We start from the raw sequence: 72,089 nt of genomic DNA on the forward strand, positions 1-72,089 counted from the left end.
CCCGCACCACCACTCCCTCCTCACCCCAACATGGTTCTAGATTCTGTTGATTACCACAGCTACTGGTCTTAATAACAGCACCTCCTCCTTTGTCCCTCCAGCCTTAGTGTCCTGACATTGCTAATCTATGAGTTGCTTCACCTGACCCTATATGGGCTTCTCGGCTTTTCTGTTTCCAATGTCACCAATTCCTGCATTAAAGTTCCTTGTATTTTGAGAGTTTCATTTCTGCCTAGGATGTAGACGAAAAGGTCATCATTCATAACGTGGTTGTTGACAAGAATATTTGTATGTCAAGATTGTTTGTATGTCGAGAATGTTTATATGTTTGTTCATTGTTTATAATAAAAATATTTTTTTAAAGATTGAAAAAAGGATGTGGTTGAACTATAAAATCATAACTTTTCTTTAACCCAACAGACAGTTCTGGTCACAGGCCAACCAAGTAGGCCAAAAGCCAAGGAAAACCTCTCCAAGCAGATGGGGTGTGAGCACTGGCATACTTGTGGCAGAGCTTGAGAGGAAAAGACATTGGGCATTGTACAAGTAGGTAAGAAGAATTCAGCTAAAATTTTCAACAAGTTGCTAAAGGCCTTGTTTTACTTTTCTGGTTGATAAACCAAATACTATGCAATGGACTTGGCTTAAACAAAGGGAATTTATTGGCTCATGGTTTTGAAGCTTATAGTTGTCCAAAATCAAAGCATCCTCAAGGCTTTCTCTCAGCAAACTGTGGCGCTCTGGGCCTCGCTGCCAGTGAAGCTTTGCCCTTGGCTTTTCTGCCACCTGGAAATGCCCATGGCAGCTTCTCCTGGCTTCTCTTCTGGGTTTCACTGACTTCCAGTTTCTTTTTGTCTGCTTCCTGTGGCTTTTTTCCTATCTATAGCCCTCCCTATAAGGCTTCAGAAATAGGATTAAGACCCTCCCTGATTAAGCTGGGCTGCAACTCAACTGAGGTAATCTCATCAAAAGGTCTTATTTGCTAGGGTTCACCCACAGGAATGGATTAAGTTTAAGAACATGTTTTTCTGGGGTACTGAGCTCACCACAAGCCCAGTGTAAACTAGTAAGAACATCACAGAACCCCTGAAACTTCAACCCAAGGGACGTCTGTGCCTATTTGCAGCTCTTCTCCACGGACCTCATAGGGTTGCTAACAAGAAATAGTGGGGGCATAGTGGAAAGCAGGAGTAGGCTTCCTTCAGTGGAGCAGACCTTGAGGAGAATGTCAGTCATTATGGAAAAGGTAGAGAGCTGACCAAAACAACCTGGGCCCCCACTTTCTCCGGAACAGAAGCCTTAAGCCACTGGACAAGGGTCAGCAAATCTTGTCATCCCAGCAAAAGACAAACAAATTCTAAACTCAAAAGACATCTCTAAAAACATAGAAATAAGTATAGCTAGTAAGTCAATATGAAGATAAATTACAACTTTTAAAAATACTCAATTTACTGGAAAGAAGACATTAAAAGGGGGAAAATGAAGAAAGAACAGATGGGACAAATACAAAGCAGGTGACAAGGTGGTAATTTTAAACCAACCATATCTAAATAATCACAGTAAAGGTAAATGATCTGAACAAACTCATTTAAAAGACAGAAATTATCTGAGTGGTTGAAAAGGAAGCTAAATTGGCTAAAAGTAAAAGGATGAAATAAGATATAATATGCAAAGAGTAACTGTAAGAAAACTGGAATAGTTACATTAGCATCAGACAAAATAGAGTACAGAACAAGGAATATTACCAGAGATAAGAAGGTAAATTTCATGATGATAAAGGATTCAAATCACCAAGAAGACATCATTCTGAACACATATTCCACAATAACAGAGGTTCAAAATATCTGAAGCAAAACTGACAAAATTTAAAGGAGAAATAAACAAATCCACAAACACGATTTGAGAGTTCAACAACCTTTCAGTAATTGATAAAGCAAGGACACAAACAGTCATTACAGATATAAAAGACTTGAAATACATAACCAATCAACTTGACCTAACTAGCGTTTATAGAATACACCACCCAACAAAAGAATAAATATTCTTTTCAAGTGCATTCAGAACATTTACCAAAATAGAACATTCGCTGGGTGGTGTGTCTCAATAAATTCAAAAGGGTCAAAATCATATGGAGGGCGGGCCACGGTGGCTCAGCAGGTAAGAGTGCTTGCCTGCCATGCCCAAGGACCCGGGTTCAATTCCCGGTTCCTGCCTATGTAAAAAAAAAAATCATATGGAGTATGTTCTCTGATCACAAGATAATTAAATTGGAAATCAATAATAAAGATATAAGTGAAATTCTCAAAGATTTGTACATTAAACAATAAACTTCTAAATAACACATGGGTCAAAGAAGAAATCACAAAGAAAATTATATAATATTTTTAACTAAATGGGAACTATAACACAACATATCAAAACTTGCGGGATAAGGCTCACAGTGCTTAGACAGAAATCAATAGCTTTAAATTTTATATTAGAGAAGAAGAAAGATCTAAACAGACTAACAAAAATTATAAAACATCTAGAAGAAAGCAAAGAACTTTGCACTCTTGGTATAAGTAGAAATTCTTGGGTAAGACAGGCAAAGCATGAACCATAAAAGAAAAAAATAGTAAAATAGACTCCACCAAAATGTAAAACTTCTGCTTTTCCAAAGACACTATTAAGAACACAAAATCATAAACCACAGACTGGGAGAAAATATTTACGAAGCTTATATCTGAAAAAGTATTTGCATTTAGAACATAAAAAGTACTCAAACTCAATTATAAGAAAAGCAACCAATTTTTTTTAAATGGGCAAAAGATGCCTCACAATAGAAGATTACAAATGGCCAATAAGTATATGAAAATATGCTCAGCATTGAGTCATCAGGGAAAGGCAAAATGAAACTGCAGGGAGATTCATTATACTCCCACTAGAAAGGCTAAAGTTAAAAATACTGACAATATCAAATATTGCAGAGAATGTAGAGCTACCGAGATTTCGTACATTGCTGGTAGAAAGGCAAAATCACACAGTCATTTTGGAAAACAGTGTAACAATCTCTTATGAAGTTAAACTACTAGTATCATCAGACCCAGCAGTTACCCTCCTAGATATTTACCAAGTTCCTTGTCCTACAGAAATTGTACAAGAATATTCATAAAAGCTTCATTCATAATAGCCAAAAATTGAAGACAAACCAATTTCTATTAATAGGTGAATGCATAAACAAGTTGATTTGTCTATTTCCATACCAGATTCACAATGTGTTAATAACTATACACTTTGTATTTTTTTATGTTTTAATACCTTCTTGGGCAAATCTCTGCATCTTACCATTTTTTCAGAATGTTTTTTATGGATCCCTACAGGTTTTACTTCCAAATTAATTTTACAATGATTTTTTGCAAATGCTCCCTTGAAAATCCTATCTGTCTTTTTACTAGAATTGCATTAAATTTAAAGATTAATTTGCAGAGAATGATATTTTTATAATATTGACTCTACCTGTCAAAGGATAAGGCATCATTTCCCCCTAGGTAAAGCTCAGGAAATGGAATTGTTTTGATTGGTTATCTGCTAATCTGTATCACAACCTCACTTCCAATATCCTACCTAGGACACTTGGTTTTTCTATTAACAGAGCTTTAATCCCGAGTTTGGGGCTTCAGAGATAAAGGGATACGCCATAATCCTAACAGATCCTCACGTGCTCAGTCCCAGGCCTTCACCGCTGAGGTCAGAATTAGAAATCAGGAATTTTATTACCTTAATTGAATTCAGTTCAACTCACTCTAACAGTCATACAGTGTACATCTACCACTTGCCTGACAAGGTGCTAATTTCCACGTAGAGTTAAAAACAAAAAAGCACGGGCCCCACGGTTAAGGACCTTTTGCTGTATGAAGATGGTAAACATAAACAAAAATCCCTCCTTCAAAACAGAATGTCCTAAGGACACAGAGAGACTGTGCAGGCACAGAGGAGGGGTTTCCTACTTACATAGGAAAAAAACAACATAATAAAGACAAAGCTTTAACATTCTGTATAAAAATGTTGATTCAACTTTTTGTGTCTTCTTTCTAACAACCTCTGAGGTCTATTGCTGAGCTTGGTGCTTTGGTGACTGAGTCTAATTTGCTTCACTGCTTTTCCAACTATTGGGTTTAAGATGACCTAAGCTTGTGATTTTGTTTTGCAATCACATTTTTCACATTACCTGCTTAGGTGGAAATTCTTTTTCAGCTAAAAAAATGGAACGTGCCAGAAAAATTTAACAGAGAAATTAATTCAGGAGTGAATAGTGGGGACAACTCTCCATTCAATTCTCCATTTTAAATTTGCTACATAATTTCAGTTCTTAAGTAGGCTTAAATTTTATTCTAATTATGGAGAGACAAGTGGTGTGTATCAAAACCAGCTGCTCTAGAGAGAACATTTGCTAACAGTCATTTTCAAATTACAAACACACACATATGGATTACCTTTGCTTCTTTCCATTTCAACCTTGAGATGGATAAGTTCGTAATTCCTTCACATAGAATGTAAAGGGAAATCATCAAATATCTCAAGATTTTATTGTGCCTGTTCACTATTTTCTTAGTTCTATGAATAGCTGTTCAAGATAACCTGTCTAAAATCCGTTTTGAAATGTAGGGATAAAAGGAAGGAAGGAAGGAAAGAGGTAGGAAAGGAGGGAAGGAGGGAGGAAAAAGAGAGATGGGAGAAAGAAAACAAGTAAAGGATTGAAAAGATGAACAAAAAGGTCAGACAAAACTTACAGAGGGTACACTGAAGGAATATAGAATGAAGAGTAAAGTACAGCTCACTGCTCTGTTTCTGCATACAATGATACACGCTAGCCTAATGGTGAAGTGAGGGCTAAAATGTTAGAGTATGATAATTAAGGGTACTGGCTTTGGAGTTATATTGCTCCAGCCTTTCCTATTTCCATCCCTTACTAACTCCTGACCTTGAACAAATTATATTCTAAGACTTGGATTTCTCATCTATAAAATGGGTAAATCTTATGTGACACCTAAGGCTCAGAACTTGAGTCCTACAGCTCTGAAAGTCACCATTGCTTACATGTAGCACCTGTTAAAGAGGCTGAAAAGGAGATCAGCCTTCAATTGGAGATAAGAATGAAGCCAATCTGTTTAGGACTAAGGGGGGTCAGAATACAGGGTAAAGGGTGATACCGTCTGTGTTTTAGAACTTCACCTACTGAATGAGACCAAAGGAAGATAGGTTTATTTTGTCTGAAACCTAAATTTTCTAAACCACACAATCTAACTTAACCAAACTGTCCAGTTCAGTTAAACAGCCTAAACACATGGAGCTTAGAATTGGGAACAGGTCTTGCAATTCTGTATAGCTTAATATAATACCCAGAAACATTCCAGAGTATGTTGGATGGATAATTAAAAAGTATTAGAAGGAAGAATGTAATTCCTGGTCTTGGCCAAGATAGTGGATTAGCGAGTTGTGAGATTTAGTTTGTCCTCCAGAGCAGCTAATAAATAGCCAGGAACAGTACAGAACAACAGCTGTGGCCATGTCAGTGACTGGACACACAGTGTACCCCAGTCTGAGCCAGCTGGACTGGCTGCGAGCCCCCCCAGAACCGAAAGTTCCCCAAGCCACAGCGGCCGGCGCCCCTCTGCACAGGCTGGTTCCCAGAGGAGAAAGGAAAGGGACTTTACCAGCAGCAGGGGCTGAGTGCAACCAAGCTCCAATTATGGAATTAATTCACAAATTCTGACTACTGAAGATAGGCCCCCAGCTCAACTGAACCTAGAGTAAAAGCAGAGGTTGCTGGGTTTTGCCCGGGTGCAGAGGGGGCAGGGCTGATGGAAAAAGGAAAAAAAACAAAAACAGTATTTTTGGATTTGAAAAGGTCTGTGCCCTGAAGGAGAGGAGGGGGCACATAGATACATAGAGCAATGTAACAACTTAAGCTCTTGATTGGCATACCTAAGGAATAGGGGTCCAGTTCTGAAAAGGATTTTTCTCTTTTGTTTTGGCGGCTGTGTTTCTATGGCTTGACTGCTGTTTGGATACAGCTGCAAGGCTTCTCGGGCTCCACTGCCCCAGGCATAGGCAGAATTGAGCTTGTTTGAGTGTTTGTCTGGAGCCTGTGCCTTCCCCAGCTCAGGTGGAATCACTCCCTCAAGGAGTTCAGACCTCAGGGTCTGAAAAAGTGAAGCGATTAAACCAGACTACAACCTCTCCTCTGTCTCCACCTCACCCCAGCAGGGAGAGTCTGCTGAAGTTAAAGGTACCACATCACCTTATGCTGGTGGGACCTGCAGGCAGCAAGTACCACATGCTGGGCAGGATAGGAAAAACAGAGGCCAGAGGCGTCATAGGAAAGTCTTTCAATCTGCTGGGTCTCACCTGCAGGGAAAACTGATGCAGGTGACACTTTCCTTCTGACAGGAGGCCAATTTGGTCTGGAAAATCTGACTGGGGTCTATAATATCTAAGTAGACCCTCCTAAGGGGGGAAAAAGGCACCATATAGCCAGGGCAAGAAACAAGAAAACAAGAACTGAAAAATTCTAATCGGTTAAACAAAACCTGAGCTAGAGGTCCAGAATAAGCTGAACTGAATGTCAGAGAACAGATAGACAACAAAGTCATCCAGCAAAAAAAAATACTAGGTAATAAATGTGAAAACGATCTCCAGAATAAACTAATTAAAGTAATTAAATGCCTAGACACCAGCAAAAAAATAATGAATCATGCTAGGAAAATTGAAGATATGGCCCAGTCAAAGGAACAAACCAACAACTCAAATGAGATACAGGAGTAGAAACAAGTAATTCAGAATGTTTGAACAGAAATGGAAAATCTCATCAAAAATCAAATCGATGAATTGAGGGAGGATATAAAGAAGGCAAGGAATGAACAAAAAGAAGAAATCAAAAGTCTGAAAAAACAAATCACAGAACTTATGTGAATGAAAGGTATAGTAGAACAGATGAAAAAAACAATGGAAACCTATAATGTCAGATTTCAAGGGGCAGAAGATAGGATTAGTGAACTGGAGGACGGGACATCTGAAATCCAACAAGCAAAAGAAAATATAGGGAAAAGAATGGAAAAATATGAGCAGGTACTCAGGGAATTGAACGACAACATGAATACATGTTGTGGGTGTCCCAGAAGGAGAAGAGAAGGGAAAAGGAGGAGAAAAACTAATGGAGGAAATTATCACTGAAAATTTTCCAATGCTTATGAAAGACTTAAAATTATAGATCCAAGAAGTGCAGTGTACCCCAAACAGAATTTATCCAAATTGATGTACTCCAAGACACTTACTAATCAGAATGTCAGATGTCAAAGAAAAAGAGAGGATCTTGAAAGCAGCAAGAGAAAAGCAATCCATCACATACAAGGGAAGCCCAATAAGACTATGCGCAGATCTCTCAGCAGAAACCATGGAGGCGAGAAGGCAGTGGGATGATATATTTAATTACTAAAAGAGAAAAGCTGCCAACCAAGAATTCTATATCCAGCAAAATTGTCCTTCAAAAATGAGGGAGAAATTGAAACATTTTCAGACAAAAAATCACTGAGAGAATTTGTGACCAAGAGACCAGCTCTGCAAGAAATACTAAAGGGAGCACTAGAGACAGATATGAAGAGACAGGAGAGAGAGATGTGGAGAAGAGTGTAGAAATGAAGACTATCAACAAAGGTAAAAAGAAGGAAAATTAGATATGACAAAAATATCCAAAAGACAAAATGGTAGAAGAAAGTACTGCCCATACAGTAATAACACCAAATGTTAATAGATTAAACTCCCCAATCAAAAGACATAGACTGGCAGAATGGATAAAAAAAAAAAAAAGGACCCATCTATATACTGTCTACAGGAAATGCATCTTAGACCCAAGGATAAACATAGGTTGAAAGTGAAAGGTTGGGAAAAGATATTTCATGCAAATAACAATCAGAAAAGAGCAGGAGTAGCTATACTAATATCCAACAAATTAGACTTCAAATGTAAAACAGTTAAAAGAGACAAATAAGGACTGTACATATTTATAAAAGGAACAATTCAACAAGAAGACATAACAATCATAAATATTTATGCACCGAGCCAGAATGCTCCAAAATGCATGAAGCAAACACTGAAAAGAGAAGTAGACGCATCTACCAGAATAGTTGGAGACTTCAATTCCCCACTCTCATGAATGGACAGAACATTTAGACAGAGTATCAACAAAGAAACAGAAAATTCGAATAATATAATATATGAGCTATACTTAACAGACATTTATAGAACATTACACCCCACAACAGCAAGATATACCTTCTTCTAAAGTGCTCATGGATCATTCTCAAGGATAGACCATATGCTGGGTCACAAAGCAAGTCTCAACAAATTTAAAAAGATTGAAATCATATAAAACACTTTCTCAGATCATAAAGGAATGAAATTGGAAATCAACTATAGGCAGAGTCCAAGAAAATTCACAAATACATGGAGGCCCAACATCACACTCTTAAACAACCAGTGGGTCAAGGAAGAAATTACAAGAGAAATCAGTAAATATCTCAAGGCAAAAGAAACTGAAAACATGACATATCAAAATTTATGGGATTCAGCAAAGGCAGTGCTAAGAGGGAAATTTATTGCCCTAAATGCTTATATCAAAAAAGAAGAAAGAGTAAAAGTCGAGGAATTAACTGTCCACTTGGAAGAACTAGAGAAAGAACAGCAAACTAACCCCAAAGCAAGCAAAAGGAAAGAAATAATGAAGATTAAAGCAGAAATAAATGAAATTGAGAACAGGAAAACAATTGAGAAAATCAACAAAGCCAGAAGTTGGTTCCATGAGAAAATCAATAAGATTGATGGACCCTTAGCAAGGTTGACAAAAAGAAGAAGAGAGAGGATGCAAATAAATAAGATCAGAAATGGAAGAGGAGACAGAACCGCTGACCCCACAGAAATAAAGGAAGCAATGACAGGGTACTATGAACACCTTTATACTAATAAAACTTGACAATGTAGATGAAATGAACAGCTTCCTAGAAAGGCATGAACAGCCAACATTGACTTGAGAAGAAATAGACGACCTCAACAAACCAATCACAAGTAAAGAAATTCAATCAGTCATTAAGAAGCTCCCAAAAAAGAAAAATCCAGTACCAGGTGGCCTCACGTGAATTTTACCAAACATTCAAGAAAGAATTAGTACCAATCCTGCTCAAACTCTTCAAAAAAATTGAAGAGGATGGAAAGCTACCTAACTTATTCTATGAAGCCAACATCACCCTCATACCAAAGCCAGACAAAGATATTACAAAAAAAGAAAACTAAAGACCGATCTCTCTTAGGAATATAGAAGTAAAAATCCCCAACAAAATTCTGGCAAATTGAATCCAGCAGCATATTAAAAGAATTATACACCATGACCAAGTAGGATTCATCCCAAGTATGCAAGGATGGTTCAACATAAGAAAATCAATTAATGTAATACACCATATCAACAAATCAAAGCAGAAAAACCACATGATCATCTTGATTGATGCAGAAAAAGCACTTGATAAAATTCAACATCCTTTCCCGTTGAAAACACTTCAAAGGATAGAAATAGAAGGGAACTTCCTCAACATGCTAAAGGGAATAGATGAAAAATCCACAACTAACTTCATCCTCACTGGGGAAAAACTGAAAACTTTCCTCCTAAGATCAGGAATAAGGCAAGGATGTCTACTATCACCATTGTTATTCAACATTGTGTTGGAAGTTCTAGCCAGAGCAATTAGAGAAGAAAAAGAAATACAAGGCATCAAAGTTGGAAAGGAAGAAGTAAAACTCTCACTGTTTGCAGATGATTATGATACTATATGTCAAAAACCCCAAAAAATCCACAGCAAAACTACTAGAGCTAATAAATGAGTACAGCAAAGAGGAAGGTTACAAGATCAACACTCAAAAATCTGTAGTGTATCTATATACTAGTAATGAACAATCTGAGGGAGAAATCATGAAAAAAATCCATTTACAATTGCAACCAAAAGAATAAAATATTTAGGAATAAATTTAACTAAAGAGACAAAAAACCTACACAGAGAAAACTATAAGAAATTGTTAAAAGAATTCACAGAAGACCTAAACAAATAGAAGGGCATAACATGTTCATGAACTGGAAGACTAAAGATAGTTAAGATGTCAATTCTACCTAAATTGATTTATAGATTCAGTGCAATACCAATTAAAATCCCAAAAACTTACTTTTCAGAAATAGAAAAAACAATAACCAAATTTATCTGGAAGGACAGGGTGCCCTGAATAGCTAAAAGTATCCTGAGAAAGAAAAATGAAGTTGGAGGTCTCATGCTAACTGACTTTAAAGTGTATTACGAAGCTACAGTGGTCAAAACGGTATGATACTGGCATAAAGATAGATATACTGACCAATGGAATAGAATAGAGTGTTCAGATATAAATCCTCTCATCTATGGACAATTGATCTTTGGTAAAGCAGTCAAGCCAACTCACCGGGGACAGAACAGTCTCTTTAATAAATGGGGCCTAGAGAACTGGATATCCACATGCAAAAGAATAAAAGATGATCCATATCTCACACCCTCTGCAAAAATTAACTCAAAATGGATGAAAGACCTAAACATTAGATCTAAGAATATAAAACTGTTAGAAGAAAATGTAGGGAAATATCTTACAAATCTTTAATAGGAGGCAATTTCCTAGACCTTACACCCAAAGCATGGGCATTGAAGAAAGAAAGAAAGAAACAGAAACTCCTCAAAATTAAACACTTTTGTCCATCAAAGAACTTCATCAAAAAAGTAAAAAGACGGCCTACACAATGGGAAACAATATTTGGAAATGATATAGCTAATAAAGGTATAGTATCCAGAATATATAAAGAGATTGTTTAACTTAACAACAAAAAGACAGACAACCCAATTACAAAATGGGCAGAAGACTTGAACAGACGCTTCTCAGAAGAGGAAATGCAAATGACCAAAAGGCACACGAAAAGATGCTCAACTTCCCTGGCTATTAGGGAAATGCAAATCAAAACCACAATGAGATATCATCTCACACCCATCAGAATGGCCATTATCAATAAAACAGAAAACAACAAGTCTTGGAGAGGATGTGGAGAAAGAGGCACACTTAATCCACTGTTGGTGGGAATGTCAAATGGTACAACCACTGTGAAAGGCAGTTTGGCGGTTCCTCAGGAAGCTAAGTATAGAATTGCCATATGACCTGGCAATACCATTGCTAGGTATCCTCAGAGGACATGAGGGCAAAGACACAAACAGACATTTGCATACCAGTGTTTATAGCAGCATTATTTACAATTGCCAAGAGATGGAAACAGCCCAAATGTCCATCAACAGATGAGTGGCTAAACAAGCTGTGGTATATACATACAATGGAATATTATGCAGCTATAAGACAGAATAAAGTTATGAAGTATGTAACAACATGGATAGACCTTAAGGACATTATGCTGAGTGAGATTAGCCAGAAACAAAAGGAAAAATACTGTATGGTCTCATAGATATGAATTAACATTAATGAATGAACTTGGATAATTTCAGTTAAGAACAGAGGTCCTCAGGAGATAGAAATAGGGTAGATATTGGGTAATTGGAACTGAAGGGATACAGGTTGTGCAACAGGACTGACTGTAAAAATTCAGGTATGGATAACACAATACTACCTAACTGTAATACGATTATGTTAGAACACTGAATGAAGCTGAATGTAGGAATGATGGAGGGAGGAGGCCTGGGGGCACAAATGAAATAGGAAGGAAAGATATACAATAAAGACTGAGATGGTATAATCTAGGAATGCCTAGAGTTTATAATGATAGTGACTAAATGTGCAAATTTTAAGATGTTTTGCATGAGGAAGAACAAAGAAATGTCAATAATGCAGAGTGCTGATAATAGATGGTAATTAAGATTTTTAAACTTTAACTTTTTTATGTGTGAAACTAAAGCAAAAAAATATTTGGTACAAAATTTGTATTTTGACTAGTGCATTTCCTAATATAACTTATGTGGACAGCTTAATTGAACACCATAAGTACATGGAACCTTGAGTAGGGTATGAGATTTTGTAGGTTTGTCCAGAGTGATGCCTCAATAAATCCCAGATGTATTTGAACAGTGAATAAAAAAGTATATTCAAAGTCGCCTTGAAGGAGTGGTGTGAAAGGGGGAAAATTCAGCTTCCCCAAGTGGAGAATTCTTGATATTCTCACAAGCAGTGGGGACAACCAAAGCAATAGGCTGAGCCCCCAATCTTGGGGTTTGTTCATATGAAACTTAACTCCACAAAGGATAGGCTAAGTCTACTTAAAATTAGACCTAAGAGTCACCCCCGAGAAAACCTCTTTTGTTGCTCAGATGTGGCCTCTTTCTCAGCCAACAGGACAAGCAAACTCACTGCCCTCCCCCTCTCTATGTGGGACATGACTCCCGGGGGTGTGGACCTTCCTGGCCACGTGGGACAGAGATCCTAGAATGAGCTGGGACTCAGCATCAAGGGATTGAGAAAACCTTCTCAACTGAAAGGGGGAAGAGAGAAATGAGGCAAATTAAAGTGTCAATGACTGAGGGATTCAAAACAGAGTTGAGAGGTTATCATGGAGGTTATTCTTACACATTAAATAGCTATCACCTTTTTAGTTAAGGCATAACAGAGAGGCTGGAGGGAACTGCCTGAAAATGTACGGTTGTGTTCCAGTAGCCATGTTTCTTGAAGATGATTGTATAATGATATAGCTTTCACAATGTGACTGTGTGATTGTGAAAACCTTGCGTCTAATGCTTCTTTTTTTAAACAAAATTTATGATATCAATCAGCTCTGTCACGCTATATTTCCAGGTGTAATATGTTAGATTCACTGACAGAGGGGGTCCTTAGCTCTCATTGATCTAGTCTATTTTGTCTTTTTGCATAAGGGAACAAGCACACAGACACTTCTTTTATCTATGTTATGGACAGATGAGTAAAATGTATGGATTAAAAATAAATAAATAATAGGGGAATAAATGTTAAAATAAATTTAGTAGATTGAAATGCTAGTGATCAATGAAAAGGAGGGGTAAGGGGTATAGTATGTATGAATTTTTTTTCTGTTTTCTTTTTATTTCTTTTTCTGAATTGATGCAAATGTTTAAGAAATGATCATTATGATGAATATACAACTATGTGATAAAAAAAGAATGTTCATATTGTATGTTGGTTGGTTTTATTAATAAAAATTTTTTAAAATTAAAAAAAAGAGAGAGAAAAATATTAGTAGAGTCCTTTAAGGAACTGGTGAAAAAATATAGAACTATTAAACTTTCCCACCTGGGAAATCTCTGATACTCTCTTGAACATTAGGGACTCCCAAGTGTTCTAATTTGCAAGCTGCTAGAATGCAACACACCAGAGATGACTGGCTTTCAATAAAAGGGGATTTATTTAGTTAATGTACAGTTCTTCAGAGGAAAGGCGGCTAACTTTCAACTAAGGTTCTTTCCTACATGGAAAGGCACAGGGCAATCTCTACTGGCCTTCTCTCCAAGATTCTGGGTTTCAACATCTTTCCCTGAGGGGATTTCTTTCTGCATCTCCAAAGGCCTGGGCTGAGCTGCAAGTGCTGAGATGAGGTATGTTGAGCTGCTTGGCTGTGCAAGCAGCTTAAAAGCTCTCTCATTTAAGTTTCCAGTCAATTAAATCAAATATCATTCATTGCAGCAGGCACACCTCCTAGCCAACTGCAGATGTAATCAGCAACAGAAGAGGTTCACATGCCATTGGCTCATGTCCACAGCAACAGAACTAGGTACCTTCATCTGGCCAAGTTGACATTTGAACCTAACTACCACACCAAGTTATTAGGCCAAATCCTCGACCTTGAGCCTTGCTCTTATGAAACTTATATCTATCACAGAGAAGTTAAGCCTACCTATATTTATATCTAAGAGTTACTTCCAGAGAACCTCTTTTGTTGCTCAGACGTGGTCTGTCTCTCTCTCTAAGCCCAACTCTGCAAATAAAATTATTACCCTCCCCACTACGTGGTACATGACCTCTAGGGGTGAAAGTCTCCCTGGAATGTGGGACATGACTCCCAAGGATGAGCCTGGCATTGTGGGATCAACAATGCCTACCTGACCAAAAGGGGGAAAAGAAATGTAACCAACTAAGGTATCAGTGGCTAAGAGAGTTCAAATTGAGTCAAGAGGCTATTCTGGAGGTTACTCTTATGTAAGCTTCAGCTAGATATTGCTGATTGCCATGGCATGCCAAGTCCCAACCAACAGTATTCCTATAAACCCTAAAGAATAACCAGGGCTCTATCTGAGACTCTATAAAAGTTTCACCCACTAAGTTTATTTTTCGGAAACTTAAAACCTCCAGATGGTTCCTAGTCAGATAAGCCCTGAAACCCAAAGGTACCAGTCTCTCCAAGAGCATCAACCACTTACATTCTCTACCCCATAATGTTGACACCCTTTTCAACATAAAGAAGTTAGAATGGTCATTGCCTAAATATCCCTGAAAAGTAGGAGAAGGGTCAAAAGAGAAGGAGGAGTTGTAACAGAGAAGATAGGATTTAACAAATGAGTATGGTTGCTGAATCATTATATTATTTCTTTTTAGTCTCCAGTGTCTTAGAGCAGCTAAAAGAAAATACCTGAAATAGTGGAATTGTAACTCATACCATACTTTGAAACTTATTCTAAAACTACTTGTTAAAATGTATTTTGAAATCTATCACTTTTTGCATGTATGTTATATTTCACAATACAAAATGTTAAAAGGGGGGTAAATAATAATACCTGCCACATAAATTTAGCATCAGAGAAAAGAAAATAATAATGACAATGTGATGCCATATCACTTCTATCAGATAAATGAAAGTATTAATGTTTGATAATAACAAGTGTTGTTAAGGAGGTCAGGAAATAGAAATAAAGTGAAAATAAAGCAGGAAGCAACCTAACTATAGAAAGGTTGGAAACGCATATACTCTGACTTAGCTATTCCTCTGTCTAGGTACATCCCTAGAAAAGTTCTTGCCCATGTGAACACAGAAACACAAAAAAGAACATTTGCAGCTCTATTACTTGTAAGTGCCAAATATGGAAAAATCCAAATGATCTTCAACAGAAAAATAGGTAAATAAATCATGGAATATCCATATAGTAATGAAAAGGAATGATTTAGAGTCACATGGATCTATATAAATGATTCTCCTACACACAGTATTAAACTTAAAAAATCAATTTTCAGGTTTCAAAATATCGAGGCAGAATCACAATGGGTGAATGTCTCACAAAGTTCCCAAATGTGTAGCCGGATACAATAAGTAAAGGTGGCTTTGAGTTCCCTTTTGTGAAGAGACTAAATGTGTTCTCAGCTATACATGAGATTGAGTGTCTTATATTAAGATGAGGCATTTAAAATCTGAATGCATAGAAATCAGTGTGTTGGGGAATAAGGAGAAGTTAATATGAAAGCAGTAGAATGTGGGGAGCACCTGTTCTTTTTTGTCTGCCCAGCATCCCTATTCCTTTCGCTTGTTAACCATACTTTGTATTCCTGTCACACATAACCCTCCTTTACGGGAGTAGAGTCTCTATTTGAGGTTAATGACAAAGTTGGAGTAATGGTTGTTGGCGATGGGAGCTCAATAGTGTGAAAAGGTAATACACTTCAAAGTGGTTAAAATGGGAAATTTTTGGTTATATATCACTACAACAAGTTTTTTAAAAACTTTTTTTTAAATATAATCCCCCTTAAACATTCACCTCTGATCAGTGGTTATGAGCATAATCTAATCAAGTTAAATCAGATTGCCTGTCTCTCCTGGGGTTTTAAATCCTGAGTGAATTACAAAAAGATGGAAGGTGCCCGGTAACTCCTAAGAACCCAAGACCGCTCTGGGGGCAGATTGCTTACCTTGGCTCTCCTTCTCTATGAAACAGGTAGCAATATAAAACCATGGGGATTGATACTTATTCCGGACCTGGATTTGCTGTTCCTGTAAGAAAAGATATAAAACAAATTGGAGTTACTATGGCTATGAAATTTTAAATGGAGTCGGGAGGCCAATTAGGAAGTTACTTAACGCATGCATGTCTCAGCCAGATATCATAAACTGCCAACATATGCGAAACCAAAAGTATGTTTCTGAGGACATCTGGATGCGACCAGCCAACCGCAAGAAAAAGAATCAGTAAACTGTCAAGCCTGTGGAATATTTGAAAAGCCCCAAATATCTACCAATCATAATTCTTAATAAACAACTTATGTAACCTCTTCTTTTTCTTTAAAAACCTTTGTTTGGAAGCTCCAAGACAGGATACAGGCAGTCAATACCTGAATCTGGGCCCCCCAAATTGTAATTCTAAAACTCCAAATAAATGTTTTTGTTGTCTTGCAGTTCAGTCTGTAATTTGTTGGTTGACACCTGCCTGTTACATTCTGCCAGCAAAACCACCCGTGGTCTTTTTGAATCACTTAGTCACCAAATGGTGTCCCATGAAATATTGCTTCTGGTCAAGGAGCTCCATTTTTGGGTGTGCGGGGCTGGGGGAGGCAATGAGCTCCACGCTTTTAGATACCATATAGATTCTAGTTAATTTTACTTTATAGAATATAAATTGCAGAACGTGATGTGCAGCCTTGCAGAGCTAGAGATTCTGGATTTGGATACGCAGACGCAACTGAAGAGACTTGGCTGCCTCCCTTTGGGAAAGTTGCATTGTGTAAAGAGGGAGAGACCTTTCCTTACTTTGCTTTTCTCTTCCCCAGAAGTAAATGTGAGAAGGTGTGCTTTGATGTTGAGTAGCCAAAAGGGTGAACTATAGTGGGAGTGTGTCGGTGATTTTGGCTGCCTAACATTTCATATTGTCTTCCTGATGAGTCTTAGTGGGGAGGGGAGCCCATGACCTAGAGGCATTTACCTAGGGGAAAGAAATCACATACAGAAACTAAAAGTTTGTTTAAGGAGTTAGAAATGGAAACAGATGTCTCAGTAGTAACAACATCCTCCAATGTCCAGGCCAGCAAAAGTTGGAAAGAGACACTAAGTGTATTAATGGCTTCTGCTGTGGATTGTGAGGTCTTCAAATAATCTCACCTAAGATTGATGTATGTTACTCTCTGAAACTAGCCAGTATCGAGGGTAGGCTTAGAAACTTAGCTGAGCTCGTTGTACCTCTCCGTTTGTTTATTACTCACTGCTCTGACAACCTGAAATAATTTTTATGTCCTTCTCACTCAGTGGGGAAAAAATTGTTTGATTTTTGTTTGATTTTTGTTTTCTTTTGTCAAGGGATATCCAAGAAAAAATATTTGCATAAACACTATTGAGTTTTATGTTCTTCCCCAGAGAAACCATTGAATTTCTGACTGATTGAAAAATCTGGTTTTTAAATCTGATTTAAAAAAAATTTTTTTTTCATAGAATAAAAAAGTATTTGATTGATTGAAAAATAGTAATTGAGCAACATGGGATCCATTTTCCCTGTAGGTTAAATCAAGTCAAGCTTATTATACTGCACTTGACTAATCCGGAAGCCTTAGGAATAATAATACACACTAAGTCCAGAGTTTATGTTCTAGGGGAATCTCACGGGCTTGGCACGACTGCTGGGTAGAACCTAAGCCCTCCGAACCCAGCTCCTTCAGCTCTGCCTGTACGTGACCAGTTATGCAGTCTTACCACAGCTCTCAGTTTGTAAAGCACGTGATCTGCTGCACAGAGCATCCTTAAGGGACATGGTCTAAGTGGTGTTCTAAAGTCCAGCACCACAGCTGCTGTGGAGCCACCGAGAAGAGAGGAACAGCACAAAGTTGACCATTTATCTCAGGAGAAAATACTCTTTCCCTACCCTAAGCCAAGTTCCCTTCAAATTTGGCTGTAGCCATGAGGTGTCTGCTGCAGACATTACGAAGTAATAAAAGGCAAATATTTTACATTTTGTCTCAGCCATTTTGCCTCTGTGCTTCCAAACAGCTGCATCACAATGTCTTCATCAAACTATCTCTTGTGTCAAAATGCATTAACCAAAACTATAGGTCAACATAGCTTCACTTCTCTGTCTTTATGGCTGCAGTGACTGCTTGAACATGTGGGCAGCATTGATACTAGAAGGAGGTTCTTCAATCTGCTTTCCCCACCCAGGAGGGTCCTTTCCTAAGAATGCCTCAAAGTATCCTCTGGGGAGGGCAGTGGCAGGGGCACTGGTCTTTCTTTTTCCCTAGGAGACCCGCTGAGGGGAGAAATGTGGTCTCTGTCCCTCATGGGAGTCCTGCTGCCATGTGGGACAACCAGGGCTGGGCCAGCCGATTGGAGCCTTATGCCCTCCTCGTAACTCCTCACTTCCACACAGGGAAGGGCAGAGTCCTTGCTGATGGGCCTGGGGGGAAGGACTGTTGCAGAAGTGTCGGAGTGAACACTTCTTTCCTAATGGTCCCCACTTCCTTCTCCTCCCACCGCCTTTTTCCTTTAACCCTTTCCTCTTCTGATAACCCTGTTTCACGGCTCCTCCCACCATCTCCCCTGGGTTCGACCATAACTCCACAGAGAAATAGTCAAGTCTCAACCACCATAATGTGTGCAAATTGCACAACTTCAGTTGTTCCACACCAGAGAGTTTCCAGTGTATCCATTTCCACCACCTCTGCAGAAGCAAAAGGTGTGTTCTGTTGGCTCTGGGCTGAGAGAGGGTGTACTGAGACAAAGAAGGAATATTCTGTGCTCTAGCTCATTCCACTTTATGGGATCTAAGGTACCAAACACATTTGATCATTATAAGGATTAATTTTCACCTTCAAATCCACATGATAAATTCAGAGCCTAACTTTGATCTTATGTCACATTAACACATCCCATGGCCTTATTGTGATGAGAATATTTGATCCTTCTGGTCCTGCCTCTCGTGACAAAGCATCCAATGTTAATTGATGATGAATTTTTCCAGGCCCAAATTCTATTTAACCTGCCCCACCACACTCCTTCTGGTAGTCTGACTGGCCATGACTGTTGTTGAGGGACTATTAATGCTAAACGTGGTAAAGTAGTAAAAGATGCTACTGAAGCTTCCAGGGAAGCTCTGCGTTCAACATTTTATCATGGGTACCACTTAAGAAATCCCTTGAATGGGTTGCTCCCTCACCTCTAGTATTTTCACATTTTCCAGGGAGGAGTAGGTGTTCTCTGCCACTTCATCTGACATTCTAAGTGTCTTATTTTTCTAACCTCAAACAGATCTATATATCCTGAGTTTAATAATTCCAGAGTTACAATCTTTCTGCCTATCGCATGCTTGACAGCCTAAAATTCCAAATCAAGGAACTACGGCTGGCAGCTGTTGGTAAAACTGTCTTATTTTTCCCAAAGGATCAACTTACGAACAATAGAGCTATCCTGGTCAAGAGATCTTGTAGTCAAGACATACAGAAAGAATAAGAAGGCTACAATTTTAGAGGGAGTTAAGATACCATTTTGGTGATACAGGCTCTTAGTGTAAGTGTCTCTCATGTTGCTTGCAAAGCTTCCTCATAGCCTGGCTACCTTATGAATACATAATGCTTCCAATATTTTTTTTTAAAAAGCCAGTTTAATGGTCTTCGTGAGTTTAAAATGGAAAAAGTAGAAACATTTCCAAAATGAGAGAGTTGAGAGGTAAATATAAGCAGTTATACCCTTACCATCCTTGATTCTGATTGTGAAATATAAATCTTAGTCCCAAACAAAGGAGGTTCAAATTAGAATTTTTGTGTTGCTTTTGTTTGGGTCTCACAGATTAGCAGAAGAACAAGAATCTCTTCAGGGTAGTATAATAATTGATTGCTTCAAAATAGACTAAATTTATAAATCACAAAAGAATGGGCTAACTGATGCAAAATATTTTACACAGCCCAAAGATGCGATTTTAAATGCATTCACTTACTCAGTTTCTAGGGTGGAGGCTTTACTAAATTATTTATTAATCATTCATGAATATGGCTAGATTCTGAGAGCTGTTTTTCGACTTACTAACACTAATTTAAACAACAATATGTGTTGTTAAACAGATTTTTGTGAATAGACTTTATATCTGGAACAGTTTTAAATTTAAGAAAAATTGAGAGGATAGTACAGAAAGCTACATACATCCATGCACCAAATTTCCTGTTATTGATACCTTATATTAGTATGCTACATTTGTTATAACTAATGAACTTATATTGTACATTATCATTAACTAAAGCCTGTAGTTTATTCAGATTTCCTTCATTTTTTATCTAATATCTTTGTTTCTGTTCCAGATTCCCACCTAGAATGCCACATCGCATCTAGTCATTGCATTTCCTTAGGCTCCTTTTGGCTGTGACAGCCTCTCAGACTTTGCTTCGTTTGGACAATCTTGAGAGTTTTGAGGAAGGCTGGTCAACAAAGGGGTATATTGTAGGATGCCCCTTTACTGGAACCTGTCTGATTTTTTTCCCAGAATGGGGTTATGAATTTTGAGGAGAAGATCACAGAGGTAAAGTGCCATTTTCATCACATCATGTAAAGGATGCTCTACCCACAGGATTCATGGCAGTTGCATCAGCCTTGGTCCCTGGGAGAGTAGGTGCTTGTCAGGTTTCTCCTTGGTAAGTTACTCTCCCCAACACCTTCCCGCTCACACACTGAACACTCTGTGAAGACCACACCTGCCTATCCTTCCTTTAGGGCAAACAATCTGCGTAAATTGTTTGGAATTCTTCTGCATGGCATATGCGTAATGTTTCAGTTCCAGGATATGTGGATAGTAGTATCAGAATCCTTAACCTGTAGCCCCATGGGCCACAACTTTATCAACTAAGGTACTGTGCTTATGTGTGGTTTCTTTTGCCTTTAGACACCACTTGTTTTCAAAATTATTGAGATCAGTACCATTTCCTCCCACTCCCTCGAATGACAGTTTCCTGTGCAGTTGTAATCCATTAAACTCTTTTATTATAGTCTATATTCCTTCCTGGGATCCCCTGACCTCTTTTTTTTTCCTTTGTTAGAGAAGTTATGGGTTTACAGAACAATCATGCATAAAATACAGGAGTCCCATATATCACCATATTATTAACACCTCGCATTGGTGTGGAACATATGTTACAATCGATGAAAACAAATTTCTATAATTGTACTATTAACTCTAGTTCATGTTTTAACTTGGGTTCATTGTATACGTCTATGGGGTTTAAAAAAATTCTTATTCTGTTACCATACACACAATCTAACATTTCTCCTTTTAATCATATTTAGATATATATTTCAGTGCCGTTAATTGTGTTCACAATGTTATGCTACCCTCGCCACCACCCATTACCAAAACCTTTCCGTCGTTCCAGTTAGGAACTCTGTACATTTTAAGATTTAACTTTCCATTTCCTATCCCCACTCTGTCCCCTGGTAACCTGTATTCTAGATTCTGACTCTATTATGAGTTTGCTTATTCTGATTATTTCAAGTCAGTGAGATCATACAATATTTGTCCTTTTGTGTCTGGCTTATTTCACGCAATGTGGTATCTTCAAGGTCCGTCCACGTTGTCACAGGTATCAGGACTTCATTCCTATTTTCTTTTTTTGATGGTTTCATTTTTATTGTTTAAATGGCTGCAATATAAATCCAGCTAGCATTGTAGCAATTTCATAATTGGTAATATGCATATCTACAATAATACTGTGACAGTTCCATACTGTGGATTGTCACACAAAGTATTGTGTGAACATCTTTATCAGATACAGTCTTTAGGTAAATAATAAATGTTTTCAAATTCCCTAAATATACCATTTTGAGCCATTTCATTCCACCAGGAAAATACAGGTTCTTTCCTCTCTTTTAATAAAATTGAAATAGCAAAATAATTACATTTAAATAAATAACGTTATGATGATGATATTTTAAAAGTCACCATAAAGCGAAAGCCCTCCTTCTGGGTTCAGGCTGCCCAGCCCGAAACACCCGCCCTCCCCATGCTCAGGACAGGCCAGTGGTTTTCTGCCTAAGGGTCAGGGCTGAAGCCACGCCAGCCTTCCACTTCTCCCTCCCTTTTTCCTTTCTTCTTGCTTTTATTTTTCAGAAGTCAGTAGTTAGAAATTCAGTTCAGAGAGGTTGACAGGGATTTCCTACTGAAAATCAGAAAACAACCCAGAGGTTTCAAACACTCAACTGCAGGGCACTGGGCTCCAAGGACCCTTCCCTGAAAGGCAGCTTCTGCCCCACCCTGAAGGGGCAGTGAGTGTGACCCTCACCCCCACCCCCACGCCCAGACGTGAGGGCAAGCTGCCCCCCATCCCCAAGATGGGGGGTGGGATGGGCAGGAGTTTGCAGCACTGATGGTTTCCATGGGGGGTGGCAGGGGGCTGATCAGGTGGGCCATGGTGTCGGGAATGTGGATTTTCAGGGGCAAGATCTGGGGCTGCAGGGCTACACCAGGGCCTCCCATCTCTCACTGGGCAGCGCGGTGACTGTGGTCTTGATGTTTGTGCTGGGAAACCTGGATGCACACAAGCGTGGCAGCTGCGACGACCTCTGGAACGTGTGGTCCATGAACACACGGTTCTTACTCAGGTAACAGAGGGAGAAGCTGCTGCAACTGGCACCAACATCAGGCCTGGGCTGCAGGAGCTGCCAACTCAGGCCTCCACTTCATTTCTTTTCATTGCTACATTTTGTTTTCCATTGTAAGTGTATTTCACACTGTTTATCCATTTGTTGGTTGATGGACACTTGAGTTGCTTCCGTATTTTGGCAATTGTTGATAATACCACTGTGAACATCCATGTGCAAATATCTATCTAAGTCTCTGCTTTCATTCTTTTGATATATACCTAGTAGGGAGATTGCTGGGTCATATCTATACTTAGCTTTCTGAGAAATGCCAAACTGTCTTGCACAGCAACTGCACCATTTTGCATTGACAGCAGCAATGAATGAGTGTTCCTATTTCTCCACATCCTCTCCAACACTCGTTATTTTCTACTTTTTAAATAGCATTCATTCTAATGGATATCTCTCATGGGTGTCTCTAATGGTATCTCATGGTGGTTTTGATTTGTATTTGCCTGATGGCCATCTTTTCATGGGCTCTATGGCCATTTGTATATCTTCTTTGGAGAGATGTCTCTGCAAGTTTTTGCCCTTTTAAAATTGGGCTATTTGTCTTTTTGTTGCCAAGTTGAAGGATTTCTTTATATATTCTGGATATTGAGCCTTTATTGGATATGTGGTCTCCAAATATTTTCTCCCATTGTGTAGGTTGTCGTTTTGCTTTCATGATAAAGTCTTTTGTAGCACAAAAGTTTTTCTCTTTTGATGAGGTCCCATTTTATCTATTTTTTCTTTGTATCTTTCGGTTTTGGTATAAAGTTAAGAAACCATCCTCTAACACAAGTTCCTAAAGATACTTCACCATGTTTTCTTCTAGGAGTTTTATAGTTCTGGCTCTTATATTTAGGCCTTTGACACATTTTTAATTTATTTTTGTACATGGTGTGAGATAAGGGTCCTCCTTTATTTTTGCAAATAGAGATCCAGTTTTCCCAGCATCATTTGTTGAAGAGACTATTCTTTCCCAATTGACTGGTCTTTGCCCCCTTGTCAAAAATTAGTTGGCCATAAAAGTGAGGGTTGATTTCTGAGCTCTCAGTTTGAATCCTGTTGTCTGTATGTCTGTCCTTGTGCCAGTACCACATTATTTTGATTGCTGCGGCTTTGTAATATGTTTTAAGATCAGGAAGTATGAGTCCTCCAACTTCATTCTTCTTTTTCAATACAACTTTAGCTATTTGGGGCCCCTTACCCTCTAATACAAATTTTATGATTGCCTTTTCCATTTCTACAAAGAATGTTGTTGTAACTTTGACTTGGATTGCATTCAATCTATAAATTTTTTGGGAAGGATTAACATCTTAATAATATTTAGTCCTTGAATCCATGAACATGGTATGTCCTTTCACTTTTAGCAATGTTTTGTAGTTTTCTGTGTGCAAGTCCTTTACATCCTAAGCAAGATTTATTCCTACATATTTGATTCTTTTAGTTGCTATTATGAATAAAAAACATTTTCTTAATTTCTTCTTCCAATTATTCATTGCTTATATTTATAGATAATCCTGATATTTGGGTATTGATCTTGTTTATTAACTCTAGGAGCTCCAGATTTGTTTTGGTCCCCTAACCTCTTCAATGATTATTTTTAAGTTTCTATAATTTTGAGATTTACTCTTTGTGCTGTAAAATTCTATGAGTTTTGACAAACACATAATTTTATGTATCTACCAGTATAGTATCATATGGAATAGTTTCACCACCCTAAATATTACCCTGTGTTTCACCTATTCATCCCTTTACCCCACCCCTCAAATCTCTGGCAACCACTGATCTTTTTAGTGTCTTTATAGTTTGCCTTTTCCAGAATTTAGTATAGATGGAGTCATAGCATATGTAATGTTTTCAGACTGGCTTCTTTCACTTAACAATATGCATTCATTGTTCCTCCATCTTTTTTGTGGTTTGATCATTCATTTCTTTTTATCACAGAATAATATTCCATTGTGTGAAGATATCACAACTTATCCATTCTCCTATTGAAGGACATTTCTGTTGCTTCCAAGTTTTGGAAATTATGAATAAAGCTGCTACAAACACTCAAGCGCAGGCTTTTGTCTGAACATAGGTTTTTGAATCAATTGGATAAATTCCTAGGAGTACAATTACTGGATGATACGATGAGACCATGTTTAGCTTTGTAAGAAATTGCCAAGAGTCTTCTAAAGTAGCAGTACCATTTTGCATTCCCACAAACAATACATCAGAATTCTTAAACTGTAAGAAAAGCAGGACTTCAATTTACAGAATGTCATTGCTACAGAATATCTCTTCATGGAGACTAGGAAGACATTCCGTTTCCATGGCTCATGCCTTCTTGGAGTTTAATTATGAACTTCTGCAGTTTTGGGGAAGCAGCATTTATGTCTGAGGGGAGAGAGAAGTATAACTCTTTTCCTCATGCACTCAGCTAACACATTCTTGCCATAGCAGTATTCACTGGCCAGCGTACACCTGTAGAAGGCTACTGGAGCAATGGAGCAAATAACTCTGTACTTAATCCCACAAAGACTAATATCTTATCAAGGAAAGAGAGAATATTATATTCTCTTTATATATTTATATATATTCTTTCTTTATATTATTAATATCACCACTTTAAATATAAGAGATTTCAGGAATAAAAGACCAAGTGATTGCCTCTAGGAGATTAAAACCAAGACAAGTAGAGCAGGTTTAACTATAAGCCCTTTACTAGAGCCCTGGGATCAAAATCTGAGTTTGTGATGTACTAGTTATGTGCTACTAGGCAAGTTTCTTAATATCACTGGGTCTTGATTTCCCATCTGTAAAATGGGAATAATATTTTTCTCACAGGGCAGCTGGAGGATTAAATAACATATATAAAGCACTTACTGCAATATCAAGAACATGGTAAAGACTCAATAAAATATTAACTCTATGACAGATGTTGTGGTGCTCCACAAAGACCCCTTTTTCAGGATTCAGGTGCTTTTCCCCCCAGGAATGTGAGCTGCAGATGGTTCAGAGCTCAGTCACCTTCCCTTACCCTTGTCCCTCCAAGTGCTCTCAATAAAAAGAAATAGGGTCAGTCGAGGTTACTCACTCCTAGCCTTAGAGTCAATCAGTATACAATGACTATCGATGCAGGAGTAGAAAACCCAGCTCTGTTTCTTAGTCCAGGTCAACTCTGAGGGGTGAGCCTCGAGCTCCTGAGCTCCCACTGGGACTGGCAGACTCCTCTGTTGAAATTACAGAGCTCGACTTCACCCTCACAGTTCAGCTTCACCCTCTGCCCAATCATGCGTCTCTCGACACTCCCCTACAAGTGTTATTCCTAAGAGCTCGTCCCAACAAACTCCCTGCATGCAAATCTCCACCTCAGGAAAGCTGACCTAAGACAGCTAGCGTCACCCTTATCATCACTAGCATCATGGTTGTTTATTCCAAGCCCTCTCCATCCTTGCACACAGCCCTGTGCACTGCAGCAGTACATTCCTCAGTCATTTATTTGACAAACCACTTCTTCTTGCAAACAGACTGGTTCTCACCCCTCCAAAGTGATGACCACCTGAACTGTTCAACCCAGACTAACATATTGGTTATCTCCTTAGTATGGCTAGTGATGGTGGAAGATGGCAGGTGAGGACGAGCAAAGACAGCAGGAAAGAGATTTTTTAGCTGGTAAAAGTTCTCCAGTGCAGCCAAGGCAAAAATCAATAGAATAGAATAAAAAGTGAGATTTGAAGGAACTTTAGGGCCAGCACCAGAATGCTACAGATTCTACGAAAAAGCATAGGCTTTGAAACCTTGATGTTCGACTTCTAGCTTACAACACCATGAGATAATAAGTTCCTATTATTTAAGAAAAAAATTATTCCACAGAGAAACTAACATTGAAGAACTTGCTTGGAGCTTATGAAAAAAATAAAGTCTTTTTATTTCTAGAACTCTTCTTTCTCTGATGAGTTCAAAACAATTAATAGTCACATCTAATTAGTCCTCACAGTTTGAGGTTTCTCATAATTGAGAAGATTTTCCAGGGGTGCTATTCAGGATTCATTTAAGAGATTCTGAAGAGGTATTTTTGACACACAAAAAATATTTATAAATCTAATCAGTTCATTCGGTCCATTATCTGATGGGAGAAATATGGTCTGCCTAGAGTTGGCATGAGTGTTCCCCAGAAGCAGCAGACCCTTAGAATGGGGATGGAAAACCTCCTGAGCCATTTGGCAGCAGCCTTTGGAAGCTTGGTATTGAGAGGCATTCAGAAATCAAGTCCAGGCTTAGTAGGAAAGGAAGTCGTGGTCAATTTATAAATCTTACGTGAACATGCAAGCGTGACAAATCCTTGACAACAACCTTACCCTAAGAGGTTCTTGCTAGAAAACGTGGTCCCAGAACTGACAATGTCTTCATGTTGCCAACCTGGCAATTAAACCAGGTTAGACAACTGCACATTCCCTTTACCTGGCTCCCAGAAACTGAGTCAGGGCCCATAGAAACATATAGACGAGAGGCTTAGGAAGACAGTGTCCACCCTATAATTGTGGCTAGATAGAGTTTCCAGTCCCCTCCTTTTGTCTCATTCCTTCCCTGGTGGTTAGAAGGCTTTTAACAATATTGTTAATCCATAAAGTTTAATCCTTATTAGCAAGAGAAAGCTTTGCTTGTGTTATGGATTCTCCTGTTCCAACGGAGGGCTGTAGGATACAGACCCACGACTGACCTTCCAGGATATGACCAGTGTATTTACCTCCTTTATTTACCCCAAAGGTGATGCCTTAAAAGAACACACATATCTTATAGTTCTAGAGGCCAGAAGTCCAAAATCAGTTTTACTGGGCCAAAGTCAAGGTGTTGACAGAGCCATCCTTCCTTTGGAGGTTCTAGGGGAGAATGGATTTCCTTGCCTTTTCAAGCTTTCAGAACGGCATTCCTTGAATTCCTTAGCTTTGGGCTCCTTCCTACATCCTCAAAGCAGCAGCATGGCATGCTGCTTCAGTTGTCACATTGCCTTCTTCTATAGTCAAATGTCCCTCCACCTCCCTCAAATAAGGAGACTTGTGATTACATTAATCCAGGATAACTCCCATCTCAAGATTCTTAATTTAATCACATGAGGTTCCAGGGATGAGGCCCTAGACATCTTCGGTAGCTATTACTCAGCCTACCTGGGTATCTTTGGGGGCTGCTTCTCAGACAGGAGTTCACCACACCCTCAAATTAAGGATGGGCATACGTGGGAAGGGAGTGCATTGGAAAGGAAAGAAGGAAGGGCATCAGGCCAGGGAGAGGGGTTGAGGGAGTGGGGTGTGGGACAAGGGGTGAGATGTAATCAGGTAGAGGCTGAGTCTTTAAGAGCTGGAAAAAGCAAAGAATGTTTACACCTTCCTCTGGACTCCAGATTATTCTCTTTCTGCAATGTACTCTACCCATATGCCCCTCCAGACATAACACTCACTGATCAGGTCAGAATCCATTCATGTTGTCTCAATTATATTTGTTACTTTTTCCTAAATGTAAAATCAATACACATTCATAGAAGAAACTTGGGGAGGTAGATAAAGTAAAACACACCTACAATGCCTCCACTGTTAAAAATCTGGTTTATTACAACCCATCTGAGTTCATCTTTGTTGAATTGGGTCATCGGAATATTTCAGCTTCAATCCTGCCAAGAATCCTTATTCAGAACAGAGATAGCCTTTAAATTTGTGTTTTATAGATGAAAAGCTCAGATAGAAAAGATGTGAAGTGTTTCATCCAGAATCATTCATTAGAATCAATAAAAAAGAATGAAACTTCATCCTCTTCCTTCTCATTATTTCTTCTAGTTCTGATCAAAGACTTCTTGGTATTTCATGTCCAATTAAAAATTTCCAAATTCCTACTCAGGATCTTAATGCTTCATTTGTTATACATCTTGGTGGTACATCAACCTTTTGACACTTTTTCCCCCAAGTCATAAGTCATTATCTTCCTTTCCCTGATCAGAAGCTATATTGCTATTATAAATCACACTAGAATATAAAAATGATTAATTTTTTTAGCCTGTCAAATCCCTGGAGAAGAGTGGAGCAAGAATAAACCTAATGCAAGAATTTATTTGTTGAGCACACTTTTGATGATGAGAGAACTAACAGGTCTTTTCCTCACTAATGGTCAATTTGAATCTTAATCAGAAATAAATAAAATCAGCTCTAGTTATTTGACAATGAATCAATTATCATAACACTGTTACATTTTAGGGTATGTTTCTTTATTGAGCTAAAGAAGACTCAGAAAGAACTGAGAAGGTGCTTAAAGAGCTTGAAAATGAAGTCATTCATTTGAATTGTAGAGATCAACATATTCTCAAATTAATCCATTATCTAATCCACTGCCAGAATGCTATACACTGTAGATGGGGATTTATTCAGTTACACATCTACAGTTCCTTGGAGGAAAGGCAGCTGGCTTTCCTCTGGGTTTCTCTGTCACATGGGCAGGTGCACAGCTACGTCTGCTGGGCTTCCCTCCCAGCATCTGGGCTCAAACAGCTTTCCCCAGGGTGATGCTTCCCTGCAGCTCCAAACATCTGGGTCTGTGTTGGCTCTGAGCTCTGAGCTGAGTTGTACTGGGCTGTGCTGAGTGAGCTCCTTCTGTCTCTTCTGACTTCCTTTTAAACCTATAATTGATCAAACTAAGCATCACTTACTGTGGAAAGCACTCCCCTTAGCTGACCACAGATGTAATCAGCCATAGATGAATTTTACATGCTAATGATTTAAGCCTACAGCAACAGAACAACCAGGTACCATTGCCTGGCCAAGTTGACCCTGAACCAAACCACTACACTCATTATTCCTTGTGTGCGCCCCACCTGCTGATTGAGCCACCTGAGCTAATTGTGCTTCCTGTCCACCCCTCATGGCACCCCTCTCTCTCTGGGACCTGTAAATAACAAACTATCTTTTCTGGTGCATTATGGCCTCAGTTTCCGATTGTATTGCACCTGACCTCCACCTGGACCCTAATTAAAAATCCAACTTAATCAATTCAGGACACATGCTATTCAGTAGGATTAATAACTTTTATAATGTTTCAGGACCCACACCCACCTCCACTTACCTTCTTTTTACCCCAAATACAAATGCTACACTTATTTTGCATTAACTCCCCACTGCCCCGGTTCCCACCCCAAGTAGCCTGTACTGTACTTTCTGTCTTTATGAGTTTGCATATTCTCTGATATTTTCTTTATGGTTACCATGGGGCTTAAAGTTAGCATTCTAAATATGTAAAAATTTGGTTTGCTTTGACACCAACTTAACCTCTTCACCAGCATACTTCACTAGCTATACCTCTCTGCCCCCCAAGTTTACAGAGTTGTAAGAAGAATATGTACTTTAAGTGTAGAATCACTGATTTACCATTACATTTTATGTATTTGTCTTTTGGATCTAGTAGGAAGTAAAAAGTGGATTTCCAAACAAAAAAAGTAAAATATTACTGACATTTAATATATCCCTGTAATTATCTTTGCCAGGGAACTTTATTTCGTCCTGTGACTTCAGTGAATTGTGTAGTATCCTTTCCTTTCAACCTGCTGAACTCCCTTTAGCATTTCTTACAGGACCAATCTACTGGTGATGAAGTCCCTCAGCTTTTGTTTATCTGGGAGTATCTAATTTCTCCCTCATTTTTGAAAGGCAGTTTTGCCAGATACAGAATTATTGGTTGGCAGTTTTTTTTTCACTTTCATCACTTTAGATATGTCTTCCCACTGACTTGACTCCCTGATTTTGATGAGCAACTGAAACACTGTTATTGAGGGTCCCTTATATGTGACATGTTGCTTCTTTCTTTCTTACAACTTTCAAAATTCTCTATCATTACCATTCAATAGTTTGATTATAACATGGCATGGTGTGGGTCTGTTTGTATTTATCCTGTTTGGAATTCACTGAGCATTTTGGATGTATATATTCATATCTTTTGCCAAATTTGGGAAGTTTTCAGCCATTACTTCTTTAAATAATCTCTCTCCTTTCTCTCTTCTTCTTCAGGTACCCCGCAATGCATAGATTGGTATACTTGATGGTGTCCCACAGGTTCCTCAGGCTCTGCTCACTTTTTTTCATTCTTTCGTTTTTCTGCCCCAAATCTGGATGATTTCAGTTGCCTTATCTTCAGGTTCACTGATTCTTTCTTCTTCCAGCTCCGACTGCTCTTGAACCCTTCCAGAGAATTTACAATTTCTCTTACTGTGGTCTTCAGCTTTATTTGGTGCCTTTTCACAATTTCCATCTCTACGTACAGCTTCTTTGTGTTCCTCTATCATTTTCCTGACTTCTTTTCGTCTTTGTCCATGTTTTCCTTTAGCTCTTTGAGCATATTTAGGGCCATTTTTGTTTAAAGTCTTTGTCTGGAAAGTCGCAAGTCTGGTCCTCCTCACTGATGGTTTCTAACATTTTAATCTTCTCCTTTGCCTGGGCCATTGTTTCTTGTTTCTTTGTGTGTTTTATGACCATTTGTTGAAACCTGGACCATTTTATATTTTAATGTGTTATCATTGAAATTTAGACTCTGTGGCATCTATTCCTTAAGCTTGTATTCAGCCAGTGTTATGACTGAGCTTTCCTTATACGCCAGGAGATAATGAAAAAAAGAAGGAAATAAAGAAAACACCTTTCCCAGTCTTTGCAAATTGAACCCTGTGATTGCTGTCCTTCAGGCCTTATTCATACAGTGAGTTTGGAGACTAGCTCCAGGCCAAAGCATACGGCTTCCCATCCTCCGTTATGTGCATGAGTCCTGTCTCAAGCATGCTTATTATGACCCTAGGAATTTCCCCATCTATATGGACATGAATGTCCCCTCCTCCCTAGAAACAGTTTCTGCCCCTCTGGGCACTACACTATATGTCCTACAGCCAGTATCTCTTGTCCCAGGCAGCAGAACTTGACTTCTTTCTCACAACATTCTGTAGGTGAGCTCTGTAATCTACCTTCTGCATGAAATTCTGGAACAGTGTGTCCTGTTTAGGCCACCACCAAACAGATTGGGCCAGAGGTAATGCTCCAATGTGTGCATGAGGGTCATCTACTCCCTCGAGAACCAAGGGCCAGGACCAGGAACCATGCTGGGCGTGCAAGCTGGTGAGTTGGGGGGAGGGGCCAGCCAGGTCATCACAAGATCCCAGCAGTTTTAAGTCACCTTTTTCTTGATTCGGTGCCCACCTTGTTCCTGCAACCTTTTAGCTGTTTCCCAAAACTTATATGAAAATGTTTCTTTCAGTACTTGCTATTGCTCAAAGCTTCTGTGGGTTTGGGGAGAGGAACTCTGAAGCATGTCATTCTGCCATCTTGGTTGGGTCCATTGGTTTTTGAAAAAGGAACAAAAGCAACTCAACAGAGGAAGGATAATCTTTTCAGTTAATGCTGTCGGAACAACTAGATATTCACAGCTTAAAAATATAAACCTAAAACTAAACCTCATACCTTACATAAAAATTGACTCAATTGTATCATAGATAAAAATGCAAAGGGTAAAAGTATTAAACTTTTAGAAGAAATCATGGGAGTCGAGCTTTGTGCCCTATAGAATGGTAAAAATCTCTTAGATATGACACTAAAGGCACAATCCATAAAAGAAAAAAAAAATGACTTGCTCTTTGCCACAACTAAACCTTTTGTTCTGCAAAAACTGTGTTGAGGATGAAAAGACAAGCCAAAGATTAATATAAAATATTTGCAAAATCACGTATCTAACAAAGGACTCCTATTTAGAATATAAAAAGAACCCTCTAAACTCATCAGTAAGAAAGAAAACAACCCAATTAGGAAATGGACAAAAGACTTAGACACTTCATCAAAGAATATATGGATAGCAAATAAGAATATAAAAAGATTTTCAATATCATGGGCCATTAGGGAAATTCAAATTTAAACCTCAATGGGATATCATTATACCTCTACTAGAATGGCTCAAATTAAAAAATGCTGACAGTACCAAATACTGTGAGGATGCAGAGAAACTATGATACATTGCTGGTGCAAATGTAAAATGATACAGCCATCCTGGAAAACAGTTTGACAGTTTCTTAAAACATACGTTTACTATATGACCCAGCAATCACACTCCTGATGCTTTAGCTTAGAGAAATGAAAATGTACATTCACCCAAAAATCAGTACATAAATGTTCATAGCAGCTTTATTTGCAATAGTTAAACCTGAAAATAAGCCAGATGTCCTATTGGATAATCAACTGTGGTATATCCATCCATACAATGAAATATTACTCATCAAAGGAATCAATTATTACTATATCCAACAACTCGGGTGAAACTCGAGGACATGAGACTGAGTGAAAAAGAAAGTCAATCTCAAAGGGCTACATACTCTATTACTCCATTTATACAACATTCTCAAAGTGGAAAAACCGTAGGGCTGGAGAACAGATTGGTGGGTGCTAAGGGGTTGAGGATGGGTACAACCACTCAGGGGTAACAGGAGAAAGTTTCCCCATGGTGATGAAACAGTTCTGTATTCTGATTTGTTAAGGTTATTCAAGTCTACACTTACAATAAGATTTCATAGAAATATCAAAGAAAAAAGTGGTTGGTATTCAGATGAGGTCTGTCCCTGAGTTAATGGATTTGTATCAATACCACTTTCCTGGTTTTGACAATGTACTATGCTTCCATAAGATGGTATCATTGGAGAAGTTGGGTGAAGAGTGCACAGGAATTATCTGTTCTATTTTTGCAACTTCTTGAGTCTTAAACTATTTCAAAGTAAAAAGTTATTTTTAAAAATATTACAGCTACTCTCTATTGTACTATGATCAATTTAGAGAAAGGTCTGGCCAGCTTATGTAATAAAGCAGACAAGAAGTTTAGAATAGTTAATCCTACTGACATTTTATACAGGCCATTAAAAAAAAAAAAAAAAACAATTTCTCAGACTCTTTGGCAACCAGATGTGGCCATTTACGAGTTCCAGCCGGTAATATGTAAGTAGATATCTGCTGGTACCAGCTCTTCCCTTCTGCCTTTCTCTTGCCTTATCTGTGGACATGATCAAGCAGCCGTTTTGTAACCAAGAGGATAAAAACCAGAGGCTAAGAATGGTGGCACAGAAGGAGACTGGACAACATACCTCTGAACTGGTTTGGAGACAAAAATGTCTACCCATTTAAGCCACTGTGCCAAGGCAATCAGAACCTTTCAAACATATCTGGGCACACCCTCGGGAGAACAAATGAAGTCAGTGGGTCCTGGAGATCATAATTTGGGTTACTTTTGTGCTGCCTAATTTGCTGATTCCCAGGATCGCTATTACGGGAAGAGCAAGGAGAGAACGAGTAGAGACCACTCAGTATATAACAAATAAAGTTCACCTCAGTAGTTCTTCCCTCCTCTGAATGCCTAAGAAAATAAAATCCTTTCCCTGCCGTTTCTGGCATTCAGACCAGGCTGCATCCAAGCACTAGTAATCATTGCTAGTCCCTACTCAGCCTCTCACCCCTGAACTATTTTCCCTCTTGCCTTGAGGGAAGAACTGCTTTATTCTATTCTACCCAGTTTCTTCTGATCCCCAATTTCTAATCCCAAACCCCTTTCATACCACCTTTTAAAACTTGTATGACTTTATCTACCTATGTCTTTTTTTAACCATCTTTGTTGTATTTCTTCATCCTATCTTTTTTTTTTTTTTTTTTTTTTGCATGGGCAGGCATTAGGAATTGAACTCAGGTCCCCAGCATGGCAGGTGAGAACTCTGTCTGCTGAACCACTGTGGCCCACCCATTTCTTCATGCTTTTTTTTTTATTTTTTTAATATTTTTATTGACAAAACATAATAATGTACAGACACAAGCATCCTTAACATAGGAACATTCCATTCTGGGTATATAATCAATGACTCACAATATCATTACATAGTTGTATATTCATTACCATGATCATTTCTTAGAACATTTGCATCACTCCAGATAAAGACATAAAAAGAAAAAAGAAAAAAACTCATACATACCATACCTCTTACCCCTCCCTCTCATTGACCATTGGTATTTCCATCTACAACAATATATTTTAACCTTTGTTCCCCTATTTCTTTTTTCTATACCCATTGCCACTGCCTTTCACTGATCACTAGTATTTCAATCTACTCAATTCATTTTTTTTTATTAATGGAAAAAAAAAGAAATTAACACAACATTTAGAAATCATACCATTCTACATATGCACTCAGTAATTCTTAACATCATCACATAGATGCATGATCATCGTTTCTTAGTACATTTGCATTGGTTTAGAGGAACTAGCAACACAACAGAAAAAGATATAGAATGTTAATATAGAGAAAAGAAATAAAAGTAGTAATAATAGTAAAAAAAAAACCCTATAGCTCAGATGCAGCTTCATTCAGTGTTTTAACATGATTACTTTACAATTAGGTATTATCGTGCTGTCCATTTTTGAGTTTTTGTATCTAGTCCTGTTGCACAGTCTGTATCCCTTCAGCTCCAATTACCCATTATCTTACCCTGTTTCTAACTCCTGCTGGACTCTGTTACCAATGACATATTCCAAGTTTATTCTCTAATGTCGGTTCACATCAGTGGGACCATACAGTATTTGTCCTTTAGTTTTTGGCTGGACTCACTCAGCATCTTCATGCTTTTTATAACATGCTTTTTAAAATGTTCCTATGTTTCCTAACACTCATGCCTTGAATCCACAGTGCCCTCTGGAGCTCCGCTTCCTGTGTCTGTCACAGCTGTCAGATAGCTTTATGGTTCACAGCCACGCACAGTCACTCCCTCATTGTCGGGGACCACTCTGATGCTCCAATGGCAGGAGTTGTGGTTGTGACACCCCATGGGCCACAAAGTATAAAATATGCACTATTTAGTCCTTCACAGAAAGACTGCGTCACCCCCTACAGGTTATCAAGTATTCTGAGTTACTGTAAAACATCAGCATCTGCAAACCACAATGGCAGTGTTCATGTACCACCAGCTAGGGAAAACTTCAGCCACTTGTTTGGCTTTTGCCACTATTTGGTGATTGGTTTTTGCCACATTTTTGAAAAAGGACATTTACTCTCTTATTCAATGTCCTCAATTGCCATATAATATTCTGAATCAAGAACCTGATACTAAAATATAGTTATTAGAAAAATACAAAAAAAATAGAGTATGGCTTCCACAAATAAAACATAAGATACATGTGAAACATCATTCCCAGATTTGCTACTGTATTTTTTCTGAACTACTATTATTAATATTAGCTTATTTTTAAGGGGACATTTTGTTTGGACAGAAAAAATCCTGCTAAATTATTTATATGGAATGTAGTATCACTCTTTTGTTGGATCAGTGAACTAGATGACAGTTCAATTTGAGCTTCAATTTGAGGCATCGGAAAAAACCTTTAGGGGAATCGTTTGTGGTTTTGGCAAAAAATATATTGCCTTTCAGAATAGAGCTTATGTGGTATGGAATAAGAAGGCTGTAAGAGAAGAAATAATTATACCACAGTAACATGCCTGCTCACTGGAATAAGATTTATTTTTAATAAGTAGGAGAAAAAGGAAAATAAAAAGAGAATGAAAATATGTTTTCAATCAATTCAAACTAAAGTTTCAGAATTTAGGAAGCCTGAAAATGATTCCCAAAAAAATGTAATTGCCTTCTTGCTGGGATGCAGAAAGACTTTGCACTGATGGTATAAATGAAAAATGGAACAATTGCTGAAAAGCAATTTTGAAATATTTATCAAGGGCCTTGAAAATGTTCATAGCTTTTAATCCAGTTAGTCTATTTCTAGTTATGTATCCTCAGGAAATATCTAAAATGTGGATGGAGATATGTGCATGATGGTGTTAATTGCACTATTACTCATGAGTGAAAATAGGAATAAAATGACTAAATTAATTGTCTGTGAGATTCCAGGCACCATGCTAGGTGCTAATGGCTGAACGAAACAGGCTGCAACAATCGAGTAACATTTCTGCCGTGACAGGAAGGCGCTGTAGCAGTTCCCACTCCAGCTGTTACACAGAATCTATGTCCCTTTGTATTAGTGTGGGGGCGGGGGGGGGTGGCGAGGTCAGGGGAGGAGGGAGGCAAGTGTGGAAGTGTTGGTGGCGGGGGCAGTCCAAACCGTGAAAGGGAGGGAAGTGGTCTTGTGAGAGCTTTCCGGGCACAGGAACCAGGAACATGCTGAATTTAAATATGAAATTACAGAGTAAAATGCAGGCACCCAACGTTGTAGACACCTGTATATAGACGTAAACTTTCTTAAAAAAAAATACAAAAACAACTTGATTTTGGCCTCACTTACATCTGGTGGAAATGCAGTGTATATCTGTTACAGATATGTCCAGTCCTAGACATATCCCTGGAAAGAGGGAAGGGCTGTTGTATTTTCTAAAATTATTTATTCTGGAACTGCAAAATATTTTCTGAACTAAATCTACACTGAGTTTTTTATACAGCTAAAATCGAGAAGCAAGGTGTCTCTTATTTTTATTTCCTGAGAAGCATATCAAGAATCAGGAGAAGATATGCCTCATATTCAAATCTATAGTCACGCACATAAAAATTCACCTTCATCAGCAATGTTAATCCCATATGAATTTTTTTAATAGACTTGAGGGAATGGGTATGTCTGAGAATGTGAAATGGCTCTTTCTAGGTGCCTTACTTATTACATGTTCCTCTCCCTTCAAGCCCTGCCGCCTCTCCTCTATACTGACATCTGATTAGTGTATTTGGAAAATTAACAAGTTTCAGTAATTGTTGTGTTACATAAAAAGTTAAATAAGGGGAAGCTGGGTGAAGAGTATTTTTGCAGCTCTTCTTCAAGTACAAAATTAATACAAAATTAAAAGTTAAAAAAAAAAGTAACATTAGAGCCATGTGTATAGTATGCTGCTATTTGTGTTAAGAGGGGAAAAAAGAAATATAAATATGAATGTGATTTCAGATGGTTAGACTATCTCTGAAAGCACTCTTAGGAACAAGTAACTGGTTAACTCTGGAGAAAGGGAACTGGGGGAGGGTGGAGAGGCAGGGATAGGAGAACAAATTTTCCCTTGTTAGCTTTTTGTGCATTTTGAATTTTCTACCATGAGAATATTTTACTTATGCACAAAAAATTAAAATTGAAAACTGGCCAACTTGGAAGACCCATTCTATCTCCAGAGTTCTTCACGAAGTCAGCAGAAGCAGCTTAACTTTTTCTGCCCAATCCTGCTTCCTTCCGTTTTCTTCCTTAGGTGCTGATCCCAAAGGCACTTCTTAACAAACAGGGTGCATGCTCAACTCCTCCTCAGAGAATGCACCCTAGGAAAACCAACCTGGGATACCAGTCTCACACATATTCTTTTATCAGATTTGTAAAATTTGCAAAAGTAAGATATTTTAATTGTGATTGGTAAAGATGGCTGTCCCTTTCCATCTCAGCTTCTTCATGCTTCCCAGTATGTTGGAATGGCTATGGGCATTTGGGGATCTACTTAAGTATAAGTTGAGCTGGGGATACATTTCATCTGGGTTGATTGGATACATTTGAGTTTACAGTCACTTCCTATATAGATAAGTTATGGATAGCACTGAGGGAATGGATTCCAAGCTGTGCCAACTCAGAGTAATAACGCGGTGTGCAAAGGCAGACATCCTATCGAGATGTAAATATGTTCTATGGTGGTTGACACTGGAGTTTTGTAGGTAGTGGCTGGATATATAAGGAGCCAGAAGCTAGTCTGTGAAAACTCGTTTCAACATCAGACATAAAATAGAAGAAAATACATGACTCTCATCAATGCCTACTCAAAATGGAAGTTCTCTCCTGTCAGATAACATAAAACTCAGAATATGTCAGAACAATGAGGAGAATCGATGATAAACTGGTAAGTAAATATCATCAGTTCAAAAACTATCTAAGATTAGTGACTGCCCAAGAAAACTTGAAATGCCCTGAAATCTTACAGCTCTTATATAGAGAAATCTCACAGCAATTTCCCCAAATTTAACAACCATCCTAAAATTTATATAACATCATCAGTAATGAGTAGTGAACTGAAAGAAAGCTTTTCTAGACTACTGTAAAAAATAAATTTTCATCAACCGTAAATGAAGGATTGAATTGTGTCTTCTTTCTATAGAAAATGATATTACAAAATCATCGTCAAATGAAAAGTATGATCAAAGACTATGCAGCCAAAAAGTGTAGGGGAAAAAAGTACTATACAGATATGTCAAGCAATTAATTAAAATACTATGTTATTTTTCTGGATTTTTGTATGTTTGTATATTTGTCAGCTTCTGAAATTTATAATTTCTTTGGATATAGTTTCTCATTCTAAATAAAGTTTCACATTTGTACCAAATTTGATATTCTTTCCTTAGAGAAGATCTTAAAATTTGATCAAGTTTCAGGCCCTGGATTCCCCCATGAATACAATACATTGAAAATACCAAAAGAAAGTGTAAAATAGCATTATTTCTGCATAAAAAGTCTATAATGGCTCTTAGCTAAAACATCTATCAAGACAGAAACCATTGTACTGAGGAAATTATATGTGCCCAGGGGATGGCTGTTGATGAAAATAACAAAGCTTTTCTTCAAATATTAGTTCATGCTGATGCAGTCAGTACTGGCAACACAATGCTGGCTAGAGGAATTATTAGCATCTTTGTTTTAACATTATCATTCATATGTTAATTTAATTCTTTCAACCATATCTTATGGTTAAAGCATTGTGCAGTAAAATTCAAGCCACTTAAAAACTAAATGCTGATTTACATCCATGATAATCTACCCATATTGTTCCCATTTCTTTTGGCCCTTACCCATTTCTATTTAATTTACAAACTCCAGTTCATGTGCATTAAATAGAATAACATATATGCCACTGTCATCACTAGATAAAACATGAAGAAGGAAGAAAAGTTTATTGACCCCCAGTGATTGTTCCCATGAAAAGAAAATAGATACTATAATTTTTATTGAGAGGGGTAATATATTTCAGCTCACTCATTGCATATGAATTGATTCTTACTAAAATGGATGGCAGTCCATTCACATTGAAGAGTTAATGGACATCAATATAACTCTGAACTAGAAGAAAACAAGACTTTCTGATCCCATCACTGCAAACAGAAAATTTCCAAGAATGAGAATGTAACAGATGCAGCTGGATGTCTACCAATATCTTTTCTTTCTCTACCGACAGACTCCTGGTATTCAATGGGGTGCCAAAACACCCAACTAAAAATTATATTTCTCAGTCTTCCTTGAAGCGAGAAGCTCCGTGTAACAGAGGTCTGGCCAATGAGATGAATGCACATATCACAGGTAAGGCTCTCCAGAAAGCTTCTTAAAGGGGGCAGAGTGAGATAACTAGGTCTTTTACCTCTCCCCTTATTCCTAGCTGGTATTTAGAGGTGACGAAGTGCTAGAAGCCATCTTACAACAAAAATGAACATAAAAAGTTGAACATAAAAAGTTGCACAAGGGCGGGCAACATTGGCTCAGAGGCAGAGTTCTCACTTGCCATGCAGTAGACCCGGGTTCTATTCCCAGAGCCTGCCCATGCAGGAAAAACAAGCAAACAAACATTTGCACAAGCTTGTAGCTATAAAATTTGCACAAGCTTGTAGCTATAAAGGCATGGTGGAAGCCTTACCTACCTTCTCTGGACTGCATACCTTAGACTTTCCCACTAGGTAAGTTGTCATTTTATTTTCATGGTAAAGTCTTTTAATGCAGAAACATTTTTAATTTTGAGGAGGTCCCATTTATCTTTTTTTGTTGTTGTTATTGCTTGTGATTTTGGTGTAAAGTCTAAGAAACTATTGCCTAACACAAAGTCCTAAAGATGCTTCCCTACGTTTTCTCTAGGAGAAAACATTTGATAAAATGCTAGGAGTTTTATAGTTCTGGCTCTTATATTTAGGTCTTTGATCCAATTTGAGTTGATTTGTATATGTGGTGTGAGGTAAGGATCTGCATTCATTCTTTTGTATATGGACATCCAGTTTTCCCAGCACCATTTGTTAAAGAGACTCTTCTTTCCCAATTGAGTAGTCTTTGCCCCTTTGTCAAAAATCAGTTGGCCATAAATATGAGGTTTGACTTCTGAGCTCTCAATTCTATTCCATTGGTCTCTGTGTCTGTCCTTGTGCCAGTACAAGACTGTTTTGATTACTGTAGCTTTGTAATAAGTTTAAAGATTGGGAAGTGTGAGTCCTTCAATTTACTCTTCTTTTTCAAGATGATTTTAGCTATTTGGGTTCCCTTACCCTCCCATATAAATTTGATGATTGGCTTTTTCATTTCTGCAAAGAAGGCTGTTGGAATTTTGATTGGGATTGCATTGCATTTGTAAATTGCTTTAGCTAGAATTGACATTTTAACAATATTTAGACTCCCAATCTATGAACATGAATGTCTTTCCATTTATTTAGGTCCTCTTTAGTTCCTTTCAATAATATTTTGTAGCTTTGAGTATAGGTTTTACACTTTTTTGTTAAATTTATTCCTAAGTATTTTATTCTTTTGAAGCTATTCTAAATGAAACTGATTTTTTTAACTTTCATTTTGGATTGTTCATTGCAATTGCATATGAATACAATTGATTTTTTTAATTAAATCTTGTATCCTGCAGCTTTGCTAAACTCTTTTATTAGTAAAAATTATTTTAGTTTAAAATAAACTAAATTTAATTTAAAAATGAATGTTTTATTCCATTTTTCTCTATAATTCCCCTGACTAGAATTTCAAGTTCAATGTTAGATAGAAGTGGCAGGAGCAGACAAAAACATCTTGTTTCTGATGATGGTTGGAAAGCATCTATCCTTTCACCATTAAGTTTGGCATTTGCTATACATTTTTCATAGATGCCCTCTATCAGGTCAAGTAAGCCGCCTTCCTCGTTTGTTGAGTGTTTTTATCATGAACAGATATTAAATTTTGTCAAATGCTTTTCTGCATCTATTGAGAGGATAATGTGGATTTTGTCCTTAATTCTATTGATATGGTGTATTACATTTATTGGTTTTCAAATGTTAAATCAACCTTACATTCTCGGAATAAATTCCTGTATGTCATGGTGCATAATTCTTTTTATGTGTTGCTGGATTCTATTTGTTAGTGTTTTGTTGATATTTTTACATCCATATTTATAAGAAGTGTACAGTTTTCTTTTCATGATGTGTTTGTCTGGTTTTGGCTTCAGCGTAATGCTGGTTTCATAGAATGAGTTGGGAAGTGTTCATTCCTCTTCTATTATTTAGAAGTATGTCAAGAAAGAAGGATGGAAATATTCTAAAACTGAATTTTGGTGATGGTTGCACAACTCTGTAAATTCATTAAAATCATCAAATTATGTAATTAAAATGAGTGATTTTGATGGTATGAATATTATATTTCAATAAAGCTGTTATAATGTGCTGTAATGTACATTATATATTATATTATATATATTATAATATTATAATATAATATATAATTATATATATATATATTATATATATAATGTAATATAACAAGAAAAGATGGAACCAGAGAAGTACTGGATAAAATATATGGTTAAATGTTTTTATCATCACAGATTGGAAAATCCTTCCAGTTAGAAACAGAACTTAAAAAGAAATAAAAATTTTAAATGTATGCATGGATAACAATTTTACTGAAAAAGGAAAACCCTGAAGTATATTTGGAATTTGTTTAACATAAGGGCTAACTTCTTTTATAAAAATCAAAACCAATAAAACTAATAATAACACAATATAAATATAATAATAAATGTGTCCACTTTGTCTCCCTCGATACATGGTAACTTTTAACCAATGTTATCACCAATTTGTACCATGTACCATCTGTGTGTACAATTACCAACACAAATACAATTAACGGTATGAAGTGTGTACAATGACCAATTTGATAGCCAGATCATAAAATATGCCCCAATGAGGAAAATCCCAAAATACCTTAGAATCTTGCTACTCAATGTGATCCATGAACAGCACCATTGGCACCACCTGGGACCTTTCCAGAAATGCAGAATCTCTGGCTCCACTTCTGCCCTTCTCAATCAGAATCTGCATTTTTACAAGATCCTTGGTGTTCTGCATGTATATTAAAGTTTCAGAAGCACTGCTTTAAAGTTTCACTTTCTTTTTCTGCCTTATGATTTCTACTTCAGAGGCAAAATTCTCACCTAGCAGTGTTTGGGCTGTTCTGGCAGATCTGGGGTTTTTTGTCTTGCAATGAATTCTGAAACACAACAGGCCACAAGGAAAAATGTCTCATGTAACCTTACTCTGAATAGCCCTCACCAAAGGTACATTCTTCTCCTTTGAGCTAAACCTAGAAATCTTATGATAAGACAAGTTCATTTTGCAGAAACATTCTAGATTTTTTTTTAATTTAGTTGCACTTAAAGTCACAATTTTACCTACTCTATCATAACCATCACTGTTCTTTACCATTTCTGGCATCACACCAACTATTAAACGTTATTGTTTCTGACCATAAATCCATAACTCCTTGGCTGAGGTTAAGGAATCTGTGCACAATAGCCTCTTCACAACTGTCACCACACGTTTCACCATCGTCAAGAAAATGATCAAGTCACGTGCATTCGCTAGGGTTCTCTAGAGAAACAGAATCAACAAGGAACACTCGCAAATATAAAATTTATAAAAGTGTCTCACGTGACCGTGGGAACACAGATTTCAAAATCTATAGGACAGGCTGTGAAGCCGACGATTCTGATGGAGGGTCTGGACGAACTCCACAGGAGAGGCTCGCCAGCCAAAGCAGGAAGAGAGCCTGTCTCTTCTGAATCCTCCTTAAAAGGCTTCCAGTGATTAGACTGAGCATCACTCATTGCAGAAGACACTCCCCTTGGCTGATTACAAATGGAATCAGCTGTAGATGCAGCTGACGTGATCATGATCTAATTCTATGAAACGTCCTCATTGCAACAGACAGGTCAGCACTTGCCCAACCAGACAAACAGGTACCACCATTTGGTCAAGTTGACACAGGAAGCTCACCATGACAGCCCACCCCTTGTCAACTTGACCCCTTGTCAAGTTACTGTGGAAACACAGTAACTCTCTCCAGAATAGGGTACAAGTCCTTGGGTAATATTCATTCTTAAACTTGATATCTTACAACTTAAATAGTATAACATGAAAAAAACATCATCACAGTCCTCATTTCTATAACTGATCATGTGGTCATAGTTCGTATTTATCACTACCTTCTTCCACTCCCCATTCCATGTTCCTTTTACCCTCAGCAAGCACTTCAGCTGGCCATGGTTCTTTGCCTGGTGGGGTGAACCAAACCTTCATTCCTGAAGTTTCAGACCCACTGGTAGTCCTGTCGGGATTGGGTTGCTGCAGTTTTCCACTGATTTTAATCACAGGGCATGGTAGTACTAAAAGACGCCCTAGGGGATCGCCTACATTCCAAGAAAACTCTTCTTTACCTCCATTGTATAGTTGCAGTCCTATTTCTCCCTGATAGTCGGGGTCAATCACCCCAGACAATAATGCAGTCCCCTTCTTGGCTTGTTCATCCAGGTTCATGAGTAACCCAAAGTGACCAGGGGGCAGTCTTAGATTCCAGTTTAATGGAATCTTTGTTGTTTCTTCTGGTGGAATTACTCCCCGTTTTGGAACTAAAACTATTTCTTAGGTGGGAAGGCACAGGGTGATCTCTGCTGGCCTTTTCTCCAGGCCTCTGGGTTCCAACAACTTTCCCCAGGGTGATTTCTTTCTGCATCACCAAAGACCTGGGCTGAGCCGGGAGCACTGAGATGCTGAGCTGCTTGGGCTGTACTATGTTTTGCTCTCTCATTTAAGCACCCGCCAATTAAGTCAAATATCATTCATTGCAGCAGGCATGCCTCCTAGCCTACTGCAGATGTAATCAGCAACAGATGAGATTCACGTACCATTGGCTCATGTCCACAGTAATAGAACTAGGTGCCTTCACCTGGCCAAGTTGACAACTGAATCTAACTACCACATCATGCCATAACAATGGTGTAGACATCAAAGGGGGGTGTCCAGGAGCAGATAATGGGAGCAGATTTCCCTATAAGGTTTGCCAGATTTCTCTGCACTCAAATGTCACCCCATGTTCAGTCAAAGAAGTCAGTCCTACCCAAATACTAAAAGGGCAGCATGGACAAAACTTTCCTAGATGAAATCTCTCCATGTTTACTTGAGGAGTTATAAGATTATTCCAGATGCTACCCTGTCTTTATGTATACTCCATTCAATTTCTTCAAAAAATTTATTTTAGCAGGCTAAAAAAAAAAGTAAAATGTTAGTATTGTTACAGCAGAATTCTGAAGGATAAAAGTTACCTGGTTTTGCCTACTTTAGGTACCAGCATTTCTTCTTATCTACAGGAAGATTATAGCCAGGTCAGGCATATATGTATGGCAGCACCTTCATGGGTTCTTTAGTATGGGATGTTACAGAGCCAACAAAAACTTTATTAGGAACAATTGAGCCCAACCCTTATAATTTAATCAATGGTATCCAAACACCAGCCCACAAAACAGTGATGGGCTGGCTCATAAGAACTGCTTTGGAGACATTTTTAAGTACAGATTTAAATCTGTATTTAAATTTAAATACAGCCTTCCCCTCTGGAATTCAGATTTCTTTAACTAGGGCAAAGGACTGGAATGAGTTGTTGTTTTTTTAACAAACTCCACCAGATGATACTGAATGACAACTAGGTTGTGCATATATACACAAGAACTCTGAAGACTATTTGTCTCATTCTGATACCAAATCCCTATTCATCCACACTAATTAACTAACAACCTTTAACACACCATTTCCCTACTGTATTCAACAGAACATGCTCTCCTTGAGATGTTAATAATACATTTGAAATGAACAAATGAAAATAAGAATCTATATTCACAACGTTTTGAAAAACGCTGGGTTTAAATGACATTAAACCTCTTCATTTAATGAATGTGTATTGCACATATCCATCTAGGAGGATACAGTATGTAGCATTTCCCCAGTTTTTTAACGTGGAACCCTGTTTTGGTGTGTCATCTTGCAGACCTGGTATTTTGCAGAATGTGGTTCAGGAAACTGTCTCAACCAGAGGGATTAGGAAGTAATGTCTGGGATGCTGCTGTCTGGATCTGCTCCTCTGAGCCCCATGATCCCTCCCTTCTGCCTCCACTGTGCTGTGGTTTCTCATTTCATCTAAGCTTTCAGGTCGCAAATAGATCTCAGCCTTTGTTCATACACTTGCTCATCATCATCGTTGAAGGCCAAGTCAATAACTTGGATTAACGGAAGGTTTACGTCCCTCCCGTCTGCTCTGCAGAGTTCTTCTTGTGGCTGCGATGATTAGAGCTGCTCCACCCTCTCTCTCGCTCTCACTCCTGCTTTCTTTACAGAATTTGTGCACACATCCTTTCTGCAGGTATCAGCATCATTCCACATGCTGAAGACGCACGGATCCTCCATTCGAGTTCTCCTTTACACTTGCTGCCCCGCACCGCTGAATATCCTCCAGTAACATGTCACAGTTTTCATTCTTTATACTAAATATTCTATGGGTGCAACTAAACATGTTACAGCTACAAGAAGCTATTCCCTAGCAAGCACAAGCTCTAAAGACTTGGAGGGCCCTAACAGAATGCGGAGGGAGCAGAGCCCATTCATGTGGCCAAGAGGCCGTTGGGAGATTTTTAGACACATGGTGCCCTTCACACCCTAGGAGTCAAAGTCCAGGTCGGAAAGATGTGTTCACAAGGATTTTACACACTTGGAATATTACAGTAAGTTCCAGTCCTCTCCCAATTCTGTCTCCTTCCCATCACCATGGCAACCCACAAGACAAGGGGACATCAGAAGAGGTTTCTGACCCTGTATGACCCTCATCTGCCTTTGATAATGACAGTTGCTGATTACTTCATATGGAAAAACATACTTTTTTTTTTGCATTTCCCAATACACACTCACTTCAGAAAGACTTTCAAAAATTCTTATGCAATTCATTGGGAGAGAAGAAAGAAAAGAGGCATCCCCAGCAAAATCATGCAATTATATAGCCACTCCAAACCACACTGCCCTGAGGAGAGAACAAGGGAAGGAGCAAATTTGCAAGTTTTTTAACACCTCAATTCTATTTCAATATTAAACCACCATTATATTAGAATTAACTGCTCTCTCTGGTTGATTCATAATTACTTATCATCTGAAGAGACTACAGGCTTAGAGGTCTGGGTCATACAAGCGTGAAAGTGCAATTTAACCCACACAACATCACAATAGTGATTACACTTAAAACTGGATCCTCCCAGGCTGACTTGACAAGTAGCAGAGCCCTTAACAAAATCTCCTCTAGATGCCAATGGAGCTGACGGCTCAGTTATAACCACTGAGGACAGAGGGACCCCCAAGGAGAAGATAAGAGCTAGTCTTCTCTGGCCCTTACTACGGCTAAGATGTCATCCTCTAGGTCTCACTCCTCTCAGAGCATAACCACCTCCAAGGCATGGTCACGGGCTGATGGAATTGAAGGTGCTTTTACAGTTCAATGTGTGTGTTTCTGTTCCTTCTGATTCCTATTACTTGTTGCACTATTTTGAAAATGGTTGTCCCAGAGTGTTTTTGCAACAATGACAGGCCATTTGACAAAGGCCTGTTTTTATTCCTCATTTATTTTTTACTGTTTCCCCATGCAACCCTGAAATAATCAAGGACCCCAATGTTATGTCCATTGGCTGATGGTCACCAAAAAGTGAGAACCATGTTGTCAGGAGTCTGCAATTAGTTGATGGCTAACAATAGTATTCAATCATGCTGGGTGGCATTGATTAAATACACTCAGAGTTTGTTAAGGAAAAATGTACCCCATGGATTACAATCTAGAGATCAGAGAATGCAAACCTTGCCCCCATCCTCATGTATGGATTAGAATGTGGTCACATAGATGACATGCCTCTCAATTTCTGGGTGTGGTGACCGTGAGAATGCACCACTTGGAATCACCTCTTGTAAGGAGCGGAATGGACTGGCTGCTCCAGCTGCATCCTCTGGCTCCATCACCATGTCTGTGCCAGGGTCAGGCTTCCCGCAGACCACCCAGCTTTCACTACACAAGCCGGGGAACTAGTGCAGGTCCCATTCCTGCAGGACAGAAATCCTCTTACACGTGACTTGTCCATTGATCTGCTGAAACACATTAGAACTGTAGCTCAGTGCAAAAGTCTTCCAGCCAAATCTTCCTTCTTCCCTCCTGTCTTTCTCAGGTGTCAGACCTGCACTGCAGTCTGAAGGAACTCCCCATCTACTCCTGCTCTCCCCTTATCTTTCACAGGCATTTTCCTCAATAAATTTCTTACACATCTAATCCCATCTTGGCAACTGTTTTGCAGAGAACCCAAAATGACACAGGGAGTTTACAAGTCATAGTCAACATTTGAATATTGATATTTAACCCTTAAAAAGTCCTTTGTATATAATCTTATTTGACCCATCGACACTTTGTAAGGTTTTTCTTAAGACTTTTCACCAATATAGGTCTTCTTCCTGCTTAGATGAATAATTTTATTCTATAAGTATCTGTGATGACATACTACTGCATAAGAAGGAGGTGTTAGCATTCATCCAATCAACACACATGTAGTCCCTTCCCTTCTGGAGATACAGTAGTGAACAAGACTTTATAAGATTCACATTTAATAGAATCATTTTTTAAATTACAACTGTGATAAGAGATACACAGGAAAAGATCAAGTTGGGAGAGAGAGGGGAAAATGGAGAGTCTAAGGGACCTACTTTGGGTAAATGGCTTTGAGAAATCTTCGCTAAGACCTCTCCATCAAACTGGATTCAGAGGACGCGTGGACATTATCTGGTTAAGGGTGGTGGGGTTAGCACTGGGGGCAGAGTACACAGGGAAGGGAAAAAAGCCTTGGTTAAGAAGCAACTAAGAACATTCAGAGAACAGGGGAGAAAAAAGGCAGTGTATCTGGGAAATAGAAAGCAAATGAGAGGGAATTGTTTCAGAGATTATGTCACTCAGGACTTCCGGACCAGAGGAGTTCCCTGGTCTAGAAATAGTTTTGAAAAACTATGCACCCACTCACACACTGTTCATTAACATGTATATTATTTTATTTTAAATGTAAATAGTTGCAAAAGATTTTATTTCTGGTACACTGTAAATATTAACATTTTTAAATAACGGAATAATATACCCAAAAGACAGCTAAATGCCAGAATTATGGATTCCCAATACCAGCCAGTAAAAGAATATCTGAACAAGCTGGTCTTCAGCACTTACAGATTTTACATCATTCTTTTTACTCCTTGAAGTTGTGTTTCCATTCCACAGAATATTTTCATGTAAAATATTTTTATAATTGTTTATTGATCACCCTTCATTCTTGTCTGCAACAAAAAATAAGTGTTCAAATCAATTAGACTCATAAGCTTCTCTCGGTTAAAGTGTTTCCTTCTGGACTGATTTACTTTCTTACAATTATTATTGTAATATATAGTTTGTAAAAAAAAAATAACAAATATAAATTTTAAACACAAGGGGAAAAAATGGAAATCCTTTCCTTATTGGAATGGAGAAGGATTTTTGTTGGTTTTAGTATCTATTCTAACATTGTTTTGTAAGCTCTAAGAAACTTTGTTCATTAAGTAGGTGAAATTGGATAAAAATGTGCTATAGAAATGTCATTCAACTCTTTGAATTTCTTCCATTTTACATGCCCAAATCACGAAGTAACACATCTTCAAATATCGTTTTTGTGCTCCATCAGCTAACAATTCAATTAGGTATTCCTCAATTTTGTTGAAAGTAAAGAAATGGAAATCATCCTGAATTGTGAAGAAATTTGGTACTCATCATTAGATACATCAATTTTCCAATTCTGGGAAATATGTAAAGAAAATTTTCTAAGATTTATCAAATGATTATTAATTATACCTCTTACTCATTCACTTATATGCATATTTTAACTCAATATACTCAGAACAAATTGAGAAATAGTGAATTATATTAAATATTGTTAACATGTGTTCTAGTTTGCTAGCTGCCAGAATGCAATACACCAGAAACAGAATGGCTTTTAAAAAGGGGAATTTAATAAGTTGCTAGTTCACAGTTCTAAGGCTGAGAAAATGTCCCAATTAAAGCAAGTCTATAGAAATGTCCAATCTAAGGCATCCAGGGAAAAATATCTTGTTTCAAGATGGCCAATGAAGTTCAGGGTTTCTCTCTCAAGTGGAATGGCACACAGCAAACATAATCAGGGCTTCTCTCTCCACTGGAAGGGCACATGGCAAATATGGTGTCATCTGCTAGCTTCCTCTCCATTCCCGGGTCAGCATTTTCCTTCTTCAGCTCCAAAAGTCACTGGCTGGTGGACTCTCTGCCTCACGGTTCTGCGGCATTCTGCTCTCTCAGAATCTAATGGCTTTCTCTCTGGTCATTCTCTAGCTTTTTTTAAAGTGCTTCTTTTAAAGGATTCCAGTAAAATCAATCAAGACCCACCTGGACTCACACTGATTGAGTCATATTTCCATGGAGATAAACTAATTAAAGTTTCCAACATACAGTACTGAATAAGGATTAGAAAAAAACAGCTGCCTTTATAAAATGGATTAGGATTAAAACATGGCTTTTCCAGGGTACATAAATCATTTCAAACCAGCACAGCATGTTTTTAGTAAATTAAGTTAAATCTGCAACTTGGAGGTTTTTTAAAAATTGTATTAATAAGGTATATAGAAAATAGCCATTATATAACCTAATGAACAAAGCTATTTCCTATTGTCAGACCAAATAAGCAATCAGATTTCTGACTTCATTTTCATATGAAATAACCCTGTGACAGCCATCACACTTCTGAATTCAAACTGTAGATAGAAAAGGTATGGGGTCTCACCTGAATTTGTCATCTGTATATGAAAGAGGCATACAGCCCCCACTTCAGAAGCAAATATGATTTTCAGTGTGAATCTTCGTATTAATTTATGTAAGGGAATTACATTTACTGTACTATGCAAGTTTAAAGACATTTATTGAGAATTCACAGAAGGAGGTAATGGCAAGAAAGCATTTATAATAATATTATTGAGATCTGTTTATATGGTATTAGAATAAGACAGTGATTAGGCTGGTGGCAATGTTACAGAGTAAGCTTAAATAGAAAATCCGCTTAGATCCAATTTTTTACGGTGAAAAAGGAAAATGAACAGAGTGAGCTAGAGTAACCCATCACAAAAAAAAAAAAAAAAAAGAACAGAGTGAGCTAGAGTAACCCATCACAAACCACATGAAAAATGCTGCAGTGGATCCTTCCGTGATGACCAGAGGAGGTGGTATTGTTTTTCATCCCCCATTCCAATTTCATTCATCCATCTGAAACATGAATGGTATTCACTACAGCACTGTACCAGCACTGAATGCAAAATTACTTAGCCAAGTTCTATGTCCTAGCAGAACTTAAATTTTTACTGAGAAGACAGTACATATTCTTATGCATGTGAAATTTAAAAGCCAAAATATGGCATGGAACATACAGAATTATCATACTTCGAAAGACAAAAAAAAAAGATAAATGTGAAATGGCATGGCTAGAAAAGGCTTCAAGGATCTTGATCGGAGCCTTGCAGGACAAGTAGGTAGAAAGGAGGAGCAGCATTCCAGACAGAGGGAACAGCGTAAGGAGAGACTCTGAGGTGGTTCTGGGACCAGTGAAGAAACCAACCAGAAACATGTAAGGAAGCATTCAGATTATCAAGAGCCTGAAATAACCCCATACTCAGGCTTAAGGCCATAGGCCACGGACAGCCAGAGAAGACTGTTAGAGGAGAAATACAAAGGATACAAAATATCTTATGTCCTTAAATAGGAAAGCCTAAGGGGAGAGACTGGAGGCTATCAGGAAGTCATTGCAACATATCTGGTTTTCAGTGATGATGACAAATATTGACGATCTAGTTGAAAGTGCACTAAATTTTAACTTAGCTTCTAGTTCCAGCTCTGCTCTAACTGGCTTCGTGATCTTGGACAAGTCACTTAATGTCTCTGGACCTTTGTTTACTTCATTCCAAGGACCCTTGGAGATAGCAACAAGTATCCTTGGAGATAGCAACAAGCCAGCAAGAAAGGACCAACCAGTCAGGAGTTAATGCCCCCCATCCCTCCAACCCATGCTTTACCCAAACCAGATTTTCTTTTTCTTTTCTTTTATTTTTATTGCGTACCATTATGTTTATTATTATTATTATTATTATTAATTATTATTGATCTGGGGCTCTGGGTAACATTTGCATAAAGGTTTCTGCTGTTGATAAAGTTTTGAAAAAAAAAAACTAGATTATATTAGAGGCTCCTTCAAAGCTGTAAAATTGTGGGCTTCTACACACTAGGGCAGTTCTACAAGAGAAAATTCGGTAGAATTTGGAAACGGGATAGAGAAGGGAAGAGTGTAAAGGTGTTAGAGAAGACTCAGTGATTGAAAGTTGCAGGATAAAAAATATGGTCATGAGGATCAGAAGTTGGTTCTTGGAGGATAATGTTCAGTTTTCTTTAAAAGTGAGTTTGAAGGAAGAAGCTGGTATAAAAGATATGTGCTTTCTCTTCATTGTTTCTCTAATCCTCTCAATGCAGGTCTTTCCCTATAACCTACAACATCTGAAAAGAGAATAATTTTTCCAAGCACAAATTAAAATATCCCTTAGTATTTCTTTTATCACTATTTATAAAATGGAACCAATATAATCTCCCATTAGAAATAAAATATTTTAAGGATTTTCCTTTAGAAGTCTACTTTGGCAAAATGCTTTTGCTTCAGTGATACAGGTATTTGCAATAAGCCTTTGGGGCTCAAAGTACTGGTTTGAGCTTTTTATTTCCCATGTGTAAATCCAGCCAAAGTTTCAAGAAAATATTTTTCTTCTAAGGTATTTGTTTTAACAAAAAAAGGAATATTCATTTGATACCTACTCTTTTAAAATGTTAACTTTTCACTAGATTGTTCATACTGCATTTGGGATGGTATATTCCAGAATGCTTTGAACACACTTTCAGGCTTCTGTTGTAAAGTCAGCATATATCTTAAATTTCCTTTCACAGCTACAGTATCACATGCAACTGGGAACAAAAGCCACAGGGAACAGAGTGTCACGGTCGTGGTGACTGTTCTGAGACACTGAACTTCCTTGCAGCCTACAAGAAGACCACGTGAGCTGAATTCAGAGCAAGTGCTGAAAATGTATTTTACTGCAAGCTACCCAAGTGTCGGGGGAAAGGATGGTTTTTTATAACTTATAACTATAGAAGGACTCTCCAGTAAAAGGATTCCTCATAATGAAAAGATATGTTATCCCTCATATCCTTTCATTTTGTGTAGTTCTTTGTAATACGAAGTACTCATATAAACACACATGGAATAGTTTTTAAACCCCTAATACATTTTGTACCAATTGCTTGCCACGAATGTAACAAATTACATTTTTCTGTCATTTTACTGATGTTATGGTTCTTGTCTCTTGTAAATGGAATCATTACAGCTACAGAAAATCAATTGGATTTTAATATTTAAGGCAAAAGAGAGGTCAAAAGAGTGTTTGATTCATTGTTTCCATGTTCTAAATGTACCATCCTTACGTTTGAAATAATTGCATTAAGCGTAGAAAGAAGGGAGAAAAGAGAGAAATGTACCATGCTTCCATTCTATTGTAGCTTTTAATATCCTCAGGGTATATTGATCTTGTCCTATCTCTTTGGAAGTATCTCTCATTGAGAACAGGGCCACTTTTGTCCAGATTAAATTTTTCAAGCTAGGTTCAGCTTTCTTAATGAATAGCAGCCTCCCTTATTCTGGGAAATCATGTACCTTTAGTGCGACTAAGACGCAATCCTTCAACTCCCTGCTGAGAGATTAGAAGTGAATGTATTGGGGGAGGACGGGTGAGCAAAGAGACTTGCATTTGGTAATGTTCTCCTGCCTCTGGGGTGCCCCCCAGCGCTCCCCCAGCTCAGAAGCCTGGCGTGCTTGAACGGGATCTTTTTATCAGGAGAGACTGTCCTCGTTAAATGGCTCCCTGGTTGCTTAAGAACATGACACACAGGGAGATGAAGTTGCCCATCAAATGCATTAGTCCATTACGTTTCCCTCCGGATAAAAGCAACAGACTCCCTCCATTAATCCCATTTCTCCTGGTCTGGATCCTCATACTCCCTTTATTTTATTTTATTTTATTTTTCTGTGCTGTGACTCTCCCGACCATTTCTCACAGAAAGACTCACCAAGTGTTTAATGGTGCAGGACCGCAAGCCAGCGCTCTCCGCAGCGCACCCGACGGCCATGAGCGCGTGCTGCCCGGGACGCAGAAGGAGCCAGATGGAGCGGGAGTGGGGGGAAGCGCACAAAATCGTGGCGGAAGAAAGCACGGCAAGCCGGGAGCTGAGAAAGGCCCTTCCACTGCCGGCCACGGGGCCCAGCCGCAGGCCTCTGGGTGCTGCACTGTCCGACGGTGGCCGCGCACCAGGCTCCGCCTCCAGGGCAGGTAAACGACACCTGCTCACGCTTTTCAACACACTTAGGCAAAATAAATCATTTCTCTCTGTCCTCCCAAGCTGCCTGTGGCATCACAGTCAAACATCTGTTCTTTGAACTTAAATCTTTTGCTGCCTTAAATTTCATCCCTTTATATTGAAGCTTTACACACACACACACACACACACACACACACAGAAATCTGGGAAAGGAGAAGTTCTCTGAGTATTTGAGGTGTGTCTACTTCTCCCTTTTTCATTATTTCTATATGGATGAGGACGTCTCTCACGTGGAAATATTCCGACAAGTTCCTTATGTGCTAAGAGCAGTCCGTCCGTCCTGCCGCGGACCTCCTCTCTTTCTGAAGGCTCCGGGAGCTCTCCTTCCTCTCGTCCTCCCCTCACCCTCCTCGCTCCCACCACCCGCCCCGCTTTTGACTCACCCCTGCCCAGACAGGGTGAAGGGAAGGGAGATCATGGCAAGCAAACCTTCTGTGAACTCTCCTTCCTGTTTACCTCACCAAGGACGATCTGTGAGGAAGGGAAGGGATCCTCCCCGCGGGTGCTCCCCCTGCTCCTCCTGCCCGCCCTGCCCCAGGCTGGTGCTGCAACCACATGAGCGGGGAGTGGAAATGGAGGGATAGACGGGAGAGGGAGACAGGGTGCCCTGGAGGCGCCCACTCTCCTCCCATGCCTTGGCACAGTGTAAACACCCTGTAAAAGGACACAAGACACGCTTAACGAACTCAGGTTAAGCCCTTGTCATCTGGCAGAAGGAAGACTCAAAATACAAATTTTCATCAGTGACTTTTCTTGCTCACCTGAGTTTGTAGCCTGAGAGCTGTATCTGGTGTGCTGGGATCAGAAGGATGTGTTCTCAACATAATGAGAAATATGTACTTTAAGCTAAAAGCCAACATAGTAAACCACTAAAGGCATTCCCATTAAAAACAAAGATCAAAACAAGAAAATAAGACCATTCTTTTGCCCAATTCAATTTTTAAAAGAAGAAATACAAATTTTTTAAAAATGCATTTAACTAACAGAAAGGAGAAAAATTATCATTTATAGCCTACATGAGAAACAGTGGAAAAACTTTTAATTTTTAAAATGTCAGCAAAGCAATCAGATACAAGATAAATATGCATTTTCAAAATCTTATCTATATAGAAGCAATAATCAAAAAAAAATGGAATGGGAGAAAACCAAGTCTAATCAAAACAGTGGTATAAAGCATAAAATATAAACAAATAAATCTAATAAAAAAGTGTATGATTGATAGAGAATTTTCTGGAGACATAAAAGGAGAAAAGAACCACAAAAAGGATGGAAAGATGAACTATTACTAATGGTAATAAGAAGTTTCCATTTATTGAGAGGCAATGGAACAATCGGCGTTAGTACCACTTAGCTATTTTATTTAATAAATATGTACCAGGAATTGTTCAATGTGTTTTACATCCTTTTTACATCTTGTTCCATTTTTCCAATAAATCTATCAAGTATTGATATCCTAATTTTACAGATAATATATTCAGAGTCCAAAACCTATGTCTTATCACACTTTTATATATTATTGCCTCTGTTTAAATGTCTGTACTTTGTACCCCACAAAAAAAAATAGCAAGACAAAACGGCAATATAAACTCCATTAAAATTTTTTAACATGATTAAACTATTCTAATTTTTTTCTGCAAAAAATGTGAAGGACAAGAAAAAGCAATTGAAGAATAATGTCAGGGAAGACTTAACAGAGAAATCAATAAAGAAAAATAGTCCTGTAACAGACTTAAGTATACACAAAATTTAATATTTATAAAGGAAGGAAGCATGACAAACCAATGGAAAGATCATTGTTTTTACATGTTACTGAGGAAATTGGCTGTTTTGAAAAGGATAAATCAATTGATTCCTTGCTGTACATCACACATCAAAATAAGTCCCAGAAGTTTTAGAGAATTAATTTATTAAGCATAAATATTCATTATAAACTAGAAGAAACAATACAAGGCTAATCTGAGCATAAGAGCAAACATGGAGATTACAAAGAAAAAGTTCAACAAATCTAACTGCATAATAGAAACTTCAAATTTCTGTATCCTATGAATAAAATGTAAAGAAAAAACACTGTGGGAGATATTCACAATGATTATGACAAAGGATTAATACAGTAATATTTTTTAAAGTTGCATGAGTCAATAAGAAAAAGATAAATATTCCTATAAAATATGAACAAATAACATGGAAAGTAAGTTTAAAAAGGACTGTGCAGATTTCCTATCTCTACTTGTCAGTTTTGGTAAATGGTGTTTTTCTAGAAATTAGATTGTTTCACTTAATTTTTTAATTAACTGGAATACATCTTCATAAGATCTTCATAAAGATTTTGAATGTCTATAGGATCTAAAATGATGTCCCAATTTTTTAAATCCTTGATTTCATTTTTTTATATACCTTCTCTTTTCCTGATCAACCTTTATAGCACAAAACCAACTTTTGCTTATGTGGATCTGTTCTATGATATATTTGTTTTCTATTTCATTCATTTCTGTTTTTATCTCTATTATTTTTCTCTTTTCATTTGAGTTTAATTTGCTGTTCGTTTTCCAACTTCTTGAGATAGATGCTTGGATTATTGGTTTTCATCCCTTCCTATTTCCTAACATATGCATGAACTAGTTTGAAACTGTTGCTAACACAGAAAAGCCATGTTCTTTAATCCTGATTCAATATTGTTGGTTAGGAGCTATTAAATAAGTTGTTTCCATGGAGATGTGATCCACCCAATTGTGAATGGGACCTTTTGATTCATGGTTTCCATGGAGACGTGTCTCCACCCATTCAAGGTGCTGTGCTGGTTTGAAAATATTATGATCCCCAGAAAAGCCGTTTTACTCCTCATTCAATACTGTGGAGGCAGCTATTTCTTTTAATCCTGATCCAGTATTGGAAATGGAAACTTTGATTAGATTATCTCCATGAGATGTGGCGTGCCTAATTGTGGGTGTGACCTGTGATTAGAGGGAGATTTGACTCCAACCATTCCAGGTGGGTCTTCATTAGTTTACTAGAATCCTTTCAAAGAGGAAACATTTTGGAGGGAGTCAGAAACAACACAGCCGACAGAAACAACAGAGCCTCAGGGCCGACAGAGAGAACAGATGTAGATGCTTGGAGAACACTGCTTCAGAGAATAGAGACATGGATGTTTGGAGATGGTTTTCTAGAGAAATAGAACCAACAGGAGATATCTGTAAATATGAGATTTAAAAAGACTGCCACGCAACTGTGGGGATGTAAGAGTCCGAGATCTGTAGGGCAGGCCATGAGCTGGCAGCTCCGATAAAGGTCCTCAATGAACTCTCAGAAGAGGCTGGCTGGCTGAAGCAGAAGGAGGGATTGTCTCTTCTGAATTCCCCTTAAAAGCCTTCTGGTGATTAGATTAAGAGTCACTCATTGCAAGAGACACTCCCCTTAGCTGATTGCAGATGTAATCAGCTGTGGATGCAGCCAGCATGATCATGATTTAAGTCCAAGAAATGTCCTCACAGCAACAGATAGGCCAGTGCTTGCTTGGCCAGACAACTGGGCATTATCACCTGCCAAGTTGACACATGAATCTGACCATCACAGATGTTAAACAAGCCAAAAATTGGAGAGAGCCAAGGGAAGCCAAGAGATGAAAGCCAGCCTCAGAGAAGCAAAGTGAGGAACCACAGGAACAGAGGCTGAAAGCAATGGAAGCCCAGGAGCAAGGGACCTGCAGATGCCAGGCATGTGACTTCCCAGCTAACAGAGGTGTTCCTGACCCATTGAAGGTAACCTCTTGCTGGTGCATTAATTTGGACGCTTTCATTTCCTTATAACTAGAAACTTGTAACTTATTAAATTCCCTTTTAAAAAGCCACTCCATTTCTGGTATATCACATTCTGGCAGCTTGCAAACTAACACAAGTGGGTTGCTTACTGGAGTCCTTTAAGAGGAAACCATTTTGGAAAAAGCTTCAGCACTGACACAGATAAGAGACCTTTGGAGATGCAGAAGGAAAATGCCTCCGGGAAAGCTTTTGAAACAAGAAGCTCACCATGTGCCTACACAGCTGACAGAGAAACTCCGAACATCATCTGCCCTTTCTTAAGTCAAGGTATCTTTATCTGGATGCGTTAGTTTGGACATTTTTTACAGCCTTAGAACTGTACACTTGTAACTCACTAAATTCCCTGTACAAAAGCCAATCCATTTCTGGTATATTGCATTCCAGCAGCTTTAACAAACCAAAACAATGCATTACAGACAATAAATTTCTCTCTGAGGAAGGCTTTAATTGCACCCCTAAACTCATAAAGGACTTATAACGATTTACCTATTCATGAATGCAAAGTTAGTTTATTCAGTGAATTAATTTTTTAATAGTAATGATAATGGAAAGAGAATGACAGAAGGAGATAGAAATTTTAGTTAAGGATAAAAATGTCTAGAACAGACAGTGGCCATATATGAGCAATGATTTCAGGGAAAAAAAGAACATTTTCCCTAAACGTGACTCATCTTTTTTATTTCCCCATTAAGAAAGTTTGTCTCATAAGATGTGTTCCATTCTCTTTTTTTTATGTTTTTTTCTATTGCAAAATAGAATTTATATACCAAAATAAAAAATAATTTTTTTAAAATGAGCAATAATTAACAAGTAGTTACAGGACAGATTTCAAAGTTTGGTATGGGTTACCATTCTACAACTTCAGTTTTACCATCTAGCTGCTCCCAAACACCGGAGATGAAAAGAAACATTAATTCAGTATGACTGCTGAAACAGTGATTCAGCAGTCATACTCATCTGTTAAATCCCATCTTCTCTATTATAACTCCCCCTTCTCCTTTGATCCTACTTCCAAACTATAGGGTCTTTGGGGTGTGCCCATTCTAACTTTTTCATGCTGAAAAGGGGTATCGACAATATAGAATAGGGGGATAGAATTAGTTGATATTCTTGGAGATGTTGGCCCCTCTGGACTTCAGGATTTATCTGGCCTAGGAACTCTCTGAGGGTTATACGTTTCAGGAAAGTAAACTTAATTGAAGAAACTGTTGGAGACTGTCAGAGCCCTAGATGATCTTTAGGGTTGACAGGAATGAGGTTGTCTAGGGATTGGCAAATCATGACAATTAGCAGTATCTAGCCAAAGCTTGCGTAAGAGTAGCCTCCAGAATAGCCTTTCAGCTCCATTTGAACTGTCTTAGCCACTGATACCTTATTTTCTTACATTTCTTTTCCCCTTTTGGTCAGGAAGGCATGTGGATCCCACAGTGCCAGGGCCAGGCTCATCCCTGGGAGTTATGTCCCACACTTTCAGGGAAATTTTCACCCCTGAATGTCCTGTCTCAGGTAGGTGGGGGGGTAATGATTTTCCTTGCAAAGTTGGGCTTAGAGAGAGAGGCCACACTTGAGCAACGAAAGAGTTTTCCTGGCATAATTATAAGTAGTCTTCACTTCTGCACTACAGAAGTGAGTTTTGTACAGGCAATTCTCAAAATCAAGGGCTTGGCCTGTTTTCTTGGGAGTCCCTAATGTTTGAGAAGGTACAGGTTTTTCCTAGATGGGGAAATTTAATAGCTCCATATTTTTTCTCCAGTCCCAGAAGGGATTCTACCAATACTTTCTAATTATCAGCCCACCGCAGAGTGAGATGTATCTGGGTATTATATTAAGCCATACAGAATTACAAGGCCTCAATCCCTTTCTGGGTGCCATGTGACTAGGTTATTAAGATGAGCTATACAGGCAGGTTGGTTTAGATTATGTGTTAATTAAATTAGGGTTTACACACAATAAACCTGTCTGCCTTTGTTCTTACACAACACAATTTCTAGAATACATCCCTATCATCCTTTGTCCTGTATCCTAATTTACCTTAGTCCCAACCAGACTGGCTGTGTCTTTATTGCTAGTTGAAGCCTGATCTCTTTTATGGTCACTTTCACACTTGTTATATGTAGTGACGCTGACATTAAGAGCTGCAGAATTCTAGCTCTGAGTATCAGGAGTCATGGAGGTATCCAACATTCCAGTGCAATATCAGCTTACACACATGTGACACAGTGCTTCAGAATCTAGACATACACTTATAACTCCGGACATGGTGTGGCTTCTGTAAGAGCTTACAATCTAGGCTTCAGTTTTCTCATAAGTATTTTCTAAAAGAGACCATACTATAATGTTCTTTTGTTTCTGGCTTATTTTGCAAAGCAGTGTCCCCAAGGTTTACTGACCTTGTTGCATACCTCATGACTTCATTTCTTTTGGTAGTCGCATAATATTCCACCATATGTATACATCACAGTTCACCAATCTGTTTCTCAGTCATTGTGCCTTCGGACCCCTCCAATTATTGGGCACCATGGATAATATCCAAAATAAACACTCCATGTCTCACAGTGTCCTAACTCTGTCGTACAATCATCAGGACTCTCAATTCTAGACGGTTTCCATTGGCCCAAAGAGACAAAGAACCAATAAGCGTGGCCTCACCAAATATAAGTTCTAAACCTCACCCTATCTCTTGTCTCTCCCCCAAATTGTTAGCCCCTGACATTGCTGTGGTACTGTTGACATCTTCCTGTTAACTATAGACTATAGCACACAATAGTAGTTTTCCCCCGTGCCACTCTATTATTGTCTCTGTACAAGATCCAACCTTTAAAGTAGTTCATGCAAGAATTTATTTATAATTATAGAGTTAATCAGTGGGGTACATGGCTCTATAAAATCCCTTTTAGTCACAGTCACCTTCAATATGGCAATATCACTTATTACTACACTAATGAACTACCATCACTTCTATGTGTTCCCTTACATTTAAGTTCAACCTCATATGGTAACCATTCCCCCATCTCTGCTTCTGAATATCTCTAAGTCCCCAATAATCTACATTGTAAGCCTCCGTTTACTTTACCAGAGCCGTAATAGTGAAATCACACAGTAACTACCCTTCTGTGATGGGCTTATTTCACTCAGCATTATGTCCTCAAGGATCATCCATGTTGTCATGTGCCCCGGGGTCTCATTCTGTCTTATTGGTGCATAGTATTCCATCGTGTGTATACGCCACATTTTGTTGATTCACCCATCTGTTGATAGGGCACTTGGATTTTCCATCTTCCGGCAATTGTAAATAGTGCCATTATGAACATCAGTGTGAAAATATCTGTTCATGTCACTGCTTTCAGCTCTTCTGGGTATATACTGAGTATCAGAATTGCTGGGCCATAGGGCAACCCGATATTTAGTTTTCTGAGGAACTGCCAAACTGTCTTCCACAGTGGCTGCACCATTATACATTCCCACCAGCAGTGAATGAATATTCCCGTTTCTCCACATCATCTCCAACATTTGTAGTTTCCCGTTTTTTTATCAGCAGCCATTCTAATAGATGTGAAGTGATATCTTATTGTGTCTTGATTTGCATTACCCTTATAGCTAATGAAGATGAGCAACTTTTCATGTGCTTTTTTAGCCATTTGTGTTTGCTCTTTGGAGAAATGTCTATTACTATCCTTTGATCATTTATAATTAGGTTGTTAGTTCTTTTGTTGATGAGTTGTATGATTTCTTTATGTACATACGATATCAAACCTTTATCCAATATATGGTTTCCAATATGTTCTCCCATTGAGTTGACTGCCTGTTCACCTTTTTCACAGTCTTTTGAGGCCCAGAAGCTTTTTCTTTTGAGGAGTTCTCATTTACCTATTTTTTCTTTAGTTGCTTGTAATTTGGATTGAAAGTTTAAGAAGCTATCTACTATTACTATGTCGTGAACATGCCCTATATTTCTTTCTAGTTTTAAGGTACTGGCTCTTGTATTTAGGTCCTTGTCCCATTTTGAAATAATTTTTGTATAGGGTGTAAGGTAAGGGTCCTCTTTCATTCTTTTCACTATTGCTATCCAGTTCTCCCATGCCAATTTATGGAAAAGACTATTCTGTCCCAATTCAGTGGATTTGGGGGCCTCGTCAAAGATCAATTAACCACAGATTTGGTGGTCTATTTCTGTATTTTATTCCATTGATCAATACTTCTGTCTTTGTGCCAATACCATGCTGTTTTGACCACTGTGGCTTTACAATAAGCTTTAAAATCAGGAAGTGTTAGTCCCCCCACTTTGTTCTTCTTTTTTAGGATATTTTAGCTATTTGAGGTCTCTCTCCTTTCGAAATAAATTTTATAGCAAGTTTTTCCAACTCTTCAAAGTAGGTTGTCAGAATTTTGATTGAATCTGTAGATCAATTTGGGTAAAACTGATATCTTGATTACATTCAAATTTCCTATGCATGAGCACAAAATGTCTTTCCATCTATTTAGAGCTTCTTTGATTTCTTTTAGCAATGTTATGTAGTCCTTAACATCTCTGATTAAGGTTATTCCTAAATATTTGATCCTTTTAGTTGCTATTTTGAATGGAATTTTTCCTTAATTGTCCTCAGATCATTACCTATGTATAGAAACATTACTGATTTTTGTACCTGCCAAAATCAGTAGGTTGATCTTTTAACCTGCTACTTTGCTGAATTTGTTATTAGTTCAAGTAGTGTTGTGATAGACTTCTCAGGATTTTCCAAGTATAGTTTAATGTCATGTGAAAATAATAAATGTTTTACTCTTTCCTTTCCTATTTTGATCCTTTTATACCTTTCCTCTGCCTGATCACTCTAGCTAGAACTTCTGGTACAATGTTAAACAATAACGGTGACAATGGGCTTCCTTGTCTCATTCCTGATCCTTTAGGCGGGATGCTTTCAATCTCTTACCATTGAGTATGATGCTGGCTTTAGTTCTTCATACATGCCCTTTGTGATATTGAGGAATTTCCTTTTGATTCCTACCCTTTGAGGTGTTTTTATCAGAAAAGGATGCTGAAGTTTGCCAAATGCTTTTTCAGCACCAATTGATATGATCATGTGATTTTTCCCTTTGATGAATTTTCTTGTACTGAACCACTCTTGCACTCCTGGCATAAACAGCACTTGATTGTGATGTATAACTCCCTTAATTGTGATGGGATTCAACTTGCTAGTATTTTGTTGGGAATCTTGCATCTATGTCCATTAGGGAGACTTGTCTATAGTTTTCTTTTCTTGTAGCATTTTTATCCAGTTTTGGTATTAGAATAATGTTACCTTCATAAAATGAGTTAGGTAGTGTTCCTTTTTCCTCATTTTTTTGGAAGAATTTGAGCAGGATTGGTATTAGTTTTTTTGGATTATTTAACAAATTGCCCTGTGAAGACATTTTGGTCCGGGGTTTTTTTTGGTGGGAAGATATTTGATGACTCATTGAATCTCTCTACTTGTATTGGTTTCCTGAGATCTTCTATTTCCTCTCGAATCACTGTGGGTAGTTCATGTGTTTCTAGCAATTGGTCCATTTCATCTAAGTTGTCTAGTTTGTTGGCATATACTTGGTCACGGTATCCTCTTTGATTTTTTCAAATTTCTTTAGGATCCATGGTACAACCCACTCTCATTTCTTATTTTATTTATTTGCATCCTTTTTTCTTTGTCAGCCTAGCTAGGGGTTCATCAATTTTATTGATTTTTCTCAAAGAATCAATTTTTGGTTTTGTTGATTCTTTCTATATTTTTTTGTTCTCCGGTTCATTTATTTCTGCTTTAATCTTAGTTATTTCTATTCTTCTATTTGTTTTTAGGATTAGTTTGCTGTTCTTTCTCTTGGTCCAGGAGGTGAGCAGTTAAGTCCTTGATTTTGTTCTTTATTTTTTTCAATATAGACATTTAGGGCAATAAAATTTCTCCCTCTGCATTGCCTTTGCCACATCCCATAAATTCTGACATGTTGTATTCTTATTTTCATTCAGATAGTTACCTATTTCTCTAGCAATTTCTTCTTTGACACACTGATTGTTCAAGAATGTGCCATTTAACGGCCATATATTTGTGAAAATTCTGCTTCTTCAGTGTTTATTGATTTCCAGCTTCATTCCATTGTGGTTACAGAAAATGCTTTGAATAATTTCAGTCTTTTTAAATTTATTAAGACCTGTTTTGTGCCCAACATACGATCTATTCTGAAAAATGCTCCATGAGCACTAGAGAAGAATGTTTATCCTGGTGTTCTGGGGTTTAACAATCTATATGTGTCTAGTAGGCCTACTTCATTTATCACACTTTAGGTTCTCCGTTTCCTTATTGATCCTCTTTCTGGTTTTTCTATCTATAGAAGAGAGTGGTAAATTGAAGTCTCCCACTATTATTGTTGAAATATCTCTCGATCCCTTCAGTTTGCCAGTGTTTCCCTCATGTACTTTGGAGCTCCATGATTGATAGCATAAACATTTATGATTGCAATTTCTTCTTTGTAATCGTCCCATTTATTAATATGTAGTGTCCCTCCATGTCTTTTATGATATCTTTGCATTTAAAGTCTATTTTGTCTGATAATAGTACAGCTATTTATTTCTTTTGGGTACAGTTTGTGTGGAATATTTTTTTCCATCCTTTCTCTTTCAAGCTATTTGTATTCTTGGGTCTAAGATGAGTCTCTTCTAAAGAGCACATAGATGGATCATATTCTTTAATCCACTCTGCCAATCTGTACCTTTTAATAGGTGAATTTGGTCTGTTAACATCAAGGTTATTACTGTAAAGGCAGTTCTTGAATCTACCATCTTATACTTTGGTATTTATTAGTCAGATCTATTTTTTCCTTTCTCTTGCATTTATGCTTATTTAGCCATTACTAATATTCATCACCTCTGTGCCCTCCTCTAGACCTCCCTCTCTTGTCTTCTTTTTTACAGCCAATAGAACTCCCTTTAGTATTTCTTGCAAGGCATGTCTCTTGTTAACAAATTCTCTCAGCATTTGTTGGTCTGTGAAAATTTTAATCTCTTTCTCACTTTTGAAGAAGAACTTTGTTGGATAAAGAATTCTTGGTTGTCCAATAACACATTAAAAGGATTATTATACACCATGATCAAGTGGGTTTATACCATTAATGTAAGGGTGGTTCAACACAAGGAAATCAATCAATGTAATAGAGCACATTAACAAATCAAAAGGGAAAAGTCACATGGGGATCTCAATTGATACTGAAAAAGCATTCGACAAAATTTAAAATCCTTTTCTAATAAAAAAAACTTCAAAAGGTAGGAATTGAAGGACACCTCCTCAATATGGTAAAGGGCATATACGGAAAACCATAGTCAGTATCATACAATGGTGAGAGATTGAAAGCCTTCCCCCCAAGATTGGGAATAAGACAATGCTCATAGAAGCACTATTCACAATTGCCAAGGGATGGAAACAACCCAGGTGCCCATCAACAGATAAGTGGATCAACAAAATGTGGTGTATACCTGCGATGGAGTATTATGCAGCATTTAGACAAAATGGTGTCCTGAAATATATGACAATGTGGATGAACCTTGAGGACATAATGCGAAGTGAAATAAGTCAGACTCAAAAGGACAGATACAGTGTGATTCTGTTATTCTGACTCTGGTAAAGCCTCGTGTTTTGGAGCAGCTAGAAGGAAAAGTCTGAGTTGAGGGCATGGCAGCCCATGACAGACTCTGGGACATATTTTGTAGCGCCTTGCTGAAGTGTGCTTTGAAAATTATTGCTTATTTTTCTTTTCTTTGTATATGTATGTTATATTTTACAACCCAAAAAAAATGGCAAAAAAGAAGAAAACTATAGGCAGCTATTGCAATATTAGATAAAATAAATTCCTAAAATAAAAAATCTGAAAATATTTAGTAACATAGCTCACTACTATAGCAAAATTGATACTTGTAATAACTTCTCACTTGATATTTTGAGAATGCACACAGTTTTGTTTGTTTGTTTGTAATGCTGTATGGCAAGGTCATATTTCATTATTTTTCCATGTGAGTAGCCCATTACTGCAGCCCCATTTGTTGAATTTTGTTTGTTTGTTTTTGTTAGTTTCTTTGTTTTATTTGTTTGGGAAGTGCACAGGCTGGGAATCAAACTCGGGTCTCCCACAAGGCAGGTAAAAATTCTCCCACTGAACCACCCTTGCACCCGCATTGCACACAGTTTTGATACTTAATCAAATGGTATTTAAGATAGTGTTTAATATTCAGACCCTAAGAAACTCTGATATCTGTATCTATAGAATTTTTTCCTTCCTTGCTTTAATTTTAAATTAGTTTATGAAACATATTGTACAAACAGGCTATATAATGGTTACTTAGATATTTTATGTAAATTTGCCTATGGATAAGCTAATTAAGATATCCATTTTAGGTGCTTAAGATTTTCATACGTTAAATGAAAAATATTTGTATTGTCATATTTTCCTGAAATCAGGAAAATGTTTACTAACATAGGTCATTACTATAGCAATGCAGATTTTTTTTTTTTTCGTGGGCAGGCACCAGGAATCAAACCTGGGTCTCTGGCATGGCAGGCAAGAACTCTGCCTGCTGAGCCACGATGGCCCACCCCAATGTAGATATTTTGTAATAGCTTTCTACTTGATATTTTGAGAACATTCACAGTTTTAACAGCTGATCAAATGGTATTTGTTAGTGTTTAATATTTAGAATTTAAGACCTTTACTATCTGAATTTGTAGCTTTTTCCTTGTTGCCTTAATTTTAAATTGTTTTATGAAACTTACTGTGCAAACACAGGTTTTACAATGATTATATGGATACTTTAAATATGCCTATAGTTAAGCTAACTAAGATATCCATTTTTGGTGATTCTAAGTGTATTGTCTGTTTTCTTAAATAAAAATATTAAAAATAAAAAAGAGCAATAAGGCAAGTTTATAAATTATATTCTACTTGTTATTTAACAACTCTAGTAAACGTAAGGTAAACTGGTAAAAGTAGCTGGACAAAACTTCTGCTGCGATTTGCAGTTAATAAACCCAATATAAAACAATTGTCAAATGTTTTTATTTCTAAAAATAGGTTCATTTAAAATGTTTATAAATAACGAAGGCTTAAATTTAAACTCTTATAGCAGCCACAGTTACTCCTGAATTTTAACTGTTACTTCTAAGTTCTGAAATGTTTCACTCCTCGTATAACTTAGTAATTCCCTAAAACTTTAAGTATCTGTGTGACACCTAAAACTCAAAGTTAAAGTTCTCCCACTCTAAAAGTTAGCATGATTCTATACAGCAGCCATTAAAAAGGTGTACATTTTCCATAGCACATTGTCTAATTTAACCTGTCTAATGCATGGAAATTCCCTTGAAGAACTAAAGAAAAAGTAAAACTGTTAAATTTCCCCACCTGGGGAATTCTTGGTATTCTTTTAAGCAATAGGGACTCACAATTTAATAAGTCAAAAACTAAAGTGAAGCCAAAACCCTACTACCCCCAGGGACTTTAATTCGGGAAGACAAAACTAATTGCCCTCGCCTGAGCATTAAAACTGAGAAAAGGAAAAAGCTATGCCTTCCTAGTCCAGCATACTCACACAGCAGTGTAAAAAAGAGCAAAACTTTCTGTTAATTAAACATCACCAAGAACTACTCAATCTCTTAAATGGCTTCTCTTAGCATCAAAAAATTAGCGGTAATTCATGGCCCTGGCCATTGAAAAAATAATAATACATCTCGGGGAGGAATAACCAGGCTGATGCAGCAGGCAAAGTCACAGCTCGATCAATTGAGTCCCTTCTAAACCGCATTCCTGCACCCCTCAACTTGCCACATGCACCCTCTTCTTCCCCGGTTAAGCAGGAATGAGCTGCCCAGCTAAAGTTTACTCTTACCCCTAAAAGATGGCCATTTCCACCTTCCCTCCCCCAGTATCTCTTGGCTGATGAGTCTCCTAGGCCTGTTCACTTCTAACCTCCTCTTGCAATAGATCAGCCCTTGCATTTCGAAACTCCTCACCAAGATTATTTCTTCCAGACTAAAAGCCTTTCACACCAAACTAATGCTGATGCAAAGATTTTCAGCCATTCTAGCTGCTCTTCCAGACTCTTCTCCTCTTAATTTAAATAGACAGAAAGTTCTACGCCCCATGAGGCAGGACCTGCAGCCTCTGACAAGCAGGAAGCAGCTACAGAAAATAGCCCCTCATCCCTTACTAGTACTTAAGATTAAGGGCCAAGAACTCTCTGCGGGGGAATCTGAGGCAGGCTAGAACAGGGAGAGAAAAAACACAAAGGGGCCCTTGAGCAAGGATGGTTATCTAAGGTCAAGAGGGCCTGTGTCCTGGACAGACAACCTGCCTGGGGCTACCCACTTCTGGGAAACACCCTGTGGCAGCCAACCCACCTGGAGCCAAATGACCCCCATCTGAGTAGGTCATCCTCAGAGAAGGGTGGAGTAAACCAGTCCACCCCAATGTACTATCTACCACCAGGGACCACCCTGGAGAGAAGGGAGGGGAAGAGAAAGCCCCAAACAAGGAAGGGGAAGGGGAGTAAGTAAAGTTAATCTATAAAAGCAAATGCCCCCACCTTGCCTATTGCCTCTTGCCCTCCATCTTTCTTTTCTTGCAGAAGTGCCACATGTGTTCTCACATGCGTATCTAATAAATTTTCTGCCTGTTTACTCTAAAAAAACAAAACACCTAACACTTCCACTCCTAGGTATTATCCAAGAGAAATAAAAGCCTAAGTCCACTCAAAGACTTGCTGTGCACTGATGTTCACGACAGCAGTATTTCATAGTAGCCTAAACTAGAAGTAACCCAAATATCCATAAACAAATGGTCATATTTCCATTCCAGAGTACAAATCTACTCAGCAATAACAAGGAATGACATATTAATACATACACCAATATATATGAATCTCAGAAACTATTATTTTAAGTGAAAGAATTCAAACACAAAAGATAATTTATACGAAAGTCTAGAAAAATCAGAACTACAGTGACAGAAAGCAGATCAGTGATTGCCTAGAGCTGGGATATGCAGAAAGTACCAGGTGTATCAATTGCAAAGGAATATGAGAACATTTTTTAAGCTGAGGGAACTATACTATATCTTGAAAGTGGTGGTTGTTACATGATTGAGTACAATTTCCAAATTCATCTAAATGTTTACTAAAAATTGGGGAATACTATTTCATCTAAATAATATCTTTAGAAAAGCAATCAACTTACCTAACAAAAGATAAGTGAAGGGCAATGTGACATTGGCTTGGTGGCAGAGTTCTCGCCTGCCATACAGAGACTGAGGTTCGAGTCCCGGTGCCTGCCCATGCAAAAAAAAAAAAGAAAGATAAATGAAAACATTAGACAAAACAACAACAACAACAACACAGAACATAATTGAGAGAAATTAAGGAAGACCCAAATAAATTAAGGGATATACCATGTTTATAGATTGGAAGACTCAATATTGTAATGATATTATTCTCCCCAAATTGATCTATAGATTCAATGCAATTCCAATCTAAATTTCAGAATTATTTTGAATGATGAAGGCAGTTTACGTAGAAATGCAAAGGACCAAGCCAAGACAATCTTCGGGAAAAAAGAAAAGGTTTAAGGACTTATATTACCCTCCTGCACCGCACTTCAATTGCCTAAACCATATCCCAGATAAATGGTTTTGCCTTCTCCACACCTACCCTACCCAGTCCACTAAATGTGGATGGAGAAAAACACAAACCCAGCTGAGGAGATTCATTTAAAATCCATGACCACTAGCCCCAGGTGGCCTCTGGTGCTGACTGCATTTCCCTAATTAGCTCTCTGCTCCATTCTTCTCAACAATAATTTCTTATCTTTTCTTGGATATTCAATCCTCAAACATCTCCTTTCTTCTTCTCACTTTCAAATGCTGACTTTGCTTCTTATTGCTTGAGAAAGTAGAAACAATCAGAGGAGAACTTCTATTTTTTTCCACCATGACATCTACTTGCATCTCTGACTTCAAATTCCTGTACAGTCAACAAATTCTGTTCGTACATAACACCCATTCCCTCTTACTTCGCCAGGATATGAGGAGACACTCTAGCAGTTGTGCCTTATCCTGCAATATCAGATTTTCCACCTCTTCCAGATATATAATTGATGTCTCTATTTCTTTTCTTCCCTTTCTTTTTTAACCCACTCCAATCAGGTTTGTTTTCCATTGCTCTGCTAAAATCGCTCTTATCAAGATCATAGTACCCTCCATGTGGCCAAATCCATACCTTCTTCTCAACTTCGAAGTCACAGCTGATGACTTTCTTCACTGGGCCTCCAAGACATTTCTATCTTGGTTCTTCTCCTACTTCTGTACCCATTATTTCCAGTTTCTTCTGTTCCTTTCTTCTCAACTTCCCAAACCCTAAACCTTGGAATGCTCCTAGGCTCAGTTATTGAGCCTAGTGTTTTCTCTTTATTAATCCACTAGAAGATCTGATCCAGCCTATAACTTTATATTCCATCTGTACACTGTTTTTTTTTTATTTTCCAGTCTTAACAAAGGGTTTTATTTGCTAATTCCCCAAAAGCAAAATTCAGAAAATAACCACCACTACAAGAACAGTTCAATAATAAAACATTTAAAATCATCCTTTCCTTTCTTCCCAAGGTGTGCTCTTTTATATATATCACATTTTAGAAGAGAATGAGGCACCGAAATACTATGTGAAGAACATACGGCACTTGTTGTAGGAGCTCCCACTTTTTGGTGCACTTTTTTTTTTCTGTGGCTCCCCCTTTTGATAGAAATTTATTGCAAACTTTTTTTTCTTTATAGCAAAAGTATTTTACAAATTCCTCCTCCTACTCTTCCCACTTGAGTTGGAAAAATTTTGTCTATCTACTGAAAGGACCATCATCTTAACATTCCTTTTGGCAGATTTTGGTACCAGCCTTGCAGCTCTGCCAAGCTCCATGGTGCACATTGGGGTAAGGTTCCGAGGGCTGGAGAAGAGAGTGCCATGAATCTCCTCCATAGTGCTGGAAACTGATGTGGTCAACAGTGGAAATTGGGCGTCGGAGAAACAGACCTCCAGGCATGGCGGCAGCAGTGACACAGTAGAGTGAGGGGACACACCTGTAGTAGCCACCAGCCAGCCGACTCTGGCAGAGAAGGTGCGTGTGCCCACATAGCAGAATGAGCACTGTTGACGCCCATGCTTCTTCCTAGCCCTTCAGCTCCATACTGTATGGCCAACTGGCCAATGGATATCTCTATGTGAATGTCTCATGGACACATCAATATGTCCAAAATCAGACCTTTGAATCCCCTCCCAAACTCACTTCTCTTCCAATTTGCCCCGTTAGGAAAGAGTTGCCTTATGCCCATCTTTTGAGGCAAAAATTTTGAAGTCATCTCTATTAGTTAAGAATTCAGTTCAAAATTTAAAAAATGTTTTTGTATGAGGAAGAATAAAGGAATGTCATTATTGCAGGGTGCTGAAAATAGATGGTAATTAATATTTTAACATGTCACCTTATGTGTGAGACTAAAGCAAAAAATGTTTATTTGTTACAAAATTTATATTTTGAGAACATTATGCTGAGTGAGACTAGCCAAAAACCAAAGGACAAATACTGTATGGTCTCATTGATATGAACTGACATTAATGAATAAACTTGGAATATTTTGTTTGTAACAGAGAACATCAGGAGATAGAAATAGGGTAAGATATTGGGTAATTGGAGCTGAAGGAATACAGACTGTGCAACAGGACTGGATACAAAAACTCAGAAAGGGACAGCACAATACTACCTAACTGTAATATAATTATGTTAAAACACTGAATGAAGCTGCATGTGAGAATGATAGAGGGAGGAGGGCTGGGGACAGAAATAAAAAAAAATTATATTTTGACTAGAGCATTTCCTAATATAACTTATGTAGATAGTTTGATTGAACATCATAAGCATTTGGAATCTCAGGTAGGACATGAGATTTTGTTGGTTTGTCCAGAGTGATGCCCCGAT

The 72,089-nt window shown here is 38.0% G+C and overlaps 1 long non-coding RNA gene across 1 annotated transcript; it reads left to right on the plus strand.

The window, feature by feature from the left end:
- The first annotated feature begins 21,531 nt into the window (after positions 1 to 21,531).
- LOC143665390 (uncharacterized) lies at positions 21,532 to 53,163 on the plus strand. The gene is made up of 3 exons (XR_013166927.1): positions 21,532 to 21,585; positions 39,840 to 39,961; positions 52,766 to 53,163. It is a non-coding gene; the product is annotated as an uncharacterized LOC143665390 (long non-coding RNA).
- The last annotated feature ends 18,926 nt before the right edge of the window (positions 53,164 to 72,089 follow it).

This window comes from Tamandua tetradactyla, chromosome 21 (genome assembly GCF_023851605.1).
Source record: "Tamandua tetradactyla isolate mTamTet1 chromosome 21, mTamTet1.pri, whole genome shotgun sequence".
Classification (NCBI taxonomy): Eukaryota; Metazoa; Chordata; class Mammalia; order Pilosa; family Myrmecophagidae; genus Tamandua; species Tamandua tetradactyla.